This window comes from Canis lupus, chromosome 3 (assembly GCF_048164855.1).
Source record: "Canis lupus baileyi chromosome 3, mCanLup2.hap1, whole genome shotgun sequence".
NCBI classification, from domain to species: Eukaryota; Metazoa; Chordata; class Mammalia; order Carnivora; family Canidae; genus Canis; species Canis lupus.
In genome coordinates, this window is record NC_132840.1 from 69,413,598 (window position 1) to 69,485,495 (window position 71,898).

General features: G+C 47.5%; 2 long non-coding RNA genes across 4 annotated transcripts; one reads left to right on the forward strand and one right to left on the reverse strand.

Moving 5' to 3' along the window:
* Nucleotides 1-2,360: 2,360 nt before the first annotated feature.
* LOC140630981 (uncharacterized) lies at nt 2,361-15,638 on the reverse strand. Of its 2 annotated transcripts, none has more exons than XR_012028645.1 (4): nt 15,556-15,638; nt 14,328-14,381; nt 9,053-12,905; nt 2,361-3,742 (listed from the first exon to the last, which is right to left on the reverse strand). It is a non-coding gene; the product is annotated as an uncharacterized lncRNA (long non-coding RNA). The 2 variants fall into 2 exon arrangements; XR_012028644.1 differs by having other exon boundaries at nt 8,942-12,905.
* On the forward strand, nt 15,454-41,373 carry LOC140630980 (uncharacterized). Of its 2 annotated transcripts, XR_012028643.1 has the most exons (5): nt 15,454-15,956; nt 28,518-28,806; nt 28,912-29,111; nt 30,275-30,650; nt 40,218-41,373. It is a non-coding gene; the product is annotated as an uncharacterized lncRNA (long non-coding RNA). The 2 variants fall into 2 exon arrangements; XR_012028642.1 differs by lacking the exon at nt 40,218-41,373 and having other exon boundaries at nt 30,275-30,941.
* The last annotated feature ends 30,525 nt before the right edge of the window (nt 41,374-71,898 follow it).

A 71,898-nucleotide genomic window follows, 5' to 3' on the forward strand; every position in this document is an offset into this window, starting at 1 on the left:
AGTTCTCCACTCTCAACTGCTGGTTCCTTTTGCCTCCATGACTTCAGTGGGCTTAGAACGTCTACTTAGAAACATTTTTTTGAAGGTTGATGCCAAGGAGATCAATCCACTTAAACTGGGCTTACAGAGAGTCTGGAACGTTTCTTTTTTTTTTTTTTAAATACACTCACAATTTCTTCAACACTTGTCCTTCAAAAGGTGGAGTCTTATTCCCTATCCTCTTCAGTGCGGGCCAGAATCCATCAGCAGCTTGCTGCTAAAGAACAGACTGCGGCAAGTGGTGCATTATTTCCAAAGCTAGTTCAAAATGATGGCTACTTCCTTCTCTGTCTGTCTGTCCCTCTTTCTTTGCCTGATTCGGGGATCTCAACTGTCATATTATCACAGTATTACAACAGCCTATGAAGAGTCCACACTGAGGGAGAAACCGAGGCCTTCTATCAAGCACTGGCACTGACTCACCAGCCACATGAGTGCGCCATCTTGAAAGTGGATCCTCCACATTCAGACAAGACTTCAGATGATGCAGCCCAGACTGACATACTGATGACGCTCTGAGAAATCCCACATCAGGACCACCCAAGCCATTCCCAAATTTCCAACTCACAGAAACTGTGAGAATAGTCAGTGTTTATTATTATTTTTATTCATCAAATATAAGAGTAATTCGTTACCCATAATAAATAATACAGAGGGCGCTTCCCTCCCAATGCTTCTTCTTCAGGAGAGGAGCTGGTATCAGAACAAACCTAGCTAAAACTGTTCATACTTTGGGATCCAGCAATTCCTCTTGTACGAATTTACCTTTTCTAAATATATCATATATATTTGCAAAATATTTGTATAAATGTGTTCATTGCAGCATTCCTTGGAACAGTGAAAACTGAAAGCAATTAACATTTCCATCAATAGAATTCAATGAAAGAAAGAAAGAAAGAGAAAGAAAGAAAGAAAGAAAGAAAGAAAGAAAGAAAGAAAGAGAAAAGAAAGAAAGAAAGAAAGAAAGAAAGAAAGAAAGAAAGAAAGAAAGAAAGAAAGAAGAAAAACTGAACAAGTCTATGGAAGAATAAAAGAAATTGAGTTAGCAGTAAAAAAAGAAAATTTCTACATGTAAAACTCCCCATCCAGATGGTTTATCAGTTACTTTACCAACAATTTATGGAAGAAACGCTTGAATTTTTATACAGTCATGAGGAATTTTTTTAAAAAATGGGGGGATCCCTGGGTGGCTCAGTGGTTTAGTGCCTGCCTTCAGCCCAGGATGTGATCCTGGAGTCCCAGGATCGAGTCCCACGTCAGGGTCCCTGCATGGAGCCTGCTTCTCCCTCTGCCTGTGTCTCTGCCTCTCTCTCTCTCTCTCTCTCTCTCTCTCCCCCTCTCTCTCTCAGACTGTGTCTCTTGTGAGTAAATAAATAAAATCTTTAAAAAAAATCTTTAAAAAAATGGAACACTGCCCAACTTGCACATAACCTTAATATCCAAACCTGACAGAAATATTAAAAGAAAGGAATATTGAAAAAAAAACTCACTCTTGAACATAGATGCAAACATTTTCAAAAACTTTTAGAAACTGAATTCAACAATTTATAGAAAGATATATAACATGAATAAGTAGAGTTTAATGCAAAAATACAAGGCTGATTCAAACTTCAAAAAGAATCTAAATACTTGGGGATCCCTGGGTGGCGCAGCGGTTTGGCGCCTGCCTTTGGCCCAGGGCTCCCGGTGCATGGAGCCTGCTTCTCCCTCTGCCTGTGTCTCTGCCTCTCTCTCTCTCTCTGTGTGACTATCATAAATAATAAATAAAAAATTTAAAAAAAAAGAATCTAAATACTTTACCTTATTAATAGGACAAGGAGAAAACTCTTGTGACTATCACAACAGATGTAGAAAAAACAATCTTCTGGTAAAGTGCAACACTCATAATTTTTAAAAGATTTTATTTATTTATTTGACAGAGCACAAGCAGAGGGAGCAGGAAAGGGAGATGGAGACTCCCCCTTGATCAGGAAGCCCAGTGTGGGATCATGACCTAAGCTGAAGGCAGACACTTAACCGACTGAGCCAACCAGGCACCCCAAATTTATAATTATAATTTTAAGGAAGAATCCCTTGACAGAATAGAAATAGATAACTTATAGATAACTTAGTATATATATATATATATATATATATATATATATATATATTAGTTTTTATATTATTATTTGAGATCTTTATTAACAGGTGCCTGCAGTTTGTGGACTTTTTTGAAAACACTCAGCTTACAAACTTTTTTTAGAAAAGATGAGAGATACAGGGAGCAGGGAGAGGCAGAGACATAGGCAGAGGGAGAAGCAGGCTCCTTGTGGGGAGCCTGATGAAGGACTTGATCCCAGGACCCCGGGATCATGACTTGAGCCAAAGGCAGACGCTCAACCACTAAGCCACCCAGGCTCCCCAATAAACTTTTATTACAAATTAAAAATGTTCTTAAAAATCTTAAGCCAATACAAAACTATGTTAAAGCCTTTAAAGATGTATTGAGAAAAACCAGACTTAAAAGAAAAATTACAATAAAACAGGTTTGCTATTACTAAAAAGAGATATTGCAGTTAGTTCCGGTTATCTGGTCAACGGGGAAATAGTAAGCAATTAAGGGCTTCTTCGCCCACAATCTTTTGTTCATTGTTTATTGCTGAAATTTCATATTCATTTCTTCTTGTTTGACTACACCGGATGATGGCCACGATGGGAGGCCGGCAATGATTCAGCCCTCCCCACCCAGCCTTGGAAAGGAGCAGATGAATTCTCAGCTGGTAGATGAGCTTCTTTTGTCTCCTTGCCTTCCTGTGGCTTAGGGTTTTCGGCAGGGGTGTAGATGCTGAGATGGCTGCTGACCTTGGGTCTGCTGTCCTTGGTTTTCCTTATCTTCTTCACTGCCATCCTGTCTTGGCCAGGAGGCCCTGCGGAATGGTGGCCTCTAACGCCAGTGCTGTGTCGCTGGTCTACCCTGCCCCTGGCTGTCAGCCCCTCCATCCCCTCTCCCTGCACAGGTGAGCTGGACCACTGTGCTCCAACGCTGCCCACAGGTTCTCCACTGGGGGCAGGGGGGCACCTGGCCTGTGATGGGGCTGGCCCTGTGGGCTGAACTGCGGGAACACTCCCTATTGCTCCTTCTGTCCCCACTCCCACTGGTAATTCTGGTAATCCTGCTGTAATCCTTCGTGGGATCCTACCCTGTGGGTGGTGGCTAGAATGATTAGGGTCTCCTGCATATTGACTGCCTTGCCCTGGAGCCCACCGGGGTCTGCGACATTTGGCTCTGCACCTCTTTCTCAGCAGCATCAAACTCGGCTCTCTCTCCATCTCCTGCACCATGAAGGCACTTCTGGGGTTATTCTTCCTCGTGGCAGCCAGGTGTACCAGCACATCTTCCTTGGTGTCATTCCCACCGATGAAACTTCTTATCCGTTTCTCACATTGAGCTCTTTTACGGTCCCCAAGGATTGCTATGATGACTTTCTTGGTGCCAGAGGGGAGGCCCCCAGGCCACCTGCTGCCCCCAGGCCCCTAGGCCCCCAGGCCACCTGCTGCTCCACCTGCAGCACCTTGCAGGGCTTTGGGGTCTCCTTCCTGCTGGGGGTTGTTGTCCTGGTGCCCTGGGCTGAACCTCTTCCCTGGGTAATGGCAGCTAGTCGGGTGGCCCTAGGGCAGCTCGGGGCTTTCTGAGAGGCTGTTTTCCTAAGGTGGTACAGAGTGTCTGTAAAATGGTTAATAAAAAAAGCAACAGACTTGATTTAATAGTTCTATTTACAGGAAACATATATTATTTTTACATCAGTGGAACATTTGCAAAAATTCATCATGTATTTGGGACAAAGCAAAGCTTGATAAATTACAAATCGTAAGACTTGTAATAGGCCATGTTCTCTGACCATAATCTTTAAAAATCTGAAACTCAACAATAAACAACACTCTCCTTCCAAAAATAAAACCCTAGCAGTATAACGACTAACTGAAAGCAAGGTACACTTCTGTGCTTGTAATTTCAGATACAGTCATTTCTTTCTTAAATAATGCTACATTTAAATTATAACTAGGAAATAATTAAAAAGAAAATACTACACATCAAAACGTACCAAGCATAGCTAACTCTACTCACAGAAATTGTAATGGTCTTAATTTTCCCCTTTTTCTATTAGAGAAATTAGAAATAAATTAGGTAAGGGGGCACCTGGGTGGCTCAGTTGGCTAAGCGTCTGCCTTCAGCTCAGATCATGATCCTGGAGTCCCAGAATGGAGTCCCATTTTCGGCTCCTTGCTCAGTGGGGAACCTGCTTCTCCCTCTCCCTCTGTTGCTCCCCATCTGTGCTCCTCTCTTGCTCACTTTCTCACTCTCTCTCTCAAATAAATAAATAAATAAATCTTTTTAAAAAATTAAGCAAGTATTCAACTTAAAATCAATAGAGGATATGATAACAAAATAAACCAGAAGAGGCTAGAAAAACTAATAATAATACATGTTTAAATTAATGAAATGGAAAACAGTAAAATATTAGAAGAGCAAACAGTAAAAAAGCTAGGGTTTTTAGAAAAAAATATGACATAAGATAACCCCTGTTGACTAAAGGCAAAACAGAAAAGGCAATGTACATAATACTAGGGAAAAAGGATATAAGTAGCCACAGGTATGCAATACAGACAATAAATGAATATTATGTGCAACATATCTGAAACTCTAAAGGAAACATTTGATTTTTCTAGGTAAATAATAACCCCCAAAATTGACTCAAAGAGAGAAAAGAAATCTGAACAGACAATAAATGTATAAGAAATTAGAAAGATGGGATGGATCCCTGGGTGGCTCAGTGGTTGAATGTTCAGCTTAGGTCATGATCCCAGGATCCTGGGATCGAGGGCCGTAATGGGCTCCTTGCAAGGAACCTTCTTCTCCCTCTGCCTATGTCTCTGCCTCTCTCTCTCTGTGTCTCTCATAATAAATAAACAAAATCTTAAAAAGAAAAAAAAAAGAAGGGGAGGGTCTCTGGGACTGAACAGAAAAGATCTAGGAAAAAATCTCTCTGTGGGTTGATTTTAAATGTCACATAAGGGGTCTTATAAATTGATAAAGAAGACAAATAGTGTGATAGAAAAATGAGCAAACTATAGGAACTGGTGATTTATAGAAGGGGAAATACAAATAATCAATGAAGTTTCAATCTCATTGTGTAATGGAAATGCAGATCAGAGCACATATGAGATAACCACTTCAACTCAATAGATCCACAAAATATATACTTAAAGAATATTGATTCTAACAAAGAGCCTGATTCATCTCAAATTACTAGCTGTGTAAACTTAGGCCTCTCTGTGCCTAAGTATCTTCATTTTTAAAATGAGAGTAGTAATCATATCTTCACAGGGTTGTTGTGAGAAAGAAATGAGAATTTAGAACAATAAAGCTTAGAATGATGGTGTCTGGCGTGAAGTAGGTAGTCAATAGTGTTAGCTCTTGTTATTACTAATATAACAATTGGGGAAGTGGAATAATGGGCACTTAATGCACCACTGGCTGGTGTAAATTTCTCTCAGCATTTTAGAAAGTCGATTGGGAATTTATTTTGAAAAATTTTGGCCGGCACCTGGATGGCTCAGTGGTTGAGTGTCTGCTTCTGGCTCAGGTCATGACCTAGGTCCTGGGATCGAGTGCTGCATCGAGCTCCCTGCAAAGAGCCTGCTTCTCCCTCTGCCTGTGTCTCTACCGCTCGCTCTCTCTCTCTCTGTCTCCCATAAATAAAGAAATAAAATCTTTTTAAAAATTAAAATAAAAACACCAGCATATTAGTACATATTTGCTTCATTATTGTTTGTAGTGACAAAAAACCTGGAAGTGGCCTATCCCTCAGTAGAGGGATGGTTGACTGGGGGTGGTCTGTCTGTGGAATATTACATTGCCATTGTTGGAATGAGGAAAAGCTAGATCTTTCCCCCAACTCTTAGCCTCTGTCCTATACTGTGTCTCAATAAAATATACATTATAAAGAGTATTTTTGCTTTTCTAATAAAGACATCTTTAAAAAAAAAATTAAAGAAGTCAGCCCTCTGCTGAGACTCTAGGTATTCCCCTAGACTCTCCTAGAGATGGAAGGAGGGAGAAACCTGCCTTTGCCCATCTTGCTCTACTCTATAAGCCCAGAACCTCCTTCTGTCTCCTCCTTTATTCTATCTACAGGCAGCTGAGGAATGCAGCCCTTAGAAGGCTCAGATGGGGGATACCTGGGTGGTTCAGTGGTTGAGCGTCTGCCTTCAGCTCAAGGCTTGATCCCAGGGTCCTGGGACTGAGTTCCGCATCAAGCTCTCTGCAGGGAGCCAGCTTCTCCCTCTGCCTATGTCTCTGCCTCTCTCTATGTCTCTCATGAAGAAATAAAATCTTTCAAAAAGAAGAAGGCTTGGAGGGCAGGAAGCCAAGGGAAGAACACACCACAACCATCCTGGTAATCATGGGTCTTGATCCACTCCTGCAAACGGCTCGTGTGTACACTGTGCCAATGAAGACATTTGGGGACCAAGTTTAGGTATGTGGTTCAAGGTTAAGGTTCTGACTGCAGTGTGTGTATGTGTGTGTGTAAGAGAGAGACAGAAAGAGGGAAAGAAGACTGGCTTGTGTCAGACAAAAGCAGAGTGAAGAAGGAGGCAAAAATCACGATAGTCAAAATGCTATTTATGAAAATCAACAAGTGACAAGCCTTGTGTGCATGCAGGTTGGTCCCAGAGGCATTTAGAGGAGCGTGCTCTGCTCTGAGAAGTTGCATGGCTGCTAAGTGGCCCCCCCTCCACCATACAGGCCGAGTCTGGTGGGAGGGGTGCTGCACCAGGGGACTTACAGGGGATCAGAAGACCGGATAACCAGAGTTCAGACAGATGTTCTGTGCCTCCCCTTACCTGTAGGGCCAGCTACTCCTAAGCCTCCCAGACAGAAAGCAAGCCTCCTGGGCCTTGAAACCGCTGGACACCCCTCCCCGACCGCTTGCCGCACTGTGCCAATTTTCCTGCTTTGCTAAACTCTTTCCTTGGTTGAAGCAAAACCGGGGAGGTCACCCTTCTTGGAATAAATGCCCTCCTCACAGGACGTGGGCCATCTTTCCCATCCTCCATGACAAGGTCCCGATCTCAGGGGGTTCGTAAGAGCTCTGCCCCAAATCGTGAGCCAGCCTCTGCCTCGTCCCCAGCCCCTCAGCATCCTTCAATCCAATAAACACTGTAGGGAGGATGGGGGTGGCAGGGGCACAGACAGCTTCTGCTGCAGGATTGGAGTTTGGGGGCTGCCTGCCGTCGCTGGCACTGGGAGCTCTGACTCTCCTGGCTTCCACGCTGGTCTTTGATCTCAACTGGCTTCCTGAACACCCTATTGCTGGCCTGCCACCCACCTCTCCCTGACAGCCCTGTGTCCCATCGCCTATCGCCTTCGGGTCTGTGATAGCCGCAGTGGCCCTGGTGGGTGGTCACTGGAAACGATCCTCTTCTGGAAGGCCGGCCAGCCTCTATCGGCTTAGCCACTTGCCTCGCACTACCTGAGGCTGGAAGCCGAACTTAGTCTGGTTTTTATCTTCCTTGGCAAGATCGTGGCTCTGCAATGTGGCTCTGCAATTCGAGGCGGCTGCCCCGGGCTGGCCCTTCCCATTATGTCTATTGCATAACAAGCGCCTTTGTTCCTGGCTGAGCAGCGACATTACTCAAATGTGACAATGCTCCCTCCGTGCCCCTCCTCCCCGGGTCTCTGCGTCTGCGTCCGCACCTCGCCGCCCTAAAAACCGAATCAGCGGGCGCCTGCTGGAAACTGATGCGTGATGCCTGAGAAGCTCGCTCCGGAGGTAAAGAGATGCCCATTACTGGCGCCTTCCCTTGCTGTCTCAGAACTGCTTGAGGGCCCTGTCGCTCTGTCAGCTGCGCAGGTAATGAGCTGTTAAGCCTCACCTACCTCGGCCAATTGCACGGTCATCTCCGGACTCACTTAAGCGTTTCTAGAGTTAGAGATTCCCAAGCAAGGCAGTAACCCCAACAGGTCATCCAGCCCATTCTCCAGCTCCCGGGCTAACCAGACTGCCAGCCAGCTGCCTAAGAAAAAAAGTGCATCCCGTGATCCCTGCAACCCTCGTAAGCCCCCAGGGGAGGAGGTGTTCCATTTCCATATTACAGATGAAAACAACGAGGCTTCGCAGGAGTACAAGGCTAGCAGGTGGTGGCACCGGCCAGGAACCCACGCTGAGGGTTTGTTTCACTCCCCAGACTGGCCCTGCAGACTTCGAAAAACACATTCAAGGTCATCTTCCCCTCCCCTGCTTCTCAGCTCCCCCCGACAGAATAGAATAGCACTTGAAAGGGGAACCTTTGCCCCAAAGGCAAGCAGAATCCCAAGTCTCTTTTTTTTCCCTAAGATTATATTTATTTATTCTTGAGAGACACAGAGAGAGGCAGAGACATAGGCAGAGGGAGAAGCAGGCTCCCTGAGGGGAGCCCGATGTGGGACTCGATTCCAGGACCAGGATCAAGACCTGAGCCAAAGGCAGATGCTCAACCCCTGAACCACCCAGGTGCCCCCAGAATCCCAAGTCTATCTCTGTGGAGCTGTGTTCCTTATAGGAGGAGGGTGGCAGGAGGTGGGGCAGTGGAAAAGCATGACTGAGTCCAGCTAGCAGCCAATCCCCAAACTTCAGGGACAGCACCATCTCTGTAAGCCAGGGCTTTCCTCTCCCCATCCCTGTACAAGGGAAGGAGAACAGACGCTCGTGTAATGCAGGCTTACAGGGTCTCCAGGCCAAGCTGCAGCCACCCTACTGAGGGCATCCAGGCAGAGACATGGCCTGACTGAAGCCTAGAGTCACAGACGGACAATTTCAAGCCTCCTTTAATGAAGTTGCTAGCTGCCCCCCCCAACCCCAGTCTGTAAGATGAGGCTCACTGAGTATGGAGAGCCGGCCCTCTTCTCTGAGCTGGAGGAGGAGATAATCTCCCTCACTTTGATCCCCAGCCCTGCAGGGTGGCTTATCAACAACAGAAACTTCCTTCTCACAGTTCTGGAGGCCACACGTCCAAGATCGCGGTGTTCCTATGGTCAGCTTCTGGTGAGAACTCCCTCTGGATTGCAGACGGCCGACTTCTCGTGTCCTCATGTGGAGAAAGTAACAGGAAGCAAGTTCTCCGTGAGATCTCTCATAAAGGCACCGATCCCATTCATGAGGGCCCCACCCCATGACCTCATCTCATCGAAATAACCTCCCAAAGGCCCCACTTGTACCATCTCATTGGGTGACAGAGCTTCAGCAGGACATTTGGGAGGGCACAAATGCTCAATCTAATCTGTAAGGGGCTAGAAGGTTTTTCCTTTCCTTTTTTGTTCTCTGTTAGCAACAAGAGCTGCTTTCATAGCTCAGTTCTCATGGCGTGTGGAGTGGGAAGCCCACCTAAAACGTATCACAGGTAGTGGTGCCTCTGGCCTCTCCAGACAGCCCCGCTCCCCTCACCTGCCAAGCGTGGCTCAGCCTGGGTTGCCCAGGGCTCCCAGGACTTGAGTCAGGGAAGGCAGAGATGGCGGGAGGGGGAGACCCGGGCAGGACAAGAGGGGAGAGAGGAAAAAATAGAGACAATGGAGGTGGAAGAGAGAAGAGGAAAGAATAATAAAGCAAGGAAGTGATGGATAAGGGCAGAGAGGCGACACCAAGTGCTTCTCACTATGGGGACTGCATTGGTTTTGAGGCCAGATTGTGTGAGATTCCAGCCTGCTGCTCGCTCAGGCCTGGCTGGCGATGGTTTTCCTGTGGGTGATCCAGCCTGAGCAGCAGGGAATAGATGCTGTTCTAATAATGATGATAATACTAATAAATAAAATGGCTAATGTCGAGGGGAATTAGGGCTGGGAAAAAAAGCTCACAGCGGTGGGAGAAGCCATCCCACTGCCCATTTGATTTCAACTGGTGTCTAATGGGGGGGTGTTCAATGCCTTAGAACGAGTGTTTTTGAGCCACAAAAAAACCTTGGACATCTTGGGCTTTCAACCTCCTCACTTTATAGCTAAGGCTCAGAGAAATTAAGTGATTTTTTTTTCAACACCACTCAGCAAGTGAGTAACAAAATCTGACCCAGGGAAGTCTGGCCTTCCAGTCTGGGAGGTGGCTTCCCAGGTCTGAGAGTCCGAGGGCTTCGGATGGACAGCCCTGAGTTCCAGCCCCGGCTCTGCCCTCTGCCCGGCAAGAGAGACTCGTTCTTTTCGAGTCTCCTCTTGGGGAAGGGTTTTGAGAACCATCATGATGGAAGAACAGAGTCATGTCTCCCTTGAGAGCAGCAGGATTCAGTGGTAGCTTCCCCTCGTGGTGCTGGAGGCGCTTGAGAACGAGGCCTGCGTCAGCCCGAGGGCCCGAGAAGCTCCGAGAGCCTGGCGCCCACTACAGGGACGTCCTGCAGCCCGCACAACAGGGACTTGCCATGCAAGCCCACGTCGCGTGGAGCTGTGACCACGGTCCCCCTTCCCACCTCCTGCCCGGGGCCCCGCCTTGCAGCTCTGCGCCATCCCATAAGGCAGCCACTAGCTTTCCTGGCTATTTGCATTTCAGTTCATTCACATGAGACAAAACATAAAATTCAGTTCTCTGCTCATGCTTTAAGCGCGGCTTGGCAGCCGGTGGCTGCCTCATTACACAGAGCAGTATAGGGCATGTCCGGGACTGCAGAGGCCCCTGGGCGCCGCCGGCACCGCGGCCGCTTCTGTAGTTCTGTTGTCCTGGGGATGCTTGTCTGTTTCTGCTCGTTCTTCTTCTTTTTTTTTTCACTTTAAATATTATTAATTTATTCATGAGAGACACAGAGAGAGAGAGAGAGAGAAAGGCAGAGACACAGGCAGAGGGAGAAGCAGGCTCCATGCCGGGAGCCCGACGCAGGACTCGATCCCGGGACTCCAGGATCACACCCCGGGCCGAAGGCAGGCACCAAACCGCTGAGCCACCCAGGGATCCCTCTTCTGCTCGTTCTTCTAAATCACTACAAGCCCACCTGTTGGCGGTCTGCAGTCCCTAGGCAGAGGGACGGTATCACTGCCTGTCCCCTGCAGGCCCAGGGGGGCAGATGATGAGACGGAAGAGGTGACTTCCCGCTACCTGCAGGGGCTCACTTGCTGGGTCTCTTTCCTCTCTGTCATCCCTGGCTTCCTCTGTCACTCCCCAGCATCCCCAGTGACCCCAGGTTAAACACCTTCGAGAACTCCTCAGGCTCCAGAGTCCTGCTGAGTGGAGCTGAGCACCAGGGGATTTATGGCCAAATTCCCAGTCGGCTCACTCTCCCCCCTCCACCCCGCCATTTCCCCCTCCTTACCGTGACCTCAATTTCCAATCTGATGTGTGTGCTAACAATAAGGGAGCAACCGTAGCAACCTGCAAATTGGAATCTGAGGAGTCTAGGCTCCTGTTCCCCGGCAATTGTTGGCTTCTCTTAGCAAGAGAAGAGGAGACACAGGAAGGAGGCAACCGCTACCTCCTGCTTCCCCAGCAAGTGCTGTTTATTTTGCCACTCAAGTGAAAGGAGACGAGACTAGCAGAAGATGATACCCTACCCACCAATTTCCTAAACCCAGAGAGAAAGCGCCTCTGTCTTTGCTTCTTCAGTTTCTTGGTCCCAACTAAAACTCTCCATTAGCTCAGCTGTCTCACACACTCATTCACTGATTCATTCACTCACTCGTCTTCTTAACCAAAGCCGCATCTTTGGCATCACCTGTAGAGTTTTTGCAAAGCACACGAACCCAAATGATAGGCAGGCAAACTGAATCTGAGTTAGTGAAGGATGGAGATGGAGGGACATGGAGAGTGGAAGGGGTGCTGGGACTGGGCTCATGTGTTTTGCAAAACATTCCTAGCTTATTCTCCGGCTCCATGTTGGGTAGGAAGCCCTGCATTCATCCATTCCCTCATCATTCCTGCCTTTATTCATTCAACAAACATTCCTCGAATGCCAAGGACGGTATCAGGTGATGGGGAGACAGTGGAGCTGATGCAGAGGTTATTGGGCTTGGCCTCACATTAGAAACATCTGGAGAACTTCTGAAATTCCTGATGCCCGGGCTGTGCTCCAGAGCAATTAAATCAGAATCCCTTAGGGCAGGGACCCAGGTAGGAACATTTTTAAAGTATTTTGGGTAATTCAAGATTGTGGCTCAGGGTGAAAGAATTCTATGAAAGTGTGGGTTGGGGAGGATGGGGGGGTGGTTCTCACTTAGGCTTGTTTGCTGGGTGGGGCTCAACAAGGCTGCCCTCTAGATGGATGTGGTGACACCGTACATGCAAGCCAGCTAATCATCTCCAGTGTCCTTCATCAGGCAGTGATCAGGGCAGAGAAGATGGGCCAGACTGACCCGGGGCAGAATTCAAAGGACACAAGTTTCAGCGCTGTCCCAAAGAGGACAGAAGCCTACCTCATGTTGGTCAGACCACAAACTAGAACTTGCAATGGTCTTGCCCCATTAACAACGTGAAATCTGATCAGGAGCAGGGACTGTGTGCTCGTGGAGACGCCACCATCTCTGGGGGAAATGACCATGGAAAGGCATCTCTCTCATCTCCTTCTACTAGTTTTACTCCTTTATCAACATATTTGTCCATGTTTTTGTCAACATTTCTCCCAGGAGTCAGGCACTCTGGCAGACACTGGGGAGCTGGTCCCAGACTTGGTCTCAGTTTCTTTATCCATAATGGAGGGCATGAGGGAGGAAAATCTCGGACTTCTGAAAGGCTCTAGCATCACTTGCTTCTATGTCACTCTGATGAGGGGTTAGAGTGGAAACAGGATCTTTGCCTCCTTGAGCTGATTTTTCTCATGGCTGGTGAATAAATGCATATAGTTTTGTGCTGTTACGAGGCTGGCCCAACTGTCGTCCACTTCTGGAAATTAAAATAAATCCCAATCACATGTCTGCAATCAGGAGTTGAGCTCTGGTAAGAACTGTGCAGTCTGCAGAGTCTGTGGTGAGACCTCAGCCCATTCCCTTTTACTCCTCAGGGCTCCTTGTCTCTCCAGTCTGCCCCATCTCAGGAGCAGTGCTGTGTAAGCAACTCTATCAGCTCTGGCATTGCCCACACATTCCTACTTAGACAGCTATTTGTCTCTGTGGTTGTTGTTGTTCAGAGCCGAAAGTCCAGCCAGTGTGCTTTTGCCTAGCAGCCCTTAGAGATGGCACCTGTTCAAGAAAGTCTCACCAGGCCAGTGCTCCTTACAGCAGGAAAAGAGCCTTCCAGAGTTGAGAGAGAAGGTTAGAAGGGCTCATGCTCTGTTCTGCCAGGAACCGATTTCCTTCTGTGTTGTCATACCCTTTGAAAACTGCCAAAGGAAGGCTCTGCTATACATAAGGGAAGGCAGGAATTCTACAACTTGGAAAGAACTGGGGTCAGGGGATCCCTGGGTGGCTCAGCAGTTTGGCGCCTGCCTTTGGCCCAGGGCGCGATCCTGGAGTCCCGGGATCAAGTCCGCATCGGGCTCCTGGCATGGAGCCTGCTTCTCCCTCTGCCTGTGTCTCTGCCCTCCCTCCCCGTGTCTATCATGAATAAATAAATAAAATCTTAAAAAAAAAAAAAAGAACTGGGGTCAAATCCTGATTACTATGTAATTAAGCTGAGCCACATGAAGTTCACTATATTCTTCTGTGTTATACCCACAGAAGCACAAATTTCAGGTGTTTCGCCCTATGGATGAATCTAATCTCTTTATGTCTGAGTTTGTTCATCTGTGAAATGGGGGCACAGCTACTTACCTAGCAGAATTGTGCGGAGCTAAACGAGATGGGTACTCATCCGTCCACACGGTACCTGAATACAATCCTTTCATGTAAAACCCGAAACCTGGCATCTACTAAGTGCCAGGGCACTGGCCCCCAAACCACAGCAGTCATCATGGTAATAAACCGCTTGACGGCCGGCTGGTCACCCCTCCTTGTCTGAGCCCCAGCCCCTGCAGAGCCCATGTCACATCCTGGCACGGTGAAGGACTGGGGTCACACAGACCCCAGAGCAGGTCTGAGCGCTGCCCTTTCCATCCTTAGGGCTGGAGCAAGTCAGGCCTTCTAAGACCCCTGGCTATCCCTCTGATGAAAGGAAGGGGGCAGGAGGTGTCACTCTTCTTCCAGAGTTGCTTGGAAAATTAAATGATTGCATTTGCAAAGTGCCTGGTCAGAGTAGGTTCTAAATAAATAGCCTGAGGTCATAAGGGACACAGGGTGGGGACCTGACGGGATCAAGAGAGGGGCCAGGGGGTGAACTGGAAGCTGGGCTGAACCCAGAAGTTTCCCTACCCATCCTCTGAGACATCACCTTGGAGAGAGGTTTCTGCTAGTTGGGAAGGATCCCCTTCCACTGGAAATTGTCCTGGAAAGTGAGAGAGAGAGAGAGAGGGAGAGAGAGAGAAAGAGCGAGAAACAATTACCATAGCCATTGGCAACCAGATGCCGGATGCAGCTAAAACCCAGTGCCTTAATTGGGGATTAGAGGCTGAACTTTACCGACGCACTGCCTCGGTGGCTTTGTTAATAGCTGGAAAATTCTCCATGCAGGTGCAGTGACCTTTTGTGACATGACCCAGAGGCTGTCTGGGCCCCAAGGAGTATGCTGCCCCCAGCCAGACACCGCGGCGACCTCCCCACTGGCCTCTCTCCTGCTCAGCAAACTATAAGTTTGCACTTATCCTTCCCCTGCCCCCTGCAGCACCAGCCCTGAGACACAGAGAAGGTAGACAGACCTACCAAGGACCTGTGCCTGTGTCTGGTGTCACTTGATAGGGCCTGAGCAGCCCTGGTGTCCCTAGATTTCTTTCCTTCCCATGGGTCACTTGGTCTGAACTTCCACCATTAGATTTAATAAAATCACTTTAAGACTCAGAACCTAAAACTTCTCTTTAAAATGCAGGTAACAGGGATGCCTGGGTGGCTCAGTGGTTAAGTGTCTGCCTTTGGCTCAGGTCGTGATCCTGGGGTCCTGGGATCAAGTCCTGTATCCAGCTCCCCACAGGGAGCCTGCTTCTCCCTCTGCCTGTGTTTCTGTCCCTCTTTCTGTGTCTTTCATAAATAAATAAATAAAAATCTTTTTTAAAAAATAAAAATAAAATGCAGGTAACAGTGACCCGTCTACAGGGTTTCACGTGATCCAGGTGCAAAGTCCCATTATGATGCCATCTTGTTTGATTCCCTAGTGATCCTATAGATGGGGAAGGACAGGAGATGCTCTTCAAAGTTCCAGAAGCAGAACTGGGGCAAACTGGGGGTCGAGACCTGGTCCAGGCCCAACACTCAGTCCTCTCCCAACAGCTTTGTGTGCCTGAGCTTGGGGGGATTGGAGAGGCCAAAAGCCCCAGACAACCATTGTGATGGGGGGAGCAGGTGCCGCTGACCAAGAGGGGAGTGAAGGACTCCATGCTTTTCTCCACTTGACCTTGGTCATGGGCCACAAACCATCATAGATGAAGGATGTTTAGAACAGAAGTTGTGGGAGAAGAAAATAAGCCCCAGAGATATTCTGAGAACAAGGGTGAGAGCTCAGGATCTACCAGGACAAGTAGAGGGTCCTTCCTTGAAGCCCTTCAGCAGGGGACAGCTGCTCCTCTCCCGCCGGGCCTGGCCGACCTCGGGGGTGCACAGGGTGACTCACAAGGCCTGTTGCACAGGGTGACCTCACAAGGCCTATTGACTGGCATCTGGCGTGTCTACCTCTGACCAGGCAGCACTTTCTCTGGTCCTCCTGGGTCCAGGAGGAGATTAACCCAGCAGCCACCCAGCATGGGTTGAGACCTGCTTTGCTGAGGGTGCCCCGGAAGTCACAAAGCAGGATGACTCCCGTTTCGATTCATGGAGCCTGAAGCCTAAACGGGGATCCAGGACAGACAGACATCAAAAGATGAGGAGGGACAAGACCATCTTCAATTTATTTGCAACTTTACCTAATTTTAAAGTATTTTATTACTTGGTATTATAACCTCCTAAGTAATTATCTGGATGTAAAGCATTTAGCCATGTGCTCTTGAAAGCACAAACATGAAGCTATTGTTAGTATTTTTTTTTAAAGATTTTATTTATTTATTCATGAGAGACACAAAGAGAGAGGCAGAGACACAGGCAGAGGGAGAAACAGGCTCCCTGCAGGGAGCCCGATGTGGGACTTGATCCCAGGACCAGGGATCACACCCTGAGCTGAAGGCAAATGCTCAACCACTAAGCCACCCAGGTGTCCCTATTGTTAGTATTATAATTTGGGTGATTTTCTACTGAACCACAAGCTGCTTGACAGGGAAGGTGTATTTTATTCATTTTCTGTCCTCTGCACCTAGTCCTCTGTGTTTTGTGCCCAAGATTGCGAATCCTAGAAACCACCAAGGAGCTGACACTGAGATGCAAGTACACGAGGGTTTATTTACAAGCTCGAGCTTGGGTCCAAGTATACTCCACACAACAGAGCAGGGGCTTGGACCCTGAAGTGGGTTACAGCTGGGTTTTTTATGGGCTGGTCTAGGGGATTTTCAGAAGGGATGGAGGAATTTTTCCATTCCAATATGGGGGACAGGGTGGGAGAGTTTCTTAAGATCTGATATGGGATTCTCTGCTGAGGGCATTCTGAGCTCTGTTGTCTTTCTGATATGGGATTCTCTGTCAAGGACATTCTGCAGTTTTTCCTGTAAAGTTCAGCTCTTATTCACAGGGGCCTAAGACGGCTGTACTTGTGCTAATGCTAAACTTGAGGTGGAATGGCCTTAATTTTTTGGCCTCCACATGTGTTCTGAACCAAATACAGAAGAAATGTTTGTCAGTGTTCAATGAAGGAAGATCTTTGAAGTTGCATGAAAAGTCTGTGGAGGGATTTTTCTTTCCTCTAAAGATAAGAAATCTGAGACGCAGGGAAAGCAAGAGTTGGGGCTAGAAGACAGTCCATGGGAATTCTACATGGAAGGTGGTCAGGGAAGGATTTGTGGAGGAGGCGTCGCTTTTATAGGCTTTTTCATAATGAGCCTCAGAGAGGCATAGAAGGAAGAGGAATCTATAAAGGGAAACTGCATCAATGAACTCCTGCAGAAGGAAGAATGTGCTGCAGGGTTTAGAGCACAAAAGGTCCAACCCAGCCAAGACCAAGCCTGAGAGAGTCTTGAATGTTAGACTGAAGGTTGAGCTTTTACCTTAAAGCCCATCAGGGCTGGGGCACCACCCGGACCATGTTCCGCTGAGAGATACCAACCTTGGTCCTACATCCATTCAACGTGGGGGCTCTGCATTGGCCACTGGTACCAGACCCTGAAAGAATGGGTGTGCCTTCCCGCCAGTGCAGCACAGGGCCATCTGCTGGGCGGCATGATTCATTCATTAGCACCCGGAAGAGAAGATGAGCAATCTGCCTCAGTCCCTAATGAGAAAGATTGGAGCCACATGCTTATTACTGAGGGGGCCGCATTAATTATGGACTCTGAAAGGGAAGGGTGGAAGCTGTGCACCCGAGCTGCGCAACATCTGAAGAGGTGGCGGGAAGAGGTGGCAGGAGCAAGGTGCATATCACTCTGGCCCAACCTCCAGGTCGCACACTCAGTGCCCCCAAGAATATTCACTCAGCTCTGTATTCATTCATTCACTCAACAAAGACTTCTTAAATACCGACTGTGTACAAGGCGGCTAAGGCCCAGAGACTGGTGACTTGTTGGGAGTCAAGTGCACAATCAAATACTCAGAAGAAAATCTGCTGGGATGGACTTACCCAAAACATGGACTCCTAACCTAATCTGGGGGTGACCCAGAGAGGCAGGAGTTATCTGGAACCCCTTGTAAGCCACTTAAGAGGCTGGTTCTTTAACTTTCCAGCAAAGGGAACCACTGGAAGGATCAAGAAGGAGAGTCATGTGGTCAGATCTGCTCCATCTCTCCCCATGGCACCCAACAACACCCCTCACTGCCTCCTGCCTCTCTCTCCTCCTTCAACCTGCCTGTCCTGAGCTCCAGCTGGATTGGATGGCAGATGCCAGGATGCTCCACCCCAGGGCTTCTGGAGTTGTCATGTCCAGCAGCCAGACAACTGTTTGAAGGCAGGGTGACCAATGGTGGGAAGCATACTGCATAGACCACGTGTTCACTTTGTTCCCCCAACCTGACCTAAGGTAGAGGGCAGCTGTACCAGATCAAGAGCCATCATGGGACCCCGGACCAGAGCTGTCATAAGACCTAGCATTGGGGCTATGGCATCCTAGAGACCACGTGGCAGGGGGCCATCTAACAGAGCTCTAAGCTCCCATCACCCTGATTCACCACTGCGTGCCCAGTGTTGAGCACAGGTCCCGGAGGAATTGTGAATGAAGGAAGGAATGAGTGAATGCATGAATATCTGGGTCTCAGCTCAGTCATTTTCCAACTTGGTGACTTTGGAAGTGTCACTACTCTACCATCCGAGTCTCTCTTTCCCTCTCTATAAAACACTGATTACAAGGCACCCTGCACAGAACTGCTGAGCGGGTAATGTGGTGCCTATGAGTCTAGTACAACGTCTGACACTCAGGCAGCATCAGGAAATTCTTAAGGACATACAGCCTTGGATGTGTGTGTCTTGTAGGAGTGTGTCTAAAGTAGAGCAGTGTGACCACCTGGAGAGGCAACGATCCTTTTCCCAGGGATGGCCTCCCAGGATGGTCATTTATGAGACACTTATTTCTGCTGAAATTGAGAATTAGGGAAACCTAGTGATTTGGCACAGCTCACACTTCTGGGTCTCTGCTCTAGTCTTCTCTGATTCCATCATTCAAGAACATTCAGCAAGTGTCCATTGTGCACCCCCAGGTGCTGGGCACACCCAGCGTTCTCTCCTCTGCACCCCAGCTGGGACAAGATGAAGACTCCCCAAATGCCTGTCCTTAGAGACCGTCTTGTACACTCTCCCCACCTCATAGGCTAGGAAAAGGGCACTGCTTGGTGACAGGTACAAGGCCACTGACTGGGAGTGGTGAAGTGAGCCTCAGGACCTGGTCTCCAACCCCCAGTCTGAGCTCCTCCTTTATGTAGCTCCCTCGTCTCACTGAAACCAGCAGTCTCTTCCCAAGGATCAGAGAACAGCAATGATTACATTGCCCAGGTGAATAGGGAGAAGAAGAGAAGAAGGAGGGACTGAGGAAAGGAGGCAGAGTACAGAAGAGGACCAGAGCTTGTTCCCCAGGGAAGTGAATGTCGTTCAGCAGTACCCTCCAGGAATATTCCAGGAGGCCTGGGTAAGGTGGAAGAAACTCCAGGCATGGAGTGGGGACCAAGCTCCTCCAGATGGGCTCCTAGGGTCAGCCCCAGGATTCCTGTCTGCTCTTGGGATGCCAGCTCCACCTCTACCCCTATCCATCCTTAGGCTCCATAGGGACTGTGTGGATAGGTGTGAGGCAGATGAATGGAAGCAGGAGAGGGAAGGAGCGAGGTAGGAAGGCAAGGAGGAACAATTATACTGTCAAATCCCATTTTGCCCTACAGCCCCAGAATGTGTGTGTGTGTGTGTGTGTGTGTGTGTGTGTGTGTGTGTATTCTTCAGAGAAAAGAAATTAATAGTCTGTGTGTATATATAAAGATGTATTGTAAAAAAATGGTTTGCATGATTATGGAAACTAGCAAGTCCAAACTCTGCAGGGAGGGCCAGCAGGCTGGGATCCCCCAGAGCTGATGTTGCAGTTCAAACCTGAAAGCTGTCCGCTGTAGGACCAGGAAGGACCGATGTTGCAGATGAAATCCAAAGCCAGTCTGCTGGAGAATTCTCTCTTGCTCATGGGAGACTGGTTTTTTCTCTGTTGAGGCCTTTGACTGATTACATGAGACCCATCAGTCAAGCAGGGCAATCTGCTTTCCTCCAAGTCCACTGACTTAAATGTTAATCTCATGCAAACATAGCTTCACAGAAACACCCAAGATAATGTTCAACTAAATATCTTGGGCAGCCCATGACTAACCCAAGTTGACACACAAAATCCACCATATCACAGAATGTGTGTGTGTGTGTGTGTGTGTGTGGTGCTTGGGGGAGGGGTTAAGGGCATAGTGTCTCCCACACCCATGCCACCTCCTGGCACCACAAAAAGTCCCTGCCATGGCACGTGGTTGTGAGAAGCCAACTCTTGCCCAGATGTCCTCTCAGTAGGCCTGGTAGGATAGTGCTCAGGTCAGTGAGTGTGTCCCCACCACAACGTGGCAGTGCGTGTCTCCTCCTGGAGGCCCCTGGGTGTGGGAGGCATGTGTCATTCTGTATCTGGGTCTGGGGTCAGGGAGTGAACGTGGCAGATACTGTGACAGATAGCAGATGGCTCTCTCGACACTGGCCAGGAAAATGAGCATCTGTCTGCCGTGCCCATGCCGCTCGCCACTTTCCCAGAGCTGATGACCAGAAAGGCCATGACCCTGATGTGCAGGGCTTCACCCTGACAGCTCTCTGTGCCACCACAGAAGCGCTAAGTGGGAGCTGCCAAGTCAAAGCACTAGGCTCTGGGCAAACTGATCATTGATCAGGGGCTCACCTATCCGGAGACACGAGCAGTGGATGTTCATCAAACCGAGAAACATCACACAGGACACAGGGAGCTGGGCAAGCGCTGGCATTCTCATAATCAGGGAGCTCCTAAATTATTCGGTGAGAAATACCACTGTTTGCCTTGGCCAACCAGTCTCATGCCTGACCCTCTTTTACCTAAACACCTAGACTGCACCGCTTCTACTGAAATTCAAGCCCATTTCTGTTGTTCCTGTCTCTGTAGAAATGGCCAACAGCTGGCTGCACCCCCCTCAAGGCCTCACCCTTCCTCTTTGACTGGTGGTGCCTCCCTCCCCATATCCACAACCCTGGCTCTGGCTACCACCTTCCCCATCCTCTCTGTGCAGCACCGTGCTGGTTTTATTTCTATAGCTTTGAATCTGTCTTGATATATAGGCAGGCGAGGAGCCTTTCTTTCTTTGCTTTTTTTTCTCAAAATTATTTTCCCTATTTGGGGGCTTGAATCTATCATGTGGCTTCTGGAATCATTTTGTCAAATTTCTGAAATGTTCGACTGGGAGTCTGATTAAAATTGCCTCGAACATAAAGATTAATTGGGGAGAGAGGGTGGTCTCACAGTGCTGAGCCTTCACATTCACAATCTTCTCCAAAAAGGTATAGTACTTTTATGGTTAGGTTTATTGGTTTGGGGGCCCCCAGAAGCAGCCTCTGAGCCAAGGTTTCAAGTGTAAACAGTTTATTGAAAAGTACAGGAAATAGGGATAGCCTGAGTGGCTCAGTGGTTGAGCGTCTGTCTTCGGCTCAGGTCGTGATCGTAGGGTTCTGGGATCGAGTCCCTGTTGGCCTCCCCACAGGGAGCCTGTTTCTCCCTCTGCCTAGGTCTCTGCCTCTCTCTGTGTGTCTCTCATAAATAAATAAATAAATAAACTCTTTTAAAAAGAGAGAGAAGTACAAGACATACAGAGAGGACTAATACAAAGGAGAAAATCAGCCAATAAAGGGTGCATTAATAAACCAGCTTTCCCATAGGTGACTCGATCAAGATCCTGCAGGGGAAATCTGGCAAACGGTGCAATATACATGCATCAGAATTACCTCAGCCAAGGGACAAAGAGCCCATCCATCCATCCATCACTCATTGGTTAAGGGCTGCCCTGGGGAAGATCATTCTCAAGCACTTCTGTCCAGGCCAGTGGGTTTTCACAGCCCGACCACAAGAGGCAGGAGCTGGTATTACAAATAGTGAAGGTAGCCCAGGTGGCATGAGCACAGCATCTGGCAGCTTGTAGGGGGGAAAAGCAGGGCAATGGATGGAAACCAGAGACAGTTTAACTGGGATGAGAGCTTTCTCTGCCTACTGAAGCTGCCGTGTGGGGGTGTGAAGATCACCACGCTGGCAGTTTTCAAGCAGAGGCCAGCCGATGTGTCAAGGATGTGTATCCATCATTGACAAGTAGTTCGGAGTGGAACAAGGATTCTCAACCTTTTCCTGCAGAGATCTCTACGGTGATGCTATTAATCGGAGCTACTCATGCTAGCACAATGCCCTTTCTCATGCAGCCAAGAAGGCTATCAGAATGCAATGAAGTCATAAGCTGTAACTTCGGGTCCACTATAATTTATGGTTTTTATGCAATAAGTCATTTGCAATTTTTATTACTTGGCTGTTTGTTCCCAACTGTGTGCAGTACATGCTCTGAGTCCCGGCGACACATCAGCTGTCCCGGTCCCTGGGATGGGAACTTCAGGGCCAGATGACCTCCGATGACCTACGTCACCAGCTCTAGTGTGTGGACAGACCAGGGGGCTGTGTATGAGGCCTGGCTGCCCAGTCCTGAGGGCCCTTCTCCCCCTTTTGGCAAATCACTTGGAGTGTTGAGTTATGCATATTCTTCAACTTGAAGTAAACATCACAATGAATTATTTGAGCCTGAATAATCCTAGAGGGGATCTCAGCTGGATACCACCAGATGGATCCTCTGTATAGAATTATTGTCAGAACATGGCTTCCAAGTACTGATTTTTCTTTGGAATCTGGGGCTGAGTGAAGGAGCCAGGAGCACAAGTGAACAATTTCCTGTAAGGAGTGGGATAAAACAAGGTGCTCTCCACCCCAGTGAGTCCATTCCACCAACTGCACTGCAGGTGCTCTTCCTAAGAGCTCGTGCTTCAGACCAAAGGCTGATGGTTCATGCTTCAGAGCTCGTGCTTCAGACCAAAGGCTGATGGTTCGTGAGGCAGAATGTTCATGGGGGAACAGGGGAGAGAGAGCTCGTGGCTAGAAGTCAGGGGGCTAATTTGCTGAGACATCCCTTTCCCCCTACCCCTTGGTTGCTCCATCTGTAAACGCAAGATGAACACTCTTGCTCCACCGTGCACCAAACATGTTCAGAGTCGACGAGTCCTTGACACTCTTGCTCCACCGTGCACCAAACATATTCAAGGTCAGGGAATCCTTGCCACAAACAGAGGGGATTCTGGGTCTTCTGGAGGCCGAGCTGCATCTGCTCCCCCAGCTCCCACCCCTGGAGGTGGTTGTCAGGAGCCAAGGGCCCACTTATGAGCAAGATTGTTCTCACCCTCTCCTGGTCTCCCATCTCCGTAAGCCTGAACACTCAGAGCCTCCTGACACCTGGCAGGGCTCCTGGGAGCCACTCCCCTGTCTCCACCCAGGCCCCCCTTCCTGTGACCCACTCCCCAGCAACACAGCTGGGGTGACAGTCACATCAGCCTTGGACAGTCGCCTCCCCATGGAATCAGAGCAACATAAAGCCTACACTTCTTCCTTCTCCTCTCAGCAATCACCTCAGTGCAACAAGGCAAATGAGAGGCAGGAACACAAACTCTATCTTCCTGAAGCAGGAGAGACCATGGACATGTCACCCGATAATGAAGACCCAGTTAGAAAAGGAGGAGGAGGGAGGAAGTCCCAGCAGTGGAGCTCATTGGTGTTCTTTACAGAAAGAACTTGCAAAATACATTTCCCTAAGGTGAGAAGCCCTCCTTGAGAAATAAAACCTAATCTCCATGATTGCAAGAGCAGGAGCAGGGTACCCGGTGTGGGCCAGGAGAGTCTCTGGACCTAATTCCATGAAGCAAAGAAGGTAGGGCAAGACCCCGTGTCACACGGACCAGCTGTATTTGCAAGAAATGCTCCATCTTTGTGACAGTGGGGAGGAGGGACGCTTTGCCCTGTGAATCACCCCCCAGATGTCTGCCTTCCCTGGCTAAAGGGAAGGAAAGCCCAAGCCACATACATATACACAAAACCCTGCATCCTAATGAGAAATTCTGGTGGCCTGAAATGCAGCCCACCCCTCCCCACACACAGGCCAACGGTAGCTGGTTCCGGGTAAAACTCCCCTCCTTCAAAAGGGGGCATTTGAAAAAGCACTGGCATGGGATCCATAGCAAAAACTCAAGAGAAAAGGAGGAAAGAAAGAGGAAAAACAAGTAGTAGATAAAGAAGAATCAACAGGAAAATGTTTTCACAGGGCTGAATAAATTGTGACCAAGAATTTCAAATGATTTTTTAAAAAGAAAGTAATGAGGCAATTATCTCGGTGAACCGAGCGCATGGAACAAAGATAGGAAAGAAATCACTACCTATTATCTCAAGAAATAGAAGATTGAATGTATTATATAGAGAATTAACAGATCCTGTCTAAAGAAATTGGGGGTTAAGCGTATTGTATAAAGTTATGGTTATGAAGGTAAAACCACCAGGAAAATACAAACCTTCTAAATTACACTGGGTAGGGAGGATAGGGAGTCCACACAGAGAAAAATTCATAAATAAGAAAATCAGAAAGCATCATGTAAAAACAACAACAGAACTGAGATCAAACATATAGGCGGTGTAAATACATGTTAATGAGCTAACCTCACTTATTAAAAAAAACCTTTGGATTGTATCACAGAGCAAAACCAACTCTGCTGCACATAAAAGCCACACCTCGAACAAAGAGATCTAAAACTTTGAATATAAAAGGATGAACAATGGAATACCAAGCACATGCACAGAAAGATAAAGCAGGTCATGATCTAAATACAAGAGAGGCTGGATTCGGATGAAAAATAACAAAGGATAATGCTTTGCAATGCTAAAAGATACAACTCTCAGTGAAATAAAATTAGTTATGACTACCTATGCACAAATAGCCTAACATCGATACTAACAAAGCAAAAAAAAAAAAAAAAAGATACAAAGAAAAATAGGCAAAAACACATCAGTGCTAAAAGGTTTTAACTCAGCTTCCTAAGATCAAAGATCAAGTACAAAAAAATTAAGTTTACAGAAGACCAAAATAACATAGCTTAATAATTACATTTAATTTATGTATTTCCAACTCTGTATCCTCTAAACAGAGAAAACGTCTTTATTTCTAATGCACCCGAAGTTTAAAAAGTACAAAACTTGTTCTCTGGTCATACTGCAGAGCTGTGTGGGATACAGCTAAAGTGATATCAACAGGGAATTTTATTTTATTAAGTGGTATAATAATCAAGGTTACAGAAAATAAATGAATTAAACATTCAATTCTAGAAGCTATAAAAAATAATAAAACAGCTTTTAGGAAAGCAGAAGGCAGGATTTAATAACTGAGGGAAGAAATAAATATATTAATTTGAAAAGGAAGATGTTAGAATAAATCTGAAAGCTGGCTTTTACGAGCATAAGTAGGTGACAAATCTAATTAATAAAAAAGAGAGAAAGTAAAAATCTATCAAATAAGACATATGGAGTGGGAGGAACTACACATCGAAAGGAAATTAAACCACTACTTTACTCAACTCAGTGTAAATACATTTAAAAATTTCAAGGGAATGAATAATTGCCTAAGTCATGTAATTTTCTGAATTGATTCCATAAAAGATAGAAAATCTAAACAGACCAATTATGAAAGAGCAAATAGAAAATGCTGGCAAACTTTCTCTTCATAAAACTATCAGGCCAGAATATAAAGTTACTTTTAAACCATTTTTAGAAGAAGAAAATGAAAAATAGTGATTTCCAAAAGCTCTTAAAATTTTTTAGAGCAAGTTATTTCCAATGAAGCAAGCATAATGGTGACTTCAAAACCCAATTATAGACCAGCACCCTTATAAATGTAATTTGCAAAAATCCTAAATAAAATGACAGACCAAGACCAAGTAATATTTTTTTCCAGGAATGCAAGAGACATTCAATATTAGGAAATCCATTAACACATTCACCTTATTAATAGCTAGATGGACAAAAATGATTATCTCCACAGATGCCCAAAAGGTATATGATAGAATTCAACAATCGTTCTTCTTCTTTTCTTTTTAATTTATATGTACTGTATATATACAGTAAAGAGAACAAAACTTGTGTACAGTTCAATGATATATATATATACACACATACACACATTTATATAATCACCACTAAAATACAAATGTAGAGTATTTCCAGCCCTCCAGAAGACTCCCTCAAATTCTTCTTTCATGTTCAATAATTCTTCCACCAAAGTAACAATTGTTCTCACTTTGTTACCTTAGATTAGTTTTTTGTCCATTCATTAACTTTCATATAGATGGATTCATACAGTGTATGTCTTTACCATGTTCATTCATTAAAAACTCTTGGTTGGGCAGCCCAGGTGGCTCAGGGGTTTAGCGCCGCCTTCAGCCCAGGGTGTGATCCTGAAGACCTGGGATCGAGTCCCACGTCGGGCTCCCTGCATGGAGCCTGCTTCTCCCTCTGCCTGTGTCTCTGCCTTGCTCTCTCTCTGTGTATTCTCATGAATGAATAAAATCTTTAAAAAAATAAAAAATAAAAATAAATAAAAAAATAAAAAAAAATAAAAAAATAAATAAAAAATAAAAAAATAAAAACTCTTGGTTAAATAAGAATACATGAATCGTCCCTCATCATGATAAAATACATCTCTCCGAACCCCAAAGTTTAATGTGGAAACATGAGAAGCATTTCTGTAGGAATGCAGGAAAGATGTGCATATCTCCAGTAACAACACTGTTCTAGAAATATTAACCAAGGCAATGAGACATAGGAAGAGATTAGATTTATAGATATTGGAAAGGAGGAGGTAAAATTATCAAATTTTCATATGGGAATTCCAAAGATCCAACAAAGACTGAAAACACTAAATAAACTATGATGAGCAGTAAGAGAACTAAGTTGGCTGGAAATATAGCTAGTATGCAGAGCCTTCATATAAGCAAAGAACCACTGGAAGGCATAATAGGAGACAGGACTCCATTTACAACAGCAAAAAATACATATGCAAAGAAATATGAAATACCAAGTGATGAAAATCAATGATAAATGTGCAAGTTTGGCGTGAAGAAAACTAAAAACACAAAAGAAGCCCTGAAAAAAATGAAGAAAGAAGCTTGCTATGGTCTTGGCAACACTCAACATTATAAAGACATAAATTCTCTTGAATCTTTGAATTTAAAATGTATGTAAAAAAGTACTACCTAGATGTTTTGAATTTCATTTGGGAAAATGAACAAATGGAAAAGTCAGAATATCATGAAAATAGTAATAATGAAATGGCACTAGTCTTTCTATATATTCAAATATATTATAAAGTTATAAAAATGAAAGCATTGTGATATAGTATATGAATAGACTGACGGATTATTGGAACAGAATGAAAAGACCAGAAATAAACTCAAATCACTTGGTGAATTAATACATTATAAAGGAGGGATCTCAAGTGAGAAAGGATATATGGATTTTTTTTTAAATGATGATGAGAAAACAGGATGGAACTCCCCCAAACAAATGAAATTTTATTCCTAAAGCACCTACATAAGAAGAAATTCCAAATGAGTAATAGTTTTTAATGCAAAATTGATACATTAGTAATACCAGAAGAAAACATGATAGGATGTTTTTTAAATCATCTCAGAGCTTGAATGTCCTAAAAAAATGACACAAATCTCAAAAGCCATAAAAGAGAAACTGAAAAAAAAAATCATTAACATAAATATTTTTAGAGGCTGGCATAGCAAAAACTACCACATGTAAGATAAAAGACAAAGTCAAAATTGTGAAAATATTTGCCAGTCATACCACAACTCCTTTACTGTGTAAAGAGTCCACAAATCAATGAGGGAAAAACAAAACCTAACAACACCATAGAAACACGAACAAAATGATTTGGAATAGTTTGCTGAAAGGGAAATGTGAATGGGTTTTAGACATAAGGAGAAAAGTGCTTATCTCCACAACACTAAGAGAATTGCAAAATAAAACTACCCTGGAGCACCGTTTGTCACCTATCACATTGGCAGAAACCAGAATGCTAGCTATTGCTAAATTGCTCTCTTAGATGTTATCCCAATTCACGGTCGCTCCAATGATGTATGATGACGTTCCGCAAGCTCATCCAGTGATGGTGGAAGAGTGAATTAGTGTAACTTCAATGGAATTGAGCAATAGCTAACAAAATTAACAATGCATGCACATTTTTGATCTAGAAATTGTACTTCCCGAAATCTATCCTTATCCACTCCAGCACGAGTACAATAATGCCGGTAACATCCTGAAAACTGTGTAACAGCAAAATGCTGCACAAGAGGACATCAGAAAAGACTTTAAAGAAAGTGCTTCTGTACTCATGAAAAATTGTAGCCAAAAAATTGGGTGTAGAAGTACAATATAGTGTTACAAAGTGTATCTCCACTTACATAATACAAAGATGGAGGGTATATGTGTTTTCTTGGACATATATTAGCTGTCTTAAAAGAATGCCCCAGAAGCCAGTTACATTTGTCACCACCAGGAGAAATTCTAGCTACTAAGCGAGCAGTGGTGAAAAAAGAGATTTTTCCTTGTATACATAATTTTATACGTTCTGAATTTTGAACCTTTGTAAGTTGTACCTATTCCATAAATAGACCAAAACTGTTGATAATTATTCCACTTGCATTTATCCAGTACTTTCTATGTCCAGTGCCCTTCTAAGACACTGCAAGCCTCATCCCATATCATCCTCACAATAACCCTATAAAGTATCTTTCTTTCCACAGATGAGGAGACCGAGGCATAGAGAGTGTAGATGGTTTGCCTACAATCAGAGCTAGAACATACCCAGCACCTGAGCCAGAATAGAATCCCAGTATTTCTACCTGGGACACTTAGGACACCCAGCTGTTCTCCACTCAGAGTCACAACCTGTTTGGACCACATCTATTTCTGAGTGCCTGACTACAAGGTGGATGGTGTATTAATATAGATCAACCCTGTCCTCTCCCAAGAAGACCTTCCTTTCAGAGACACATCCTATCCGGGCACACAGACTACAAAGCAATTCCTCTGGTCTGTACTACACTCTCTGTGCCCCCTAGACATGCATGAACGGGGCGGGGTGCGGGGGGTGCGGGGGTAAGCAGGAGGCATTAATCCTTATTTCCTTCTCTTTAGCCCTCCTACTGCCTCTACACCAAATCTCACATTTGTGACTTCCTGAGCGCCTCTCCGATGTCTCCTTTGCTCCACATTCCAACTGCCTTGGACTCCCAACAGGCTGCCATCGAATCATAACTGTGTTTCGGCACCAGTGTCCTTATTCAGTGGATAGCCGCCAGAATAATGTTTTCCCCTTTGTATTATATCCTACACAGGTAAATGTGTTTATTACAGGAAATGATTTAAATGCCATTACACAAGAAGAAGATGTCTTTTTAATGCTCTCCCTTGGTTTCAAAGGATTGGGGCTTGATAAAGTACATGAACCTTCATGTTCTAGGTTTTCTTGGCTCATTCCTTCCTTCTAGATGTGTGGAATAAGCAACCACATCCCATTTTTCTGGTGGTGTCAAGGCATCTCTCATCCCTATGTCTTGACACACTATCTCCTGAGTTTGGAATGTCTAACTGCAAATCCACCCAACCAACCTCCACTGTTGCCCCAAAATGCAACTCAAATATTCCTTTCCTAGGGAAGTCTTCTCTGCCTCCCCTAAACTCCGATCTGACTTAACTTCCTCTTCTCTTTGACTCCATAGGATACAAGACAAAACTCAGTTCAGGTACAGATCACACATACTATAGAATTGTCTACCTGTCTGTCTGTAGCCAATGATCTATGGGCTCCTTGAGAGCAGGGATGGTGTCTTGGTCATCTTGGTATGCTTGCTCACTGTCTGGCACAGTGCCTGGTACTAGCTGGAGTGTCTACTTATCAATAACTGATTGAATGGGACATGTTAAAGCTACATGTACCTCCCAGAGCTGTTCTTTGATTTTCTAGACTTGCCTGATCAAGCCCTATGTGACCTTCCTGAGAGTTACTGATAACTGCACTTCCAGCGGCCACATGGTAGACTGTGACATCAGTGGTCACCACCATGCCACATTTCCCAGTAGCTACCCCTTGTGCAATCCCCTCCCACAGTGATGCTGGACTTGGTCATGTGCCTTGGTTTGGCCATGGGATATTAGCAAAGATGATGCGAACAGAGGCTGGATTAGTGCTTGCACACTGGGGCTTGTCCTCTTGGAACACCCCCTCTTGGAAGCTGCCTGCCATGTTGTAGAGAGGCTTGGAGTAGACTATTGAAAGATGAGAGACCACATAGATGAAGGATGACAGGTCATCTTGGATGTTCCAGCTCTGTCCAGCTCCCAGATGAATGCAGACTCATGAGAGATTCAGCTACAACTTGTAGAATAGAGAAGAACCTCTCAGCTGAGCCCAGTTAACACTCAGAACTCTGAGAAATAAGTCATTGTTCATTTCAGCCACTGCTTGTTCTGATAATTTTGGGGTGCTTTTTTCATGCAGCAACAGGCAACAGAAACAGGCTGATATGGAAACTCCCATGCTCCTGACTCCTGGCACAGCAACACAGCCTCCCTGGCAAACCCTGGCTGGTCACTGCAGCTGCCCCATATGCCAAGGTCATTTGCTGGAACCATTTGCTGGCTTATTTGCAGGCTGCCAGAACCCAAGTGAGAGAATTGGAGCCCTCAAATCAAAGCACAGCCATAAAATAGAAACATGGGGAAGAACTACAGCTGTGCCTGAGTATGGAGCAGACTTTGTCAAAGAGAAGAATGAACGATCGGCCTTGCTTTGATGTGGCCTTCCTCTGGAACTTCCTCACAAGGACACCTGGCCTTGAAAATGCATGAAACTACAGCCTTCCAGGACTCGTGAGGTTAGGAAAAACAGAGTCGTGTTCAGCACTCTTCCACTCCATCCAGAGACCCAAGGGGAATCCTGGGCTCTGTCTCCCATCTCCCACAGGGTAGGCTCCTGCCCTGCTCCCTTTGCCAGCATCCTTGTGTGCGGCACTGGGTATGCACCTAGGATTGCAGCTTATGGGTAAAAGGAGATGAATGGCCTACCCAGAAAAAAGACAGCAAATCAGGGAGTTCTGAAAAGGAGAGGAGCCTACAGGGAAGGAGAGTCTCCTGTGGATTTATAGACCGTATCCTCTCCTCCAAGACTAAGCTAGATTCCTTAAAAAAAAAAAAAAAAAAAACTTTGTGGCTCTTTTTTTTTTTAAATTTTTTAAATTTATTTATGATAGTCACACAGAGAGAGAGAGAGGCAGAGACACAGGCAGACGGAGAAGCAGGCTCCGTGCACGGGAGCCCGACTTGGGATTGGATCCCGGGTCTCCAGGATCACGCCCTGGGCCAACGGCAGGTGCCAAACAGCTGTGCCACCCAGGGATCCCCAACCTTTGTGGCTCTTATTTTAATTATAATTAAATTATTTTTAGTGAATCTTTCTTCTCCAGGAGAAAGCTCCTTGAATGCAGAGATTATGTCTGTCTTGCTCCATATGGATAACTGCTTTGCCCAGCACACAGCATGGCGCACAGGAGGTACCAGTAAGCAGCTGTGGGGAGAATGAATGAACCAACAAATCAATACCCAGCCCAGCACTGTGCAGACAGGGCTTCTTCTTCTTCTTCTTCTTCTTCTTTTTTTTTTAAGGATTTTATTTATTTATTCATAGACACAGAGAGAGAGGCAGAGACACAGGCAGAGGGAGAAGCAGGCTCCATGCAGGGAGCCCGAAGTGGGACTCGATCCCGGGTCTCCAGGATCATACCCTGGGCTGCAGGCAGGGCCAAACCGCTGTGCCACCAGGGCTGCCCCAGACAGGGCTTCTTAACTGTGATGCCAAAGACAGGATCCCCCCCCCCCCCCATGCCTCTGCACTGGCTGTTTCTGTGCTGGAATTCCCTTCCTCTCCTTGTCCATCTGGCCTTTCTAATAGCTCTGGAGAGATGAGCTAGTTCTGAGCCTTTTGGATCCTCAGTTTGCTCCTCTGTGTATGGGGTATAGCACGCTGCCTTGTGGAGAGGGAATACGAGGAGGTCAACGGTGCCTACACATGCCTGACACACAGTCAGGGCCCAGCGATGCTAGTTGGCTCTGGCTTCAGGCCAAGATGCCTGTGACCATTTCTCTGTGCCATGTTCTCCGCCCCTGGTGCTGAGTACCCAGAAGTTATCTTGAGCGTTACCCTTACCAGAAAGGAGCTGGGCAGTGATGAAAGCCCATAGGTGAGCAGAGGTATGTTTCTCAGACTTTAAAGTGCACACATATTCTCTGGGGATCTTGTTAAAATGCAGATTCTAACTCCGTCTGCCTGCGGAGGGAGGAGGGCTGAGATTTTGCATTTCTAACAAGCACTCAGAAGTCACAGCAAGGTACTGATCTAGGGAGCAGTCTGAGGAGCAAGAGGCTACAGCACCAGTTACAGGATGAGTACAGACAGAACTATGGGGCAGCCAGGGGTGTGGCCACTGGAAGTGGGGTGGCCGTGGTTGCAGCTGCTGGGATGAAACCAGCCCCCTGGATAGTGGGTAGTGGAACCTAACAGAGTAGCTCTAGGGCGCCGCTCTACAGACCAAAGAGCTGAACTGCAGAGAACGCCTGGAACATTTCATTCCTGGTGGTGGACTTGGGAGGCAGCTGGGAGCCTTCTTCTGGGGAGTTTGCACATTTTCCCAGCTGCAAGTCTCTACCCCTTCTCTCAGTACTATAGGATAGCTGAGAAGAGCCCTCATCGCTGATGGAGGCCAAGTGACAAACGTTCTGATGAACTGGCAGTCCTCCCCAAGTAATGCCCTAGTTTGGAGCTGGTATTGTAGAAGAGGAAAGGGAAACATGCCAGACTTTGCAAGGAGCTCGGTCAAGCCTGCTGGGGCCTGTCAGTGGGTGTGTGCTACATTCTTTGTCACCCAGCAGCCTGGCAGGAGAGAAATCAGAGCCCTGCCCTGGCCAGGGAGGCCCTCCTCCTCTGGGGAGCAGGCGCTTTCCACACATTACCTCCAGGCTTCCCAACCTTCCTTGGGGGGCCTCTGAGGACTCTCATCTCATAGCAAACACTCCACAGACCTCCGCAGGAGAGCGCTGGTGCTTTGTGTCTGTTGATTAAAGAAATCATCAGACTCAGAGTCTACCACGCATTCCGGGATGCTTTTCCCTCAATTCAGTCTTCTTTATGATAAGAGCACGAATGTTCGCCTGGAGAGTGGTTGGACACATGTGAGCGGCAGGGTGAGGTCAGTTTGAGGACAATGGGCGAGTTGCGCCCCTGGGCACCAGGTCCTTGGCAGTGATTCTTTGCCCCGCCCCTCCCACCCTGGTCTGCACCATCTCATTTAGTCCTACTTTATCTCTTCTAGTCTTTGGAACTAGTCTTCGGGGTAGGTATTGCCACCCCCATTTGACAGATGAGGAAGCTGAAGATCTAAATGGTGAAATGAGCTGTCCAAGGTCACATGCCAAATAAGCAGAATCAGGGCATATTTATATAACACATATATATGTATATGTGTTACATATATACGCTTATTCACTTTTTAAATTCAAATATCATTAACTTAGAGGGTTACACTGGCTTCAGGTAGAATCAGCTTTCACCTGGTCTTTGTGCCCCAAGTCCTTCCTCCTTCATCCAAGAGGAACGACCTCGGTTTTGTTTTGTTTTGTTTTTTGTTTTTTGTTTTTTGTTTTTTTTAGCAGCACCTTAACATTGAATCCCTCTGGCGCCCTCTGGAGGTCACTCCTCCATCCTGCCCCCTGACAGAGGTCACTTCATCTCAGGCTCATAATCCTCTTCTCTTGTGCAAGGTCTGGCACCTGGAGAAGACTCTTAAGTGCCACCTAGCTGAGTATTATAAAAATCTGTCCAGGAATGGAAATGCGTAGAGGGCCTCTCAGCCCCCTCCCACAGCAGAAAGAGAGAGAGAGGGAGGAGGTGAGAGCCCCCTCCACCCCCACCCCACCCCCTCGCGGGCCCCAGCTGTCTGTCTGCGTCAAATGTTCTGAGCAGAGGTTGGGGGCTTCAACTCCCCACACAAAGAGAGTTCAGAGCTGTCAGTACCTTTCCCACGATACACTAGGTGGTGAGGAGCAGGTGATAATTGTAGCTCTGTCACCCTTGTCACCTCTGAGCTGGCTGGGTTTTTTTTTTTTTTTTTTTTTTTTCTTTCTTTCTAAAAAACAAATGTTGTGCTGCCTGGAAATCACTTGGAGTTTCAGTTGAGGAAATACCCATATACAGGCCGCTGCTCTTTCCCCAGAAATCCAGAGAGGAAAACAGCCTCAGGGGCACCAGGGTGGCTCAGTGGTTGAGCATCTGCCTTTGGCTCAGATCATGATCCCAGGGTCCTGGGATCGAGTCTCAAATCAGGCTCCCGTCAGGCACCCTGCTTCTCCCTCTGCCTGTGTCTCTGCCTCTCTCTCTGTGTCTCTCATGAATAAATAAATAAAATCTTTAAAAAAAAAAAAAAAAAGAAAGAAGAAAAAAAAGAAAAAGAAAGAAAGAAAGAAAGAAAGAAAGAAAGAAAGAAAAAAAGAAAGAAAGAAAAGAAAAGAAAACATGGACTCAGAAAGCACCTCCTTCAATATTTCTGGTTTGGCCTCTCCATAGGGGAGAGAGCCCCAGCCTCTATATGAGCACTCCCCAGGGGATAAGCCTGTCCCACAGCCACCTGGGATGTCAGAGCTCTCTCTCTCTCTCTCTCTCTCTCTGAATGGAAAACTGCCTTCACCTATTAAATCTTCCTTCTGTGCTTTGGAGAACACACACAGGACCCCTCCATCTTCTTCCCACTGAGACCCTTCTAGTTTCCGAGGGACTCTCTCATGCTCTGACCCTGCACTTCTGAGGTCACCTCTCCTCTCCAGCATAGATGCTCCGGCTCTTCTGACCCTTCCTGTAGAAGGATTCCACCCCTATCCCCCCACTGCCCTCAGGGCACACTGTGCTCTATCTGTGAATGTCTGTTAAAGAGTAGCAATGAGCCTTAAACATCCCAGAGGCTTGTACTCAGACTTCCACATTCTGACTCACACACAAAAATGCAAACTGAAATAGTCTCCTGTAACAACAGATGCAGTTGTCCATAATAATAATAACAATAATAATAATAATATCCCAAGTTAATGGGCTCTTTACTATGTTCCACGCATTGTGAAGCTTTTACCTGCATTATTTTACTTAGTCCTCGTGCACCCTGCGAAATGCCATACCATCACTTTACAGGTAAGAAAAATACAGCTTAGAGATGATAGGTATCTATGCGAGTCTCAGAGCTAATCAAGTCTTTAAAAAGCATAAAAAAAAAAAAAAAAGCACTGGAATCCATGTCTGTTTGTCTCGAAAACCAATGTGCGTACTTCTCCTCTATATTGTTTTACGTAAAATTGCTCCAATGTAGTAAAATATACTCCATTGTAGTTCCTCTTAGACCCCCCCACAGATCCATATTACAGAAACATGCACAGATAGAGATCCACGTAAGTCCCTCACAAGCTGTCGTATAGACAAATCAAAATTCCTCAGAAAGAAAGAAAGAAAGAAAGAAAGAAAGAAAGAAAGAAAGAAAAAAAGAAAGAAAGAAAGAACAGAAATATCATTTCCCAGTCTAAATTGTTTAATTAATCTTATTTATAACTACGTTTCATTGTGGGAGCTATCCTTGCAGGAAAAAGCAGAAAAACATTCAATACAATCGTGGTTTCCCTCAGCAATTTAACCTCCCAGAAAGCAGAGGTTGAGGACAGGGCACAGCATTTATTTTGAACCTAATTCCACTCCAGTGAGGGTGAGCTGCTTGGTGAAAGAACAGGGAGAAAAATCCTGAGCAACAGTAGCCAGGTCATCTCACAGGTTATGCTATTCATGATGGGAAAAGCTGGGCATGGTCTGACATGAACCTGAGACTTTACAGAGGCAGATTGCAAAAACCTTTGCAGGAGAGAGGCTGGTCCCATGACTTCATACACTCTGGGAAGACAGCTCTAGAGGGATGACTTTCAAAAATGAAATTCTGACAATCCGATTGCAAATGACTCCAATGTGGGAGAAATGCAGTAGCACAGAATGAATACAAAGGAGTGACACAAACCCTCAGGTATAATGTTAGCAAGGCTGAAGCCAGCATGAGCCACCAGTGATGACATAAAAGGCCTTTCTGGGAACAGAGTCATGAGAACAGAGAATGGCTAGATCCACCTCTCAAGCACTGGCTGTATGACCTTGGGCAAATTTCCTAACCTCTTGGAACCTCAGTTTCCTGGTCCATATGATGGGGATAATAGTTCTTCCGCTGCAGGTGTGTTGTGAGGATTATAGGAATGATGCCTTAGAAACAGACAGACAAGCAAAACCTCGCACAGAGGAAAGTTCTCAAAAAGTATCTGTTGTCAGGTCCCTCCTGTCGTCCTAGTACTAATGGTGTAAAACCAACTGAATCTTCAGTTCCTGCACTGCCTCCATCTCCTGTCAAGGACAAAAGTCCCCAGATTAGAACATCTAGAACAAACATCGATAAGGAGAATTTGCCAATCCGAGCAGCATGCAGATTGCTGAAATGACGTTATGCCTCTTGACCAGGAAGAATTATATTCCATGGCTTGAGGATGACATGCAGAGTGTTCAACCCGTCTTGTTGGGATCCCTCCAAGAGTCTCCAAGGATAAGGGACGGGACAAAAGACATGCCTGCCACATTGCAAGCACTCAACTGAAATTTGTTAAACGTTATTGCAAGAAACAAATGCCTCAATCTTTCTAAAGGGATGGAAGATGTGCCCGAAGTCCATCCCAGGATAAGCTCCAGATCTGCCTATTAAACAGGTGGCTTTTGTACCTTCGGGAAGCTGCTGACATCCCCAGCATGGGTCCATCCTGAACCTGCCACACCTCACATACCTTGTTTTCCTTTCTGATAGAATTATTAGATTAATAGCCAAAAAGGCCAGTATCTTTGGCTTCACAATCCCAGATCCTGAAGTTGGACTTAGATGACAATGCAGTCAAGGGGCCGAGGAACCGATGGAATGACCGTGTCCAAAGACAGCAGGTTGGCTGGGTCAGTACCAACCTAGAGTCCTGTTTGGTCAACCTTTTTCTCGCCGGGGAGAGCATAGATGGATGGCTGACCAGTGGTGAAGGAAACACGGAGGGCCAGTCCATGTGTTGGTGAGTGGTCAGGATCCAGCTCCATTGCACCAGCTGAATCTGACGTCAAAAAACTAATGCCGGTTCCATAAAATCTTTTCTTTCTTCAGACTCCAGACGCTTCTCTCCCTCACTCACTCCCTGAATGCATCCACTTACCAAATTCACAGGTTTTAACTCCTAAATCATTCTCAGACTCTTCCTCTACTTTCAATCTGCCCAAACATAGGCCCTTGTCAGCCAAGGGTTTGGAATCTGGGGGGAGAGAGCCATGTTCAGATCCCAGTTTATGCTGGCAGCTATGTGACCTTGTTCAAGTTACCTCTTTGTTCAAAATTTCGGTTTCCTTGTAGGTAACACGAGAAAAATAGTAATACCCACCTCACAGGCTTTTGCAAGGTTTCCGAGCTGACTCCTTTGCAGAGTGCCCAGCACCATGCCTGGCATAGAATAAGCACTAGGAAACATCAGTAAATATTACTGGGCGCTGTGATGACCTCCCAGCTGGTCTGTCTACCACCAGCCCCACGGCCCCTGCATTATCTGCCTCTTATCACAGAGATGATCAAATCCAGAAACCATCAGTGATTCTGCTCAGAGTAAACGCCTTTACACACACATGCACACACACATGTACAGGCACACACGGACATGTCACACACACACATGCACACACACACACACTCAGCATTGCCCCAGGACAAAGTCCCAGCCCAGTGCATAAGGGCCATCCTGATTTTTCTCAACTGCAGCTATAATTGAGCATTTTTTTCCCAGCACAAGAGGATGTTTCTCACCCTGAAGCTATTGGGAGGGCTTTCCCTCTGCCCGTAATACCCTTGCCCTCTTATCTATCCAGGGACCTTCAACTCATCCATGAAAATCCAGGCAGGTGTCTGTCCTCTGTGGAGCCCTCCAGGTCGTCTCGAGGTGCCCCACACTCTTCATGCCCATTAGAGACATCTAGGAGCCTCCATGCCCTTCCCTGAAAAATGTTGCTTAAAATACCAACTCCAGTGAGTGTCTTCATGAGAACTGAGGGAGGTAAAAATACCCGGCACGTCTAGGAGAGTGGACCGCAGGAGAACGCTGATGGGGCTTGAACCTTTCACTGGCAGGTGGTGGGCGGAAGTGGGATGCTCACTGTCTCAGGGAAGAGAGTGGGGACTTAGAATGTGAGCCTTAATGATGATAGATAACCAAGGAAGTGGGTCAGACATTCTCTCAAGGCCCCTTCTTCCCGAAATGCACATGGGCATCGTTGGGCCGGGAGCTATACCAATAGTCACACATCACTTCTCCATCTCATGGATGTGCCCCATTCCATTAAGACAAAGACGACCACACCACTCCTGCCCCCAGCTCACGAGGAAAAGAGGGAGTGGGGCGCTGGGGTTAGATACTCCCTATGCTACTCCAGCCTGTCACTCGCAGCACCTGCCTCAACTGAGGTTCAATCCCCTGTGCCCTTTGCTTCCTGAGGACCCTGACAGCCTGGGGACTGGTGGACCAGCCTGAGAAGCGTGCTCATTACTCGCAATGGCAGAGGGGCACTGGAGAGCCTGGACAGACAAGCAGACAAGCCTGACCTCTCTCCCACCTGCCGTGGGACGTTCCCAAGCTGTTTCTGCCCCAGGCGGCCTGGGCTTCTGTCTCTGCCATGACCAAGGGCAAGAGCCCCCTCCACTTTCTCAGGATCTTTGAAAACTGCATGAGGAATGGATGTCTTTCATTTCAGGGCCACGAGACCCAACTGCTGCCGGGCCAGGCACCAGCTCAGACCAGGTAGGGAAAGAAGTCAGACTTCATCCAAACGAAAAGCAGGAAAAGTCACCCATTGACCCAGAGAGTGGACATCCTGCAGACAGGGAGAACAGAGTGAGAGACTCCTCCAGAATAAGCAATGGACATGTCTGCCATTCGGGCAGGACAGCCGGGAGCCCTAGACTTGTTTCTATAAAGCTACTGTCCCCAGAGCAAAAGCCTGGGTCCGCCAGAGAGGCCAGGACACTACGGAGTCCATGTGGCAGCCAGGGCCGGGAAGCACATCCTAGGTCCTTACCCAGATTGGCACCTGCCGATCCCTCCAAATCTAGCAGCGAGCAGAACCTAACACCCCCTCCAAGCAGGATCAGCCAGCATGGGTGTCAGCCAAGCCCATGAGGCTTTAGGTCACCTTGGGATATATATTTGATTAATTTGTCAGCTTTTCAAATATACTCAGTTTTCCATCTTTGCTTCATAATTTTTTCAAATAGGTCAGCTCGTGTAGGCCAAGCTAAGGATAAAATGTTTCTCTCTCCCGGTGATCAAAGCACCTGTAGAGACCAGGTGAGATCAGGAAAGTCCAGCCAGAGATTGGCTCCGTCAATGCTTCCTGAGCACCCACTGTCTGCCAAGCCCTGTTCCACACACCAAGCAGAAACAGAAAGCAAAGCAGAAAGGGCCCTGCTCTCTCGGAGCTGAGGTCCAGAGGGAGGGAAGCAAACAATACAGTGCTAAGCAAATACTATAAAGTGAGTTTAGAGTAATCAGGGCATCCAAGGGTGACCACGGGCACCTGTCTAAGGTGGTAGGGAGGTACCTTTGAGCTGCATGAGTAGAAGCAGCCAGTCTTGTAAAGCCCTGGGGAGAAGCAAAAGCAAACACAAAGGCCCTGATATAGGCCTGGGCTTGGCAAGCTGGAGGAAGAGTCAGAGGGTGAGTGGGGTTGCACCTGGTGAATATAGGGGGTGAGGGCAAATAGGCAGGCATCCTGGATCGGCAAGCTGAGCCCCGGGGGACGTCACCTCTTTGCTGTGCCCCAGTATCCAGCTGAGCTCCTGGCTCAGATGAGTGTTTAATAAACACTTGTCGAGTGGCTCAGTGGTTGAATGGTTGAGCGTCTCCCTTCGGCTCAAGACGTGATCCCGGGGTCCTGGGATCAAGTTCCACATGGGGGTCCCCGCAAGGAGCCTGCTTCTCCCTCTGCCTATGTTTCAGCCTCTCTCTTTGTGTCTCTCATGAATAAATAAATAAATAAAATATTTTAAAAATAAGATAAAATAAGCACTTGCCACATGAGCAACTCTGTGAGAGCATGCCTGGGTCAATGATGAACAGAGCAAGGCAGATGGAAGTGATCGTGGGTGGCTTTCTCATGGTGGACCTCCTCCCACCCTCTGGGTCCACGGGTGCTCCCCCACATGGTTCTCCGGGCAGGGACCCATCACTAAAGCAGAAAGGGACAGACCAGAATGAGGGCCTTTGAGTTGGGAGACCCTAGAGCTGACTTCAGTCTCTGTTCTTTGCAGAAAACATGAGCCTCTGGGAGGCCTTGACCAATTCACCAGCCAGACCTTCTTCCCCGGCACGTCACGTTTGGCACCCAGGGACTCCCAAGCCCAGTCATCATCTGGAAGTTGCAATGAGTTTACCCCAAAGACCCAGGCTGGGCAAAGGGGGTTCTGTTCTACTGGTGCTGGTGACCGTTGGCCCTGCTGTGCAGATTTCATTTTTTAAGGAGAGATTTTTAAGCTTTGTTTGCATTCGTCTGGTGACAGAACTGAACTGAAGAGCTCCGTTGGGATCAATAAACATGTATCCGCCTGGCTTGCTAGCACCAGGCACTGGACTGGCCTGGGGATTTGAGGCCAAGTGAGGAGCCATCTAGAGCAAAGGACAGCCACACAAACAGGGCACAAAAGCCCCATTAACACTGTCGCACTGGTCAGTAATTGCCTGGGGCTTTTCTCCTGCAGAGCCCCGGGGTGGGACCTGAGTGAGGATTTCACTCCTGCTCTCCCTCCCTTGCTTCTCCATCTTTTGTTTGTTTGTTTTCTTCCATGGGCAGAACACACAGACACTGAAGTCTGGAATTCTGGAAGCTTGTGGTTCCCAACAGGAGGATGGTCTGTGGAAGCAGTATGCTTGTTAGTAACACACTCCAAATCTCTGGTGCCTGTAAGACTATGAGCCTCCAGGAGGTTGGTCTGTTCACGCCAAACACTTTTCAGGGAATAACTCAGCATCCATTAGGATGCTTTTAGAAGAGTGGAAATGGCCCATTTCCCCCCGAAGATCTACTGCAGGGGCGAGGGAGAGTGCAATGTCTCAGCAGCCTGTCTTCAACCATTGCTAAAGGCCCAAGCAGAGCTGTACAAAATCCAGGGGACCCACCCAGCTTTAGGGATCTTGGCACACCTCTCAGGGGTTTCAGTCATCTGTTCCTGCCTCTCACGGTCCCACAAGGTCTGCAGTCCCTGAACTGTACCGTCCACCCAAACCTCACAAATCTGCCCCTACTGCATGGAAACCTTGGGGAGGTGCCCAGCCTCTCCTGGGATGACCGTGGCAGTCGGCACCCAGGGCTCCCCCTTGGAACTCTCTGCCCCCTCTTTCTGGGCCCCATAGACAGTGAACTTATCTAGAGCTCTGCCTCCCGCACTTGAACTGAAGATTTCCTGATTTAAAAGTACCACGAGTACAATAAATTCAATAATTCAATAATCAGCAGTTATTCATTCCCTGTCTGCCAAGGGTACTTGGCACTGATTTGAACAAATCAGACAAACTTTAGAGCATGTGGAAATTACTGAAACCTACAAAGAAGAAAAATTAAAATATGATCCATAAGGCAATTATCTAAGAGCAATGGGGTTAACGTTTTTAGTATATTCTTTCCCAGACATTTTCCTATATATTTTTAATATGGTTGAAATCGTATTGTAAACCTAATTTTGTGTCATGACTATCTCAGTCCATTTGGGTTGATATAACAAAAATACCATAGAAACACAGTTCAAGAGGCTAAAAGTCCAAGATCAAGGCCCCGGCAGGTTCAGTGTCAGGTGAGAGCCCACTTCTGGTCATCTTGGTATGTTCTCACGTGGCAGGAGGGGCACAGGGGTTCTCTGAGGCATAAAGGAACTAATCTCATTCCTGAGGGCTCCACCCTCAGAACCTAATCACCCCAAAGCCTCGCCCCCTAATAGCATTGCTATGGGTGCTAGGATTTCTACAAGTGAATTTGGGGGGAGGGAGACACAGACATGAAGTCCATCATAGTGATTTTTAAACGTGACACTATGTCATGACCATCTTTTCTCCTTTAAGGTTCCCAAATTTAGCAAACAACAACAACAAAAAAAATCAGGACATCCAGTTAAAATTGAACTGGAGACATAATGAGTCAAGTTTTAGTGTAAGAATGTCCCAAATATCTGCACGGGACCTGCTTAAACTAAACAATTATTTACTGTGTTTCTGAAATTAAAATTTAACTGCTGTCTTGTATCTTTATCTAGCAACCTTCTGGTTAAAAATTCACAGAAGCCTTTTTTTTTGCCTCATTTTTGCTGTTTGCCTACTTCTCTCATTCTGCTTGGAATGTATGAATCTCAAGCAGGTCACCTGCACCTGCCACAGAGCCTCCTTCTGCCTAGACACCCATGCCCCATAGTTGACTGACTTCTTCCTCACTGATCAAGAGGCCTCCCATCCCCCCCACCTAAACACTCTCATCCTTCCTTGTCCCTCTTTTTCTAACTAGTTTTCTTCATGGCGTTTATCCCCCACGTAACCTTACATAATTGTTTATCTTCTGGCTCCATCTATTTAAGTAAAAGATACTTGGGAACAGGGACTTCATCTGTTGGGATTTTGTTTTGTTTGTGTTCCTGCCATACCCGTGTGTAGAGCAACACCCACTCAAGAAATATTTGTTAAGTGGATGATACATGTGTATACATTGTATGTATCTGGTTATGGATTCTACTGAACAATGGTCTATTCTTGAGCCATTAGCACCCTGATTTAATTATTACAGCTTCAGGAGTTTGTTGTTGTGGTTTTGCTTTTGGTTTTGATTTTGATCTTTAATATCTGATAGAGCCAGCCATCTCATTAACCTTATTTTACACTGTTTATCCTTGGTCATTTTCAACTGATTGTTCTTCTATCTAAATTTAGAGGCATGAAAATGGCAAACAATTATAGAGCACTTACTCTGTGCTTATAAATGGGTAAGAAGTCACTTAAATATTGGGCTTGAGTGTGCAGGCAGATGGAGGCTCTGTGGCAGTTGCAGGTGACCTGCTCAAGATTGGTGGTACGCTCCAAGCAACTAACCCCTGGGGCGGGTACTGTATTTATTCCCACTTTCCAGATGAGCAAGCTGAGGTATAAGTAACTACTTCAAGGTCAGCAGAGCCGATATTTGAACCCAGGCTGGCTCCAGAGGACATTCTCTGAACCACCATTCTGTGCCACCACAATGAATTGCCACAAACTCTAGAGTGGCTCTGAGGCAACACACATTTATCATATCATAGGGCCACGGATTGGGAATCTGGGGTACAGCTTAGCTGAACCCTCCGCTCAGGCGTTGGAGGCTGAAATCATGGTGCTGGTGGAGCTGCAGTTCTCATCTGAGGCTGGAGTCTTCTTCCAGGCTCACTGGTTCTATGGCATGTGGTGCCCACAGCCGCTTGCAGCACAGCAGCTGGCTGCTTCTTCTTGAAGCCAGTAGAAACACCTCTCTATAACTTCCTCTCCTGTCACGGGCCAGAGAAAACTCTGTTTTTAAAGGGATTCCCCGATTGGGTCAGGCCACTCAAATAATCTCTGTGTTTTAAGGCCAGCTGTCTTGGGATTTTATTTACATTTTGTGAAGTCCCTTCACAGCAGTAGCTAGGTTAGTGTTTGATTGGCATTAACCAGGGCCAGGGTTGTGAGGGGCCTCTCTTAAGAATTCTGCCCACAGGGTGGTGGAAGGGGAGGAGGGCAAGGGGTGGGGGTGAATGGGTGACGGGCACTGAGGGGGGCACTTGACAGGATGAGCACTGGGTGTTATTTTGTATGTTGGCAAATTGAACACCAATAAAAAATAAATTTATTATTAAAAAAAAAAGAATTCTGCCCACCAGGCTGTTTATATGAGTTTAGTTATTATTAAGGTATAGTTAAGTCCAACAGATTAGGAAACAACTGCCCCTGAGAACATGTTTTTTTTTGTTTTTGTTTTTTTTTTTTAACATGTTTTGTTCTATTCAGAGATCCCATGCTGTCATGCCACAGCACAGAGGGCCCAGGGAAACACTGGGGTCAGTCGGTCAGAAACAGGGGCAGGGCAGGGGTGGGGAGAGCAGGGAGGAAACCAAGGGTACGAGACTTTATTGTCACTTCTCTGGGAAGCAACACTTCACATTGGCCAGTTTTAATAATTTCAGCAGGCCTCTGTCTAGTTGTCCAATACCTGGCGCTCGGTGATTAGGGCAGAGAGATAGAAGCTCACATATAATAAAAGAGGGGACTGGGGCTGTGGGCTCTGGATTGGCTGGTTTGTGTTTGAAAAAGACTCGCAGGCAATTTCTAGGAATTGGCTAACCCTGGGAGAGGGGGTCCCTCCCAGCTCAGCTCAGGGAGGCCCCAGGTGTTAAAGCAACAGAATATGGGAAAGATGCAGTGAATGCACACAGATGCCCCATTTGGTCAAGTTCCAGTCTTTTCCCCCATCTCCCACCACCTCTCCCAGAAGAAAATAATTCTTTGTCCTTCTGATTCCCTTTGTTTTAAATTTGCATGGCAATTTAGGAAGAATGGCATCTTTAGGACAGTCTACCTATCCAGGAACATAGTATACCTCTCCATTTATTCAAGTTCTTTTTATAAACTCTAAGTAAAGTTTTGTACTGTCATTTATGTAACTCCTCACTCTTTCATTATGGCTGTTCCAGATATTGTATGTGTTTTGTTGCTATAACAAACAGGATTTTTCTCTATATTTCCTAATTTATTTTACCAATATAGAGGAGCTGCATGCTTTTACAGCTTTATTGAGAGATAATTGAGATCTAATAAACTACCCATATTTAAAGTGAGAATTTAATATGTTTGACCAATGTATACACTCATGAAATGATCACTACAATTAGGGCAATGAGTATATCTGTTATACCCAAAATTTCCTCATGCCTTTTTGCAATCTCTCCCTCCCTGCCCTCCACCCCATTACCAGGCAACCACTGGTCTGCTCACTCTGTCCATTTTTTTTTTCATTTTTTTTTATTGTATTTTCAGCTACTAAATTGTCATACTACTTTTCATAGTTTTTCAACTTAATCTGTAGAGTTTTCTAGTACACAAACAGATCATTGGTACATAATAACAATTTTACTTCCTCTTTCTGTATTTACATCACCTGATCCTAGCTCCAGCACAGTATATCAGCAAGAATGCCCAAAACAATGCCAAACCCCATCAGGGACTCTTGTGTCATTTCTGACTTTCATTGGAATGACTACAGTGTTGCATCATTGTTGCAATGGTAAATCCGTTGCCACCCGGAGCCAGACATCAAAACACAGAGGGTTCTATGACCAAGTAGCGTCCTTTCTGAGCCTGGATCCATCCACATCCTAACCCTGTCTCCTGTCTTGTCATTTCCAACCCATTTTCATGACTCCCTCCTCTGCATCTGGTAGAGGCATCTCTCACATTAGAGCAGAATTAGTTTTCATCTGTCTTTTTCCACTACCAGACTGAGAACTAAAGCAGAAATTGTCTTTTTCATCTTATTGAGCAAAACACCTCACATAGAGTAAATACTTCACCAATGTTTATTAAACTAAACTGAAATACAATAATGTTTACCTAAAAGCATGGGTCCCAGACCTGGATCTACATTAGAATCACCTTAGTAAATTAGTGGAGGGAAAAGCAAAAGATATATAAACATACGTATTTTAAAACAGATTTTTTTCAATTAGCAAATGAATAATTTTTTTTTTAAAAAAGGATGTATTTTCCCATGTCCCATCCTGTATCCCATAAACTTGAATCAATGGTCTGGTCCTAAAGCCTGGAATTTGGATTTTTAATAAGCTCCAGATGATTCTTAGCCAACCAGCCTTGCATGGGATGACGATCAGTTTGGAGAGCCAGTGTCTTTAAGTAATAAAAACAAGCTGGGAGCAAAGATCCTTATATTATAAAATGTTAGTGCTAAAGGAATTCTAAAGAGCTAGTCTACTCCTGCATTTTGCAGTGGGGAAAACCTCCAAAAAGCGAAGTGCTTTGCCTAGCACGTTTTTGATCACCCTGGTTAGTCTCAAACAAAAGCTGGGACCTAGAGGGGTCTGTCTCCACCTTCCCCTTGACCTCCCTGGAACTCCACCCGGCCCTTGGCAGAAATGAATGTCTCATCCCAACCTATGCAGCAGCGAGCAGCAGCAGGGGCAACTGGGGAAAGCATATTAAGAATAATTACTTGGGGAGGGATATGAGGACTATAAACCAAACCAAATTTTTCGGCCAAATGCTTCGATCTGGGTTCTGAAATAATTCAAACTCTTCAGATAGTTATAAACAAACACAAAGCCAGACAGCAGGCGATAATCCTCCAGGCCACCTCTGTCGGATGCATTATTTATAAGGTGGGAAATATATTTTGTGCATTTTTTTTCTTCATAGACATTCAATAAAAAAGCGAAAAAGCAAACAAAGCAGTTCTTACCGCTCGCTCTCTTGACACCGTCGGGCACAGGTCACATGCTGACTCGTGTCCCTCGGTGCTCCCCGGGGAAGATGTCTTCCAGGCCTGACCGGATCACCCCAGAGAATGTGCCCAGGTACTACTCAGCAGCAAAACCCTCAAGACAGGAGAGGAAGTTGTGGACCATCTGGTGCAGTCTGGGGGCTTTTCAGAGAAGAAAAGCAAAGCTCAGAGAGGGAAAGTGATTTGCCAACAGCCACCAGCATGGCCGGGCAAAGCTGAGATGAGGACGGTCCTGGAATCCAGGTGTGCTCTTGCTACCTTGAACACTGTGTGCTAAATTCTGTGCACTTTATTTGTGGGGAAATGTCTTTGTGTCTCATCAGATTTACAAAGAGGTCCGTGCCCCTTAAAGTATTGAGTCACCTTCCAGAAGTGTCCAAGTCCTCACCACCCCATGACCCCCTCTCCTCTCTCAGTGCTTCTCTGCAGCCTTCTCACATATCACCTGCATTCGTGCAACACCTTCCTGCATGCCATGCTGCCTCTGGGTGTGATCCGTTTTCCCTGCTGCTGGGGCTGGGGGCGGGGGAGGACTTTACCTAAAATGCAAACCTACTTCGTTACCCTACCTATAGGACCACAGTATATCACATGAGGTCCTCCATAATCTAGCCCTTTTCTGGATCCTTAGCCTTAAAACTCACTGTTTTGTTGCTTTTCCCACCCACAGTTGAGGACTGGGGCCTCACCAGGGAGATTTGAACCTCCATCAATCTGACATCAAAGCACTGTCTCTGGATGACAAAACAGTGTCCCACACCAGTGAAGAAGGCCCCTTCATCTCTATTTTGGCCCTCAATAGATACTTTTTAGGTGTTTTCTTAAACCCACAGAAGACCCACCCACTCTGGCCATAGATGCATGCTCCCTCTACCAATGGGAGCCTGATGGGATTCATTCTAGTATTTAGAATTCAACTATCATGTGTTAAGCATCAATTTTGCCCCAGTCCATGTGCCAAGTGCTCAGATAGGAGCAGAAATCAAACACAGTACCCAATTACTAGCTATCTGGAAAATCCAAATGAAAACCATGGAAGACTCTTCACACCCACTGGGATGGCTGGAATAAAAAAAGACAGTATATGTTCGTGAGGATGTGGACAAATCGGAGCCCTCAAACCTGCTGCGAGAAGGCAAAATGCTTTGGAAAACAGTCTAACAGTTCTTCAAATGATTAAATGGAGCTGCTATATGACCCAGCAATCCCACTTCTAGATACCTACCAAAGAAGAATAAAAACATATGTCCACATAAATATTTGCCTGTTGATGTTCATAGCAGCATTATTCCTAATCACTGAAAAGTAGGAACAACCCAATGCCCAATGTATGATAAATAGACAAATAGATGTGCCAATCCACATAGTGGAATATTATTCAGCAATTAAAAAGGAGCAAAATATCGACACATGTGACAACATGGATGAACCTTGAAAACATTACACTAAGTGAAAGAAACCAGACTCAAAGGGCACATATTGTATTACTTCATTTACATGAAATGTTTAGACAAATTCAAAGGAACAGAAAGTAGATTAATACAAAGCTGGGGGCATAGGGGGTGGAGGTTCATTAGGCAGAAATGAGGGACTTCTTGCTAACAGGTCTGGGGTTTATCTGGGAGTGATGAAAATGTTCTGAAATTGGTTGTAATGATGGTTACACACTGTGAATGTACTAAAAACCCCTGAACTCTACACCTTAACTGGGTCAATGGGTGGCATGTAGTTACTCTCAATAGAGTGATTATAAGAACACTCTCGACGAGGGACACCTGCGTGGCTCAGCAGTTGAACATCTGCCTTCAGCTCAGGTGGTGATCCCTGGGGTCCTGGGGTCGAGTCCCGTGTCAGGATCCCTGCATGGAGCCTGCTTCTCCCCTGCCTGTGTCTCTGCCCCCCCCCCCCCCGTATGTCTCCCATGAATAAATAAATAAACTCTTAAAAAAAAAAAAAAAACACTCCACGAGAACTTTAGAGTGATCAGTTTGCCCTGGTTTGCCTGGGACTTGCCCAGTTTTGGCACTGAAAGCCCCACATCTGGGGAAACCCTTTGTTCCAGACAAACCAGGATGATATCACCTTTCTGGAATCCCCCCCAGCCACTGGCCTGGGGATGCTGGGGCTGGAAACAGGGCAGAGTGTGGCTGGCACAGAGTCAAATGTCGAAACGACACCTACAGGAAGGAGGTGAGGGGCTGAGCAGGTACTCCAGAGCAGGGCCAGGGGTGGGGGGGCGTCTGGACCCAAGCTGACAGGGCTGACCCTACAGGACCCTGGTCCCTCAGGGGGAGCTTGTGACCAGGGAGTTTTAAAGCACAGTGTCACCCCAGCCCCGTCTCTCCTTGAGAGCCGGTGTCACTGAGGGCAGCTGGTCCCCACTCTGGGTCCTGAGTGTTTAAGCTGCCAAACCGGGTTTAATCTCACAATCTGCTCTGGTGTCGCCTCAGCCCTGCCTTCCAGAACTCCCCTCCCAGCCAGCGGGCTCCCACCGGCTTACGCGGCCCTGCGCCTCCCGGCGGCCGGGGGAGGGCTTCCCAGACAGCAGATCGGGGAGGCTGAATGACGTTTGGTCTTTCTAAAGCACTTGTAATCATCTCCCATGTTTTAGGGCCCAGTTTCCAACGTGGCAAACGGTCCAGCCCCACCTGAGTGGAAGGCTTGCAGCCGAAGGCTGAGGAGGGGGATGAGCGTGCAGCGTCTGCGGGGAGGCCGGGCCCAGGCCCAGGCCCAGGTGAGGATGGCAGGATGGCTCCCCCTGCTTCGGGCCCCAAGCTGCCACCGCGGCCACTTTGCCAATGGGAAGGTGCTCCCCGTCACCCTTCAGCAATCACACAGCTTCCCCAACTAACCCTGCGCTGTCTTGCTCCAGCTACAGGTAATCCCCTCTCCAGGGGCTCAGGTACCATGGGGCCTGCACATCACTTCCTGTGGGGCTGCTATGAGCTTAAGAAGCACTTAAGGTTCGCAGCTTACTCTAGAACTGTTTTAAAACATAAGTCAGTCGGGGCATCTGGGTGGCTCAGTGGTTAAGCATCAGCCTTCGGCTCAGGACCTGATTCCAGTGTCCTGGGAGCCTGCTTCTCCCTCTGCCTGTGTCTCTGCCTCTCTCTGCGTGTCTGTCATGAATAAATGAATATAATCTTAAAAAAAGAAGTCAGTTGATTTCACAGTCCTGCTCAAAACCTCCTGTAGGCTTCCTGCCACCTCAAGAATAGAACCTCATGTCCTCTACGTGGCCCTGCAAGGCTTTGAAGGATCCAAGCCCAGGATGCTTCTCCAACCTCACGTCTGAGCACCCTCCCTTCCTCCCTCCCTCGGTCCCAGACACCCTGACCCACGTGCTCTTCTTCAAACAGCAAGCTTTTGCTTCAAGCTCTTGCACACACCGCCTCTTTGACTCGGAATATTATTCCCCCAGATAAGCCTGGGACTCTCTCCCTCACTCCCCTCGGGTTTCACTCCAAAGTCACTCCCTTAAAGGAGACTTCCCTGAATATCTTGTTAAATGAAACGGCAGCCTTCTGTAACTGTCTCTCCCTTTCCCTTGCGTTATTTTTCTTCATTGCATTCATCATTACAGGAAACACTTGTTTGGTTATTTGTCTACCTCCCTCCAAAAGAACTAAGGTCTGTGAGAGCAGGGCCACTGTCTGTTTTGTTTATTGCTGTGACCCCAGGACCCAGGATAATGTCCAGTATATGACAGGTGCTCAAGTAGCATTTATAGAATGACCACTATTATTCAGCCTCCTGTATGAGGAGCTCATCAATCCACCTCCACTTCCCAGAGGAGGAAATAGAGCTGGAGAAAGATTATGTTACTAGTGCATAGTCATGTAACTGGTAAATGGCAGATACAGAACATGAGCCACAATCTCTCTGAAGCCAACTCTATGTTCTTTCAATTATACCACATTGCCTCACTTCTGAAACGGTCCTCTGTGGAACTGTGTGGGCAGGGAGCTTAAAAAGAGAAGAGACTTCTCAGAGAAATAAGGAACCTGCCGCCCTCTGGCTCCACCCCCCAGATCTCAGCTGATGTTATGTGACATTGAGGTTGGGGCAACGCCAGCTAGAAACACTGATCGATTCCAAAGTCAAGCATGCTGTAAGTGCGGTATTAAGGCGATACCATCCCAGACCTGAAGTCGGGGGTGACAAGAAAAAGTTACGGCAAATCTCAAGGTGATAGCAATTATCCTATGCAGGGCTTAAATCCTTTTGGGGAGAAGACTGGAAAGTAAGGGAGAAATGACTGAACCATTAGCAGAAGCTGCACAGTCAAAGTCAATTCATGGCCTAATATGAAACTTTAAAGAAGTTCCAGAAAATCAATCAGCTATTTGTTATCAAGGAGGGCCATGAACATAGTGTGGGTGTTTCACAAAAGTTAAAGAGTATCAGGAGTATAACGGTCTCATGGTTCAGCTAAACCAGAAAGGGCAAACTTGTTCTACAAAGGGGCAGGTAGTAACTATCCAGGCTTGCCAACAACACTGTCTCTACAACTACTCATCTCCTCTCTTGTGGCCCCATAATGTAAACAAAGGAGCACAGCTGTGTTCCAATAAAACTTTATTCACAAAAACAAACAGTGGGCCAGATCAGGCTGTGAAGTTTGCCAAGTGCCTGTGTAGACCAATTTGCTTCTGTGACAAATGAAGAAACTAAGACATGGAGAGATGGGGTGACTATCACAGCCAGTTACAAAGGAAGGAAAAGAGTTAGAAAGTCATTCCAGGGGCACCCGGGTGGCTCAGTCCATAAAGCATCTGACTCTTGGTTTCAGCTCAGATTGTGATTTTTATGGGTGGTGGGATCGAGCCCTACATCAGGTTCCATGCTCAGCTCGCAGTCTGCTAGGGACTCTCTCCCTCCCCCTCCGCCTCTGCCTCACCCTCCACTCATGCTTGCTCACGCTTTCTCTCTCTCAAATAAATAAAATCTTTAAAAAAAGAAAATCATTCCACGTTCATTCAACAAATATGTATTGAGCATATATCACATTTCAGGCTAGTTTAAACAGAGGAGAAGAAATGGTGCAGAAAACATCAGAAGAGCTCCGTGCCCACCCCTTAGACCTCACATTCCGTTAAAGGAGCAGACAGTGAAACAAATGCCTGATGAGATTGCGTCAGATCCCTGCGAGGGCATGAATGCAATAAACACAGCATAATACGGCAGCGGGCAGCTGGGCACCCAGGGGTGGGTGGGGAAAAGCAACTAAATTGGTTTCAAGGAAGACACTTGAGCCGAGACCTAATAAATGTTGCCCCCTGGGAAGATCCCATCTATTAAGCTGCCACCTTATGTATACACTCATTTACCTCCTAGAGCCCTGTTGTCACAGATGGGCAATCTGAGGCGAGCAGGGCTGAGGAACTTGCTCACAGAGTGGCCTGCAAGGCACCAAAGGATAGACTCTTTTTTTTTTTTTTTTCCACAGCAGATGACTTAGGAGTCCCTTTGGGAATTTTTAAAACACCCAGTCTCACATGTTTGGTTTGGGGCCTGACTGTGTATTAAATGCAGATTTAATGTTACCTAAGCTATTACGGCATGGAAACCTGCTTTGATGACCTGATGCTGGAAATGATGGGATTTTGCACTTTAAAAATTAAACTGGCTTATTTTTTTTTAAATTGTTCACATTCTGTTTCTAAACAAGATAGGAAAGAAGGTTTCAGGCTGCTATTCTCGAGCTCTGCAAACAAAACCTTCATGAATATTATTTATTCCCGACAAATGAAAAGCTGGAATGAAATGCATGTTCTCTTTCATATCGGGTCCTGAAGTACTGCAGATGCTCAAAGCACTCTACCGGAATTTGGATTAGCTACATGCAGCTTGCTGCTTTGATCAAGATGGCCATGAAGCAAGTAATTCTCACCGTCTCCTTCACTTCTGCTTGAGCGTTCCCCATGCGGCCCATCTTCAGCCAGCGGTCCTGGTGCGGAGTCCATGCTACAGAACACGACCACTGGTGGGAATGCTTTCATCCGTGGGAGTGTGGGTGCTCATGCCCACCCGAGAGGCTGAAGGCCAGGCCACTGCACATGCTCACTCCATATCCACTCTGCGCACCCACTGTTCCTTCTGGAGGGAAAAGGATGTTTAAGTAATCATTCTGTTGGTTGACTGTTATGGGCCAGAAATGGACACCAGGGCCTTTCAGTGGGAATGTCCACCCCCCTTCTCCCAGCCCAGGCCCAAGGGGAGGCAAGTGAGGGAGGGCACCCCCCACTGCCACCCTTGGGTCCCACCCTGCACCCCCACAATCCTGGCAGTAGGAGCCTCCTTCTCTTTTGCACCCTACCTGCCTCATACCCTTCATCCTGCTGCATGCAAGTCCTCGTGCACACACACATACACACACACTCATGCACACACACATGCTTGTTGACACACACACTTGCATGTGCACACACACATACACAGTAATTCCACTTTGCCATACACAGTCAGCTGTTAGGAAACACCATACCTCACCTACCAGCTCCTAGAACCTTCCAAACCAGACCTGAATTCAATTTTCCAGCCCAGGGTGAGAGTGGGTATAGGGGGGTGGTTTGTGGTCTTAGCAGAGCGGCTGCTGCTGCTGCTCAGCTTGTGTCTGCTCCTGCTGGTTACCCCCATGCCCCACTGTGTCTCTCTGATGTTGGGTCTGAGGTACCTGTTTTTATGACACCTTGGGGTATAACGAAAAATGTTTTCCTTTTTTTTTTCTTTTTCATGAAAATCTGGTTTTTTTCTTTCTTCTTTCAGAAAGAAAAGGACCTTTGGAGGAAAACCCAAAACAACAGACATCACTGATGGCTGAAATCCCCAATGCAACCAGGCTGTCATTTGTGGAGCTCTCCCAGAAGGAATTCCCAGGGGTCCCCGGGTCCAGCCGCCCACCTTCACCCGGTCATGGCCAAGCAGCAGCGTCGAGGGGCTGAGTGTGAGAATCCCGGCAGACAGAGCCAGACGAGCCGGGGCTGCTGCTCACTCGTCACAGAGTACTGGCAAGTGCGTGCTGCCCTAATGTGCAGGAACGAATACCCACCCTGGGTACCTGACAGGGGCTTGGGAAGACCTGAATACAGCAAGTTACACAACAATACTTTAAAAAAAAAAAAAGGTCTTGGGGCGCCTGGGTGGCTCAGTCAGTTAAGCATCCAACTCGATTTCAGCTCAGGTCATGATCTTACGGTGGTGAGATGGAGCCCCAGGTTGGGATTCTCCCTTCCTCTCCCTGTCCCCCACCTCTCTCTCCCTCTCTAAAAAAACAAACAAACAAAAACAAATAAATAAAAAATGTAAAAAGTCCTGAATGCTACAAAATGAAATAAATACTTGAACATCTCTAGGAGTAGTGAAACTTTAGAATCCCTTCACCGCTATCTCAACACATAGCCAACCATGCAGAGAAAGTTTATCCTCACTCCTAATTAGCTTCTCCTACTGCACATCTTATTTGTCTTCTGGAAGCTGATAAAACCATATTCAAATCCTGATGTCACCATTATCAGCTGTGTGACCTTAGACAAGTCACCTAACCTCTCTGGGACCCTACTCCCTTATCTGTAGACTAAGGATGTGATACCTACCTCAAAGGGCCATTCCAGCTGAGTGAAGTAAGTCAATCGGAGAAGGACAAACATTATATGTTCTCATTCATTTGGGGAACATAAATAATAGTGAAAGGGAATATAAGGGAAGGGAGAAGAAATGTGTGGGAAATATCAGAAAGGGAGACAAAACATAAAGACTCCTAACTCTGGGAAACGAACTAGGGGTGGTGGAAGGGGCGGAGGGCGGGGGGTGGGGGTGAATGGGTGACGGGCACTGGGGGGGCACTTGACGGGATGAGCACTGGGTGTTATTCTGTATGTTGGTAAATTGAACACCAATAAAAATAAATTTAAAAAAATAAATACAAAAAAAAGAAAAAAAAAGGGCCATTCCAAGGGCTGAGTGAATCAGTGTGGGGCTCGTTGTATATCTCAAGAAATGGTACTGTCAAGAAACAATTTTATCACAAAAACAAAACTTCAGAGTTACTAAAAATCCATTTCATCCTCATGTTCTTCTCTGGAATCAACACCCCTGTTGCCTCTAACTGTTCCCAATTCTCTAATCCCTATTTTTCAAACTAGTGATTCTTAAGCTCTTTGGGGTTCTTAGCCTTATTGAGAATCTGATAAAAACTTCAGACCCTCTCTGCCAAAAATTTGCACACAATTTCAAGAAGTTCAGGAACCTTCTGAAGTCCATCCGCATGCCCACCCCCCCCTCCCCCCCACCAAGTCCATACACCACAGCTGGAAGCGTCAGGTTTAAGAATTCCCTTACTGTGCGTGCCCCTCCTCACTAACGTGTGGGCAGTGCTCCAGAAACAGCCCTTTCTGGCAGGCTCTGGTTTCTGAGAGGGGCCTGCCTGCCCTAGAGCGACCTCAGATACAAATTTTTGGCAGGCCCCGGAATCTGGAGGAGCCTGGGGTTTGGGCAGAAATAATCAAGCTGAGGAGAAATGCGCCTCAGCACAGCCTGAGTCTTGGCAGAACAGAGGCCCAATTACCAATCTCAGACTTTCAAAATGTCAGGCCCAGTTTATAGGAAATGTTTTGCAGTTAAGAGGCATTAATAGCACCAAAGGGGCAAAGCTGAGCCAGGAAAGCCCAGGGCTGGCAGGGAAGCACCCGGGCGCTGGCAATTACAGGTCCCCCGACAAAATCGCAAAGCCCTCCGGGGGGGGGGGGGGCAGGTCTGGGAGCCCCTTCATGCACCAACGCTCCCCAGAAACCCAAATGGCAAGGTCCACGTCCCTTCCCCACACAGGGGCTCCAGGGCAGGCTATTACTATCTCTGGCCGTGACCACAGTGAATCTCACCTGGAGCCACCACTTAGCAATATTGTGAGTCCAGAGAGGGGTCCAGCACAAGGGTCCCCAGAACCACCCAGGAGAGGGGTGTGAAGTCAGACAGATGCCTGGGTGGCGTCCAGCTTCTGTGCCGCTTAGGTTACAAGCCTCGGGAGGTCACTTCACCTTTCTGAGACTGTATCCTGGCCCATGAAGGCTGGGTAATTCCCACCTCTTGGGGTTGTGTGGGCATTTGGTGAGGAAGATTCTAGGAAGCCCTCGTGAATGACATTACTCACTGGTATCATTGCAGTTATCAATACTGCCCACAGGAAATACTGCCATTTCACCAAATGTGTGGTAAGAGCCTACTGTAGCGATAAGATGAATGCAGGATCAAAATGGGAAGAAACCATTCTCTGGCAATTAGAGTCTCCATTTACCACCCATTGCGGTGACACTCTGTCCTTGCAGACCTCCAAGGAACTCTGTCTTGTAGGGACTATTTGGCTCGTTGCTCTATGTTTGGGAGAATACAACCACCATCGAGGGAAAATCCTACAGTTAGATTTTATGTTCATTCACACTGGCCTTTGCCCTAGCAAATCCTAATTTAGTGAGATTTGTCTATAAGGTTATTTGTTTATTTATTTGACAGAGAGAGAGGGCACATAAGCATGGGGGTTGGCAGAGGGAGAGGGAGAAGCAGGCTCCCCACCAAGCACAGAGCTCAAAGCAGGGCTGAATCCCAGGACCCTGGGATCACAACCTGAGCCAAAGTCAACGTCCAACCAACTGACCCATCCAGGCACCCTGGTTTGTCTATAAGGTGAGAAACCCAGTCGACTTACCACCTGTGAGCCAGAAGCTTTGAGAGCTGTTTTATTTAAGCATTGCAATCCTGCTAGGTAGGTATGATGATCATCTTCTGTAAGAGGAGACATTTCAGCTTAGGAGAGGTCCAGGGGTCGTTCCTTTTGTTTGAAATCACAGGTAGACCTCTGGGCCTTCAGCACAAGCCACCTCGATGATGCTTCACGTAGCATTGCCTTAGTACTTCAACCCGCCAAGCCCTGGTGTAAGCTGGGGTGAGCAGAGGCCAACTCAAAGCAGCCAAGTGTGGGGGCAGAGCAGGAAGGAAGAGGAGGACTCTCCTGTACCTCAAGGGTCCTACGGAAAATAAATTACACTGGACATTTCTTAAATGTGAATCTAGCTTGCCGAATTATCGAGGAGAGCCTGAATACATCGGGGCCTGCTGGGGACTTGTGGCAACAGGCGGGATGACAGAGAGTTTGGACAGCCACTAACAGGAGCTTGGTGAGGTATCAAAGATGGACATGATTGGGGAGGAATCTGAACACACGTCAAGGGGTGGGCGGGTTCTCCCCGAACTGGCTCGGCAGGGTTCTTGCTAAAACCACGCTCGCTTGCCAGGCCAAGGATGGAGCCAGAAACAAGGCCTCGTTGGAAAGAGGCTCAGGCAAGAGCTTGGTTCATGAGCAGGTCCTTCTCAGTCCAATGTGGAAGGCTGCAAAAACGGCCCCCCTTCTCCATCCCTTCTTGTGTCTGGGCCTTCTGTGGTGTGAAGGTACAGCAATTCCCTTAAAGGTGGTGCTATCAGTGGCCTCCTCCCTTGAACCTGGGCTGGCTTTACTACCCGTTTCAGCCAAAAGGCAACAGTGGAAGCCACATGGCACCAGTTCTGAGCCTAGGTCCCTCTTTCTCCTCTACCAAAAGCCTAGAATGGACTTACAGATGGCCAAGGAAATAAGACCCCCACACACACACACCCTTTCCTTGTCCCTGCAACATCCCCCAGAGGCAGAGCTGCCCTCCTGGCCCTTGGCTGCCTGGAGGCACAGTGGCAACCAGAGGAACTGCCTAGCAGAACCCAGCCCCTGTAGACTCATAAACTAAATAAATGATTATTGTTTTAGGCCACAAATTTTGGGGCTATTATGAGGCAGTAGCTAATTGATACAATGCCAAACATGTCCACAAATTGAAATCACTTGAGGAGCTTTAAAAAATATTGTTGCCTGGGCCTTGCCCCTATTCCCTTTAGAGCTTCTCATGTCTTTGGCCCAGAGTTGACCTCAGCATCAAGAGCCTTACAGGCTCCCCAAGTGAACTCACTATGTGGCCCAGATTGAGCATCACCACCCTAGGTCCTCTGGCCTGGGCCTGCCTGATACAGGCCTGCTGGACTCTCCAGGGGTGTGGAGGATACAATGGGGGGGGGGGAGGTACACAGGTCATTAATGATTTGAGCTGCCGTGAGATCCAAGGGTCTATAGATCAGAGGCAGTGCTTCTCAAACCTTAATATGCATACTCATCCCCTGATGCTCTTGTTACAGTAGAGAAAGTCAGATTCAACAGATGTGGGGCAGGGCCTGACAGTCTGCATTTCTAACACTCTCCCAAGTCACGCTTATGCTACCGTCTGTGAACCATACTTTAGTAGCTCTGTGAAAACCTGCTGGGACTCACTCCTTCCTACCACTCTTCAGATGCTTGGCAGCCACCTTGAGCTGGACTTTCTCATGGATACTTTATGGTCTGGAGGAAAGCAACCTCCTAAATGATGAGATTTGGGGCAGGCTGCCTCTCCCAGAGGCTCATAGGCAGGCCCTAGGGCTCTTCTTGGCTCTGTCAGACTCCCATGGGATCAATTCTAGGACACGATCCTCTGTCAGATCCAAAGAAGGGCACTGTATTCATTTGCTGGGGCTGCCCTAAGCCAGTACCACAGACTGGGAGGCTTACAGAACAGAAATCTACTTCCTTACATCTCTGAAGGCTGGAAGTCCAGGCTCGAGGTGTCTGTGGGGCTGGCTTCTACTGCGGCCCCTGTCCCTGGCTCGAAGATGGCTGCTTTCCCTCTGTGTCCTCACATGGCCTCCCCTCTGTACGTGTCTGTCTTGATCTCTTCTTATGAAGACACCAGTCATATTATACTAGGGCCACACCAGTGACTTCATTGTAACTTAATTGCCTCTTTAAAGACCCCATCTTCGGGGATCCCTGGGTGGCGCAGCGGTTTGGCGCCTGCCTTTGGCCCAGGGTGCGATCCTGGAGACCCAGGATCGAATCCCACGTCGGGCTCCCGGTGCATGGAGCCTGCTTCTCCCTCTGCCTGTGTCTCTGCCTCTCTCTCTCTCTGTGACTATCATAATAAATAAATAAATAAATAAATAAATAAATAAATAAATACCCTATCTTCAAATACAGTCACATTGTAGGGGTTAGGATTTCCACATATGAATTTGGGGGGGGACAAAATTCAGCCTCTAAGAGGTACCTACTTTTCTCTTCCGTCCTGTGTGGAACCAGCAGCATGGCCATCTTTAGCTGGTTGCAGTCCCAACCAGCAGAGCCCGGAATGGGCAGCAGATGTGGGGCTCTTGAGACTTTCCAGGGTAGAAAGACAAGCCAACAAAGCCATGTTTGAAAGGGGGAGGACAGGCCGGTGTGGCCAGAGTGCATACAAAATACCTGAAGAAAAATGGCATCTTCTCTCAGAATAGCCATATGATAGCGTGGATCTAGAGTACGAAAAGGTCTGTCCCAGCAAACCACATGCCTGACATGCTCAACTTGAACTGGAAAAATGGTCCAGGGGTGATCAGAAAGGACCTGAGACCACACCAGGAAACCACAGAACAGTCTGGATCAGGACTCCTGGGCAAAGCTTGTGGCTTTGCCTCCAAACATCTTACCAACCCGGTTAACCTCTGAGCCTCATCTCTCCTATGTAACATGAGGTTGCTTTCACCTCCTTCCCTGGGTTTGGTGAAGATTAAATGATAGGATGTTTGTGACTAGGACCAGATTCATTGGCGTGTAAGTGTGCCAGTATTCCGGGACTCCACCCTTTCTCCACCTCCTTGGCCCCCACCTGCCTTTGGAGAATTTTGCTCGGCATTTCCTCAGCCCTGATCTTTGAGAAGAGTTCAGTCTCTGCCCACCCATTGTCTGGATTTTTTCAGAGCAGTTAGGATGGACAGAGGGAGAGAGAGAGACTGTGCCAGAGAGGCAGAAGGCAGAGAGACAGGTTCCCACCCTTTGGGTCAGCCCCTGGTCTGTCCTCCACCGTGGAGACAGCCCTGCATAACGGGCAAGCAGGGGAGACACTAAGCCCAATGTCAGAGAGGTAAAGATCTCAGGCAGAGAGGCAAGGCAGAGGAAAGCAGTAGCAAAAGCACTGAAGCATCAGGAAACATTCTGGAATGTTTGCCAAGTGAGAGCTTCTGAGGGAGGCCGCAGAGTGTGGGAGAAGGAAGGGGGACGCAGGCAGATTTTCCTGTGGCTGGAGTTCTGTTATTTAATGCTGTTTGAGAGATGCCAGTCAAGATTGGAATTCCTGTTGAATTACTTTTGTCTGCTAGAATTTGCTTCTTTCAACATGACTTAATACAGAGACTGGCGAACACGAAGCCCCGGGTTTTATAAGGGAGAGATCTGTCCATATTCATATCCTATCCACCTGTACATCTATCCCGTCTCTTGTTGCTCAATTAATGCTACTTCATAAATGGCAGTTTATAACTGTTATTATTAGCCACTTGACATCCACATCCTTCTGAGAAATGACCCAATATTTTGGAAAATCTCCTATACCTGCCCCCGTCTCCCCAGTCCTGGTCCTCCTCCAGACTTATTTATAGAAAGTTTGTTCCAGGATGACTGCAGGAGAGACTTCCAAGGCTGGTTACCACCTTTCTGAGCCTCCTGAAGGAACCAGGAACTATAGACTCTAAGACAGAAGATCCCTCTAGTGCAATAACTCTAAACTGTACACCTCTGAGGACAGTAGAGCTATTGGCAAATCCAAGATCCAAAGGCATGCCAAGCGTGGTCCGTGGGCTGAAAAAATACGTCATCACAAAGATAAGCTATGTTCGAAATGTATGTGCTATCCTAGAGTCACAGTACTTTCTGCTAGTCCTTTTTTAAAATAATTTCTTTAGATTTATATATTTTAGAGGGAGAGAGAAAAAGAGAGAGAGAGAGAGAGAGAGAATCTTCAAGCAGACTCCATGATGAGCACGGAGTCCCGTGTGGGGCTCAATCCCAGAACCCTGAGACCATGATCTGAGCCAAAATCAAGAGCTGTCAGCTCAACCGAGCCACCAGGCACCCCTCTGCTATTGTTCATCTTCTCTATTAATGTACACTTTATAGGAAGACTCTAAATATTTTTTCTGATGTAAAAATAGTTCTTATAACCAAAAAATGTTAGCAATCTCTAATTTAGGATCCTTTAAGGCAGGAGATGTGCCTTCTGTGGGTTCTGGACTCTCTTGCCCTTACCTGTCAAATAGCAATGGGATTTTGTTCTGAGTTGTGTAATACCAAGCATCTCTCCAGAGACTCACAGCATCTTGAGGGCAAGTGTGGAAGCAGTGGTGTCCCAAGGGAAGGAGACCTCCCTGCCCGACCACCCTGTCCTGTCTCTGGGTGCTTCCTCAGGGCCAGGCTTGTTCTTGGTCTAGCTGTGCCACCAACTAATATTGGTGTTGTTGTGGTCAGCTCATCTCTCCAGTCAGGATCTTAGGCTCCGACTGAATGGTGAGGTGGTGTCATTGGATGGTCTCAGAGTTCCCCTTCCCATGTTGAGCCATGTCTGCACGAGGGGGCATGAGGAGGACAGGGCACTCACTTCTCTGGCCTCAAGCCGACAAGAGAGCACTCTCAAAGCAAAGTGTGGGCAAGTGCGAAGTAGTGAGCCAACCCGGGGGCAAGAGTACTGAGGGGAGGGGCTGAGGGAGCAGAGAGCATGAGTGGTATGGCCAAGGAGGGCTTCCTGGGAGTAGTGCCCTGGGTCTCAGAGCACTTGTTTGCTGAGGAGCAGGACAGAGAACACTCTGTGCCAGACAGGCTCAGATTACATATGACGCACATGAATTTAAGTTTTTGCCCCAAAAGCCACATTATAAAAAAATCCCTTCTTCTTTTACCATTATGCAAATCATCTTGGTACCTATTGATTGCATTTGCATGTGAAGAGGGATGCTGTGTTTGTAACTAATGTATTTGCATGTGCATTTTAATTAATCCACTTGCTGGCGCTGGTGATTAGAGAGGTAGGTATGGAAATAGGACTCTCTCCTGCTAATAGAATTTGGCACCTCCAGAGGAGGCTGAGAGCCGTCTGCCGGGGGCATTATTGCAGGCAGGTGGGAGCTGAGTGGCCGCAGCCCCTCCTCACCTGCCCGGCAGGACTGCACCCTGGCTGTCTTCCAAAGCCACGCACTGTCTGGCCCGGCCTGAGGACGAGGCAGAGAGCAGGTGAGCTTTCGGGGAGACACCTTCTGTGTGGGGAAAAACTCCTTTCCCTTCACTCCACTGCGCTTTCATTTCCATGTGGCTTGGCCGGGGCCATGGAAAAGCTATCATGGGGTGTCTGCATACTAGCAATAGGCTCATCTATTCTGAAGAAAGCCTTGGGGCGTTTAACTCTCCCCTTTGCTCTTTGCAGCTAGAGATAATGTTATGTCTAATTTGCATCTAACATTTAAATGTACTCATTAAGCTCTAGAAGCCACAGCACCTCTTGACAGCCCAGTCTCCGGTAACTGCTCCAGCTGCTTCAGAGGAATGGGGCACTTTCACAGAACAGAACTTTCTAAAACACATTTTATGCAAGGTTTTTTGCATACAGAGGAATCAGGTGACTTCTCTGCCGACTGTCCCCAGGGAACGGAGCAGAGCAGCACGGTGATGAGGAAGCTCCAAGGCGGGAGGTCAGGGGGCACAGTCCTGACTGATCTCAGATTCAGAACTCTAACTATGTCTTTTGTCGTTGATGCTTTTTCATGTGTTGGTGCTTGTGTGTTTTCATTGACTCAAGATCTGCATGTGGAAGGAGTGCGTGAGACTGGCCACCACCTTGAGGCCAGGGACTAGGCCTCAGTTCTCTTTTTTTTTTTTTTTAAGATTTTATTTATTAGAGAAAGAGCACAGATGCACAAGCAGGGGGAGGGGCAAAGGGAGAGGGACGCAGACTCTCCACTGAGCAGGGAGCCCTATGCGGGGCTTGATCCCAGGACCCCAGGATCGTGACCTGAGCTGAAGGCAGGCACTTCACTGACTGAACTACCCAGCCACCCCTAGGCCTCAATTCTTAAGATCTCAACTGTGTGAGTTCCCCTTTCGTTCACGAGGACCACCTAAGATCCCCTACAGGTGCACTTTTCCAGGAATTGGGAATAACAGGGGAGCTGGAGCTGGTACTCCAATAAACAGACTCCAGAAGATTGTTAATATACATTTGATACATTGGGTGTGATAGCAAACAAGACAAAATATATCTTTGAAAAGAGATTTGAGTCAGTATTTTTGAAGTGAGTCAGAGTCCTAACATTAAAGTATACAACTGCAAGATTTAGAGATAGAGAGATGATAGATAGGTAGCCAATAGTTAGCCAATAGATAATATAGGTAGATAACAGATAGGTAATAGATTGATAATAGATCAATAATATAGTCAAGGGATCCCTGGGTGGCGCAGCGGTTTGGCGCCTGCCTTTGGCCCAGGGCGCGATCCTGGAGACCCGGGATCGAATCCCACGTCGGGCTCCCGGTGCATGGAGCCTGCTTCTCCTTCTGCCTATGTCTCTGCCTCTCTCTCTCTCTCTCTCTCTCTCTGTGTGACTATCATAAATAAATAAAAATTAAAAAAATAATAATAATATAGTCAATAGATGGATATATTATCAATCTATCATTGCTAGATTGATAGATAATTTGAAAAGAAAGAGGATCTTACTATTCAGAAGAATAAAGACATTGAGAGAATTAAACATTACAATATCTGTCACGTATTTCACATTTACCTGAGTTCTGGCTGGAGAATTGACAGTTCTGTCCTTGGCTCCCATCTCAACTCAATTCACGCTGACTCCCTTGAGCATCTCTCCCATTCCCCCAGCTTTAAATCCTATCTCAGGGGGTTCCCTGGGTGGCTCAGCAGTTTGGCACCTGCTTTGGCCCGGGGTGTGATCCTGGGGTCACAGGATCCAGTCCCACATCGGGCCTGCTTCTCTCTGCCTATGTCTCTGCCTCTCTCTCTGTGTCTCTCATGAATAAATAATAAAATTTTTTTAAAAATCCCATCTCAATGCTATGCCTCCCAAATTCATGCCTCTAGCCAAGCTCACTCCTATGAACTGCAGACTCGTAGCCAACTGTCTTCCAACACCTCCACTGGGGTGTCTGATGGGCCTCCAAGGGTAACAGTCCAACACAGGACTCCTGATCCCCCTTCCCCACAAACCTATTCCAGTCCCACAGTCTTCCACGTCTTATTCTTCCAATTGCTCAGGCCAAAAACTTTGGTACCACCATTACCATCCCTCATTCTCCCACTCCCCAACCTGTTGGGAAATCCTATTAATTCTGGCTTCAGAACATATCCAGAGTCCAACCACTCTCCACCAGTTCCACTGCTGGCACCCAGGCCAAACCCCCATCATCTCTCACTTGGGTAATTGCAGATGCCTCCCACTGGCATCACTGTTTCCCCTCCATATTCCTATAGAGAATATTCTCGGCAGAACACCTGAAGTAGTCCTGCTAAATGTCAGTGGGATTAGATCACTGTCTGCTCAAAGCCCTCCAAGTGCCCCTATCTCTCAGAGAAGAAGCTGAATCTTTTCAATGCCTTCAGAGCCCAGCCAGTCTGAACCCTGCTTCCGCTCCCTATGTCCCAAACTCCCACTTCTCCCAACCCTGTCACTCAGCTCCTGCACTACAGGCCCCCTCAGATCCACGATGCACACTCCTACCCCAGAGACCCTGCATTGGCTGGTCCCTCTGCCGGGAAGGCTCTGCCCTGCATGCACCAGGCCCATACTCCCAGATCCTTCCTGTCCTTGCTTGTATGTCACCTTCGTGCTGAGGCCTGCTTAAACAGCTCCATTTCAATAGCAGCTGTCACCCCCACCAGCACACCAGCCCCCCGCCCTGCTCTTGCTGTAGACTGCCTCCTGCCCAAACTGGAATGCAAGCTCCGCAGGGCAGAAATTATGGTCCACGTTTCTGTGCACCTAGAACCATCCTTGCGACACAGTAGGCAACCAAAACGTATATGCTGGGTGAATAAGCAGGTATTTCGGTGGGCGGGGGTTGTCCCAAGTGCATTAGATACATTTTTGTATTTAATAACTTGATCCCTGTTTTATTGATGAGAACACTGAGAGTCAAAAATTAAACAGTTGGCCTAGGATTTTGTAGTTAATAAATGACAGGGTCAGAATATGCATAGAGGCCTGTCTGACTCCAGAATGTTAAATAGCAAGCACAATTCCTGAACAAAAAGAGACTTTCCTCAGAAATTTCACATTCCTTGGTGAAGGATGCGACCCAGTGTCCACAGATGCGTACCTAAAGGTACAGAGGGTCTCTCCTCTCCAAGGTTGGTTCAAGGAGCTTGGCAGTGGGTGGACCCCGCCCTTCAGGTCTGCCCCTCCAACAGGTGGGCTATGTCCAGGAATGAGTCCAACACGTTATTACCTCACCTTCACCAGGGGAATCGCAGTGTGAATAACGCCTAAACACTGCTCAGCTGTGTTGGATGGTTAAAGGAGTAGGAGGGGAAGAAGACCAGGGCCAGGGCCAGGGCCTCTGTCTCAGAATCCTAAACTTCTACCCCAGTGTGATAAAAAGAATCAAATTGGGGCACCTGGGTGGCTCAGTAATTGAGCATCTGCCTTTGGCTCAGGTCATGATCTTGAGGTCTGGGGATCAAGTCCTACATCGGGCTCCGTGCAGAGAGCCTGCTTCTCCCTCTGCCTATGTCTCTGCCTCTGTCTTTGTATCTCTCATGAATAAGTAAATAAAATCTTTAGGGGTACCTAGGTGGTTCAGTGGTTGAGCGTCTGCCTTTGGCTCAGGTCATGATCCCGGGGTCCTGGGATTGAGTCTCATATCGGGCTCCCCATGGGGGACCTGCTTCTCCCTCTGCCTGTATCTCTGCCTCTCTATATGTCTCTCGTGAATAAATAAATAAAATCTTTTTTTAAAAAATAATCAAATTAAGGTTTATTCCAGGCATGAAAGTCACCACTATCTTGGCAGCTCCAAAATAAGTAATTACTATGCTTCTAGCCCATGACATGATCTCATTGATCTTATTTGGCCTTCACAACATCCCTAAATGGGAGGTCTTATTGTCTCCATGGAAGTAGAAGTTTAGACAGGTTAAATAACATGCCTAAGAATCAGACATTAACAGATGGCAGATCTGGATTCGAATCCACGTCTCTCTACTCCAAGTCCATGGTCATCCCATAATTTCACATTGCACACATGACCCACTTTTCAGGCAGCTCCAGGGATAAAGAGTTAAGTGTGGTGACTAAGACCCTCCAGACACTGAGCTCAGGGGAAGCATGAGCAAGCCTAAATCTCACTCAAGGGGCAAGGGAGGCAGGTCAGGATGGGGCAGAGGGAAGATCTTTAGGACTTGCACAGAGAGAAGTGAGGGCAAATCAGTACACCAGCCTTCTTGGACCTCCCTGGAAGAGGCCAGTCTTTGGTCTTCAGCTAGATTCCCCCAGCCACCAGCCAAGCCATTCTTGGCTTATAGCACATGGGTTACCACAGCTCATTGGCCAGTGCCCCGGGTGGGTACACAAGCCGATGGAGTTGGGGTGCTGATGTCCAGAGGTTTCGTGGAGAAGTAGCATTTGGGGAGGATCCTAAAGGATGTTTACAGCCTAAGGGAGGATGTTTACAGGACTTAATGGATATACAAGAGGGTAATTTCTGGCAGCAGCATAGATACCAGGGGCAGGAAAGCAGGGGTATGTTCGCAGGATGGTGAGTGGCCCATGTGGCTAAATTGAGACCACAAGAGGAAAATAAGGGGATGATGGGGGCCCCAGTGCTCAGGGCCATGGGAGACCCCGGCTGCTTCTTCTAAGTGCTTGTTACGATCAAAGCTATATTTCCTGGAGATTAACCAGTACAGTGGGTTGGGAGGGAAGGAGCCAAGAGGCTTGATAAGAAGCTAACTAATGGTGTGGCCAGGCCTGAGGCAGGACAGTGGCAGCAAGACACAGAAAAAGAAACAGATGTGACACTTTGTTCCATTCCCCTGAGGTCCCCAGCTCCCTCCTGCCTTAGGGGATCAGCACAGATGTTGTCCTCTGCCCAGAACCTTCCCCGCACACCTCACCCACCTTGTCCCACCCATCATGACCTCTGGCTACAAGTGGTCCCCCAACCTCCAAGACTAGTCAAGGCCCCCACTTCACAGCCTCCTTTTACTTCGTTTGCTACTTAGGAGCGAGGCTGTGGGTGTGGGCCCATCCTGCCAGCCACAGTGTGTGCCCAGGCTCCCCCCGCATGGCCAGGCAGGACGGCAACCCCAGGCTGTGACCCCAAAGCTCTGCTGCACTCTCTCCTTGCTGCTTTCAGATGCAAGTGGTTTGGGGTTCATGGAACGCCCCTGCCACTTTGAGAGGTGCCACGTTTAGGGGGAGGGGGACTCTAAGCTGGGAGCATTGCAGGGACAGGGAGCACCTAATCTCCCCACAGACTCCTGGCCACCTCCGGGGCAGCCCCCCACTTCTCCAGCAGAGCAGTGGCAGGCTGGCAGGAGCGTTTGTCACGCCTCCAAAGTGATTGACTTCTAAGAGAGCTTGGCAGCTCAGGAGAGCCTCCTGGCTCCCAGTGTATTGTGAGTAAAAGAAAAGAAATAACAGGTACTCTTCAAGTGTGGGAGCTGAAAGAGATGCTAATTAAATGTCAGGGCTGGAGTTTAACCCACTTGAATCTGTGTTTCTATTCTGGAGTCACTGCGCTTCTGCTTCCCAAACCCGGGCTCCGTAGCACCCGAGCTGGTTTGCAAGCTTACCCCAGGAGCCGGTGGCAGGTGAGGGCTGGGCCTGGGACCCCGGGGCCCAGCCGGCCTCCTCCTCACCTGGATCTCAGAAGCAGCCGTGCTGAGGACTCCCAGGGACCTGAGAAGCTGAGGGAAGCCACCAGGCCTCTGAGGCAGAGCAAAGAAGGGGCCAGAGTGGAAGGACCACTTGTTGGGATGGGGGCGGGAAGGGACGTGGCTTAAATTCCCTGTGAAGAAGGAGATGTGCGGGCAGATGGCCCAGGGGCCCAGCCCAGCACACTGAGGCAGGGTGGGGACAGTGGTCACACATGGAGGAGGCTGGCCTGGCAGGGAGGGGGACTGGCCCAGCGGGGACCCCACACCCAGCTCTTGGTACTATCCTTTTGCACTCCTGTCTCCAGTCAAGGGCCCCGCAGAGAAAGCCCCGCCATGTGGCGGTTTGGCTGATGTACTCTGGCTGGAGATGCCAGCAGACAGGGCGCTCAGGCCTCTGGACCCTCGGCTCCCAGACGCAGCTGTCCCCGGACAGCCCACTCCTGCAGGACACAGGCGCTGGGATCCTGCTCTCCTCCAGGCCGTCCCCAGGACCCACCACGTGGGAAGGAGGACAATGAGGTCCCCTCCCTGTCCCCTGCCCCACTGCCTCTCCAGAGGAGCACGGCTTGCAATACCGATTATAATCCCCATGTCCAACACCGGCTCCCTCCTTGGCAGCTTCTGGACTGCTTTTCCCAGCCCTACTGCTGCTAATCATCGTCACTGCGCTGGGAGGGCAGATGCACAGTCCCGCTGTGCAGCTAGGAACACAGATGCCCAGAGGTGATGTGACCTGCCTGAGTCTAACAGCAGGGACGAGTGAGCTGGGACTCCTTCTCCACGGCTCCCTCTGGCCCAGGCCTCCGGAGCTTTGCCCTCTGGCCCCAGGGACCCTGGTGCACTGGACTCTCAGCCCGGGCGGTCTGAGCCTCACACCAAGAACCACTGCCCAGGCCTGCAAACCTCTCCCTCCCGCCTGGGAAGCCTGGCAGGCCCGGTGGGGGCTTGGCTGCCGGGTTGAGGGCAAGAGAGAAACTCAAGCCGTGAGCTCTTGAAAACCGAAATCTGGGGACCCCTGGATGGCTCAGCGGTGTAGCGCCTGCCTTCGGCCCAGGGTCAAAGTGGAGTGGTCCTGGAGTCCCGGGGTCGAGTCCCACATCAGGATCCCTGCATGGAGCGTGCTTCTCTCTCTGCCTATGTCTCTGCTTCTCTCTCTCTCTTTGTGTCTCTCATGAATAAATAAATAAAATCTTAAAAAAAAAAAAAGAAAGCTGAAATCCTCATTTTAGTCATCCATTTCAATGCATGCTAACCATTTTTCTATTTTTTCCTCCTACCATCCATAGGCATAGGAGGAGGGAAGGAGGGGAGGAGGGATAAGGCTGAGGAGGAATGAATGAAAGGTGAACAAACCCCCCCCCCCACTTGAAGCAGCAGCATAAACCACTTATTATTAACAGAGGCCCCGAGAGAGGCTTGTTTTTAATATGGTTTGGATTAAGCAGAGAAAAGGAACATGGGCTCCCACACACACCTTGGTGTGATTAAATCAGCTGCGAAGGCGGTGGTGGTGGGGGGTGGGGGGGCTTCTGGCCATCAACGGGGTGGGAGGGGGTCCAGCCTCTGCACAGGGGCTGGGGATGCACACCACCTCTGACCCCCTGGAGGCCCAGCCCATGCACGCATGCCCAGGGATCCATCACGCCACCCTCAGAGCAGCCACCGACCGTCTGTCCTCTCACTACCCAGGGGTCCTCTAAAAATTGATTTTCTGTGTTCTCTGAAGGCAGGGAAGATCACTTAACCAGGGACCCAGCCCCAGCTCCACCACAGCACTGACGGGGTGAATGACACAAGCTCTGTCTGGAAGGGTGGGTCTGCGAGGTCCCTGAGGGCCCATAGGCTGGGCCGTGTCAGCGCACAGCAAGCAGGCATCTTTCAGACGCTGCCATCGGCTCTGTACTGTGATGTCCCCCTGTCCCCCTCCTCACCTCCCTGCCGGGGACCTGCAGAGAGCCCAGCATTTCAAGGTATCTTACACCTGTTTGTTAAATTAATAAATAAAGGAACTTGCCTTTTTAAATCTGTGACCTGGGCAGACTGGACTTTGTGTTTAACTGAGCTCTGTGCTTTTATTTCTTTCTTTCTTTTTTTTTTTTTTTTTAAGATTTTATGTATTTATTTGACACAGAGAGAGACACAGAGAGGGCACAAGCAGGGGGAGCAGAGGGAGAGGGAGAAGCAGGCTCTCCTCTAAGCAGGGAGCCCAATGCGGGATTGGATCCCGGAACCCTGAGGTTATGACCTGAGCCAAAGGAAGACACTTAAACAACTGAGTCACCCAGGCACCCCTCTATGCTTTTATTTTCAACGCATTCCCCCTTTGGGGTTCTCGTGGATATGGCAAATATGGTTACTGAATGATCCAATCCTCAAGAAGAGGATATGGTGCCAGGCCAGAAAAGGGGTTAAATATACAGTTTGCATTTGTATATACATTCAGGGATGATGTTTAAAATACTTAACAACTGCGTGGGCACCAAACCAATCAAAACAGATGCCCACTTTAACATTCAATGCCTTCTCACCAGTGAGGTTTGGGCATCTGTAGCAACAAGCATGCATGTAGACATGGTAAGACATGGCAGGCTCTTAATATGTAGCCTGCAGTGAAGGAGAGCCTCAGGAGAAATCACAGGCTGGCAGCTCGGAAATGGGTTCCAATGTCGTCACTGGCCACAGAGGTTACCAGACCTCTCACTAGGCAAAACTGTATTATTGTCCAGCAGATGTCCACTCTCTAAAGCCCTCACCCCCATGGGAGCAGACACCGTCCACACCTTGGATGACAGGCTTGGCTATGTGACTTGCTGTGGTCAGTGGAATCTGAATGGATGTGGCATACAGGTTCAAAGCTTCTAGAAGAGCTGTCCATTTGTGGCAACCTTGGAGACTCCTTCAGCCTTGTCCTGGGATGAGAAAATTTGGGGAACAGACCTGAGGGAGAGTCAGATTCCAGAGCCAAGCACAGCCAGGGCCAGCAGAGCCACAGCCGCCCTGCAGACCTGCACATGAGAACAGAAGGTTAGCCGTTGTACGCCATGAGGTTTTGTTACAATAACAAAAGCTGACTCATACATTCACTTCCTTGATCCTTGGCAGCTCCCATCCAAATGTGATCTGAATGCTATTGTTCAGGGCATCATAAAGAGAAATTGATGGGCTTAGAAAGCAGATAGACCTGAGGGCTAATTCTGGCTCTGTCACTTCACTGTGCGATGCTAAGCGAGTGACTTTAACTCTTGGAACCCAATTCCTTCCTCTGTAAAATGAGACTGGAAGAAACTACCTTAGAGAATTAACAGCATCACATATGAAAAATGTGTTCATATGTGTTTGGAGGCACCTTCCCTCGTTTCAATGAGCCTTAGCACCTCCAGTGGTAACAAGTAGATATTGAGCCAGTTGATCTCTAAGAGCCAAGTGCAAAGTCATTCATTCATTTATCCATCCACCCATCTACCCACCTACCCATCCATCCATCCACCCACCCACCCACCTACCCATCCATCCATCCACCCATCCATCCATCTACCCATCCATCCATCCATCCATCCATCCATCTAAAAGCTATGGTTTGAGTAGCCTTTCCATGAGAGCACTGTGCTGGGCCACGGAGTCACAAAACTAACCAAGACAGATGTGGTCCCTGGTTTCACAGAACCCAGCTGGACCCCCTACCTCTAATCTGAGCTCATTACTAAAGCTAAGAGCTTACTCCTCACGAAGAACACAGACATCGGGCGGCTCCTCAGGTATTTAAATGTACATACAGAGGGCTATGGGAGCATGCAATGGGGACCTGACCTGATCTGGGGGCAGCCAAGGCACCCTGGAAGAAGGGAGACTAGAGGTGAACGTTGAAGGGTGACTGAAATTAACCAAGTGAATGGCTGGTGAGGGAAGAGCATTGAAGCTGAGGGAACAGCATGTTCAAAATCCAGCACAGCTGGAAAAGAGTGAAGAGGGGAGGGAAGGCAGGGGGCATATCCCACAGGCCAGGATTGAAGCCATAATGAAAACTTTGGGCTTGAGTCCTAGGCAAACATCGGGAGCCCTGCTGATTCTAAGCCAAAGACAGGTACAGACAGACTTGCTCCTGGAAATGATCCCTCTGCAACCCCTAAAACAGAATGTCTCAGAAAGGATGGAAATGAGAGCTAAACGTGGAGTTCTGAATACACTTACCTCTGTTTACCCCCCGAAGTGACTAAAAAGGTGTCAGTGAACAAATGAAAAAAGGCATAAAAACCACAATAAGAGAGGGAATAGAAAGAAGATGAAAGCAGGCAAGAGATGTAAACAGAGTTTTGGAATTTAGGGGGGGAAAGGTAGAAGGAGTACAGAGAAACTACTTAGCTGACAAAGAGGAGGCCTAACTTCCAGCAGGGGGGCCCGCTGTGTGTGGGGGGAGGCAACACAAAGCTGCTTTCATGCACAGGGTCCCAGAAAGGCTCAGGAAGGGGAAACACTCAGGAGATCCCAGGGCAGGGCCTGGCTATGGCCCATAACCATGGCATTGGCCCAAAGTCTGCACGAGCAGCAGGCAGGCCCTGGGCCCCACCATCACCAGGCAGAAAGGAGGTTTCAGGTCTGGAGATGGAGAGGGAGACCCAGATGCTGAAGGTACACAAGACA